At 40.9% G+C, this 72089-nt stretch overlaps 2 protein-coding genes across 2 annotated transcripts; one reads left to right on the forward strand and one right to left on the reverse strand.

The window, feature by feature from the left end:
- Positions 1-10141: 10141 nt before the first annotated feature.
- On the forward strand, positions 10142-25563 carry LOC108432355 (putative nuclease HARBI1). Its single transcript, XM_037534300.1, has 4 exons — positions 10142-10283; positions 24734-24846; positions 24930-25041; positions 25132-25563. Exons 1-4 carry the CDS (start codon positions 10142-10144, stop codon positions 25509-25511), a joined length of 747 nt encoding a protein of 248 aa, XP_037390197.1. The 3' UTR covers positions 25512-25563.
- A 4558-nt stretch (positions 25564-30121) lies between these two features.
- Positions 30122-48169, reverse strand: LOC119262423 (kinesin-like protein KIF18A). Its single transcript, XM_037534301.1, has 9 exons — positions 48036-48169; positions 43294-43413; positions 40046-40061; positions 39043-39106; positions 38506-38663; positions 33470-33544; positions 33121-33221; positions 31908-32067; positions 30122-30529 (listed from the first exon to the last, which is right to left on the reverse strand). The coding sequence occupies exons 1-9, from the start codon at positions 48167-48169 to the stop codon at positions 30314-30316; spliced, it is 1044 nt and encodes a 347-aa protein (XP_037390198.1). The 3' UTR covers positions 30122-30313.
- Between the last annotated feature and the right edge of the window lie 23920 nt (positions 48170-72089).

Here is a 72089-nt window from a genome sequence, read left to right on the forward strand (position 1 = left end):
GAAAAATAAACATTCCATGGCAGTATGCTTTAGCTTAGCTAAGTTTGCTGCTTTTTCCTTCCTTTTTATGTATGATTTTAATTTGTCATCTTTATAAGGGTAAATGTTGTGCTTGTTAAGATTTTGTTATAGCAAAATTCTGCATTGCTATTGTTTTGTCTTGATTGCACTTATAATATAGTAGTGATGGTTTAATAATTGATTACCCAGTGGGGCCAGGGGCCAGTGGGGCCAGAGCTCAGGGGACCCTGACTGCCAGGGACCTCAGGGGATCTAAGACCAAGGGACTCAAATACTTGGAGCAATCAAATGCAGATATAAGCATTACTTGAACAACAAATAGCCATTATGTTATCAATGAGTGAATTTGCATGCACTAAAAAATCTGATCTGATATTTCGGCAGTTATGTGATTATTCAAGTTATTATGTAAGCAGCTTACTTGGGTTACAGTGGGTTAGAAAACCTGAATGACATTTGAGTTTAACGTTATGTTTATGTAACGTCATCTGCTGCATACGACTGTTTGACTCACATAGACACAGAATTTTCCAATTATCTCATTATCCAAGTGTATATAAACACATTGAGCAGATTGCTGACAAAATGTAATTTTCTACATTTATCAGATGATTAAGTGCATGTAAACTCACTCAATGATTTATTTCTTCCATTGGGATATTTAACCCTTTTTTATATTTAGGAATGTTTCTATTTCTGCATTATGACTTGGTTTAGCTTAAATGAAAAAGAGAGGACCTCTTGATTAATGTCTGTATTTATGTATATAAAACTTTAACATAAAAACATTAACTGTTACAATGTAGACACAACTGGATATTGCACATTATTAATAAGGCTAATTTTGTTATAACAAAACAATAAAAACTTGCATTACTGAAAAACACAAGCGTGAACAACTGTTTAATCTCACTTTTCAGGTGACTAATTAATTAATTCCTTTTTTTTCTATTTGTTTAGTGTAAGGGTTAGAGTTCGGGGGCTTGTAAAGATGCTGGTGCTCAAGGCCCTCGCAAGACCAAGATCCATCTCTGGGTGACGTGCTCGGCTATGTGCTTAGTTTGCTGCCATCATAGTGCTGCACGGCCCTTATATAACCTGCATGAACACATCTGGACAGCTTGTGTATAATAATCAAACAAGGGAAATGGTTTAGCCATGTAACATTAAGCAGCAGGTTTTAACGTCCAATAAGGAGACTTTACTGGCAGAATCTGTGCCTTCAGATGAGCTAATGCTAAAGCTAAACATGGAGCTAGTCAGAGCAATGTTGTGTGTGTGTGTGTGTGTGTGTGTGTGTGTGTGTATGGGCCAGATTTAATGCCACACTGTCTAGACCAAAACCTCTTCATATACTGACATTGTGCTGACTTTTCTTCTTTGTGGGGACCACAAGCTAGACCCTGCAATGTAAATCATTACATTTTAAGATGAGGGTAAGGTTAAGGTTATGGTTTTGTTAGGCTAGTAGTAGTTCTGGTTAAGGTTTCAGCAAGTCTAAATGAAATGAATGGAAGTCTATGTAATGACCCCACAGTTTGCAGAAACAAGACTGTGTGTGTGTGTTTAGGAGGTGAAGCATGTTGTAAATGCCACCACACCAAAATTACATGACATCTACCAAAAATGCAACACTGCAAACTGCTCTGTTTTCACACCATCCACTGCATGCCACTCTTCCTGCAGCAGAGGCCCTATTGGTCTCAGCATACAAAACCAAATCCCACCAGCAGGTGTCACTATAAGCCTTCTTAAAGAGACCACAAGCTCACTCTACAGTGTACAGCGTTTTTCAGCCCTAGTCCTGGAGGCCCACTGCCCTGCACATTTTAGTGATTTTCCTGCTTGAACACACCCACTTTAACTCAACTTAACTTAAGCTGGTACTGTGCTGATTAGTTAGATCAGGTGTGCTGGGATCAAGGAAAACGCTACAGGTTAAGGGCAGTGGGCCTCTAAGACCACGGTTGAGAAACACTGCTCGACAGCATGTGCATCCTCCACAGGGTGGCAGCATTGGTCTGTTGTCTAATGCATGTTGTCATTTATTGGGCTCTCTTTGCATCATCTACAGCCTACATTAACTAAATGCCAAATCAGATTAGAAATAATGTTGGTTGTTTAATGAAATTAGGGATAAAGAAAAGATGTTGTTGACCAGATCATGAGTAACTGCTTCTTTTTACAGATCAGTAGAAATCAGGAATGCATAATTTGCTCCATTTGAGTTTGATGTCTTCACTTAGGCTGGTTAGTGTCCCTTAGGTAAGCTCTACTGAAGTTCCGACAATAATCATCAGGAATATAGAAAACAGAATGTACAGGAGGATGCCAAAAAGTGTTATACAGCATATATATATATATATATATATATATATATATATATATATATATATATATATATATATATACCTCTTTTGGTTTCCTAAAGAACTTTTCAGTGGATAGGTCTTTAAAAATAGCTCTGTAAATGAGATAAGAGAGTGAAATACGTCCACATAATGTAAGAATTATATTCAAATTCTGACCAGCTCATCCTAGACCAGTATATCCAGGCCAAGAGCCATTTGGAAACCTTTATACTTCCTTTATACTTTATACTCTATAAATTTCATTACATACTTTTATAACCCAATAATAGCTCAGCCAGTTTGCTCTATGTCACAATTGGCCCCTTCCAGTCCTCCATGCGCTTTTGTTTTGGTGTTAGTCCTGCCCCATTGTTTCTAGGCCCTGCCCTTCATTGTAACCACCTGTTTTCCACCTGTGTCTTGTTAACCATCGTTATCCCTGTTGTATTTAAGCGCTGTGTTTTCCCCTGTGTGTTTGCTGGTTTTTGAATTGTTTGATGCGTTGTTCTTTGTTTCTGTTTATTATGCCTGTACCCCGATCTCTCTGTGTTGATTCTGTGTTGACCCCGAATAAATCTCGCTTATCTCCACATATGCGTCCGCCTCCTCATCGCTCCCAGTTATTACACACTGAAGTCCCTGTAGTTACAAAATAATAAGCTTTAGTCTGTCATAAGCCTGGATTTTAAGGGGTTAAAGTGTTTGCTGTTAGCAAAAAAGACGCTAAACAGTTGCAAAAATATGTGCTATGGGTCTTTATAGAACCTTTATCCTGCATTTTCTTGCACTTTATTGTTCTCTCTGAGGTTCACTTAAAGCATTTATAAAGTTTTATGTACCAAATTCAGTCATGATTCAGTTGTAAAAGACTAATTTACAGTGTTAAACTGCAGCAATTCATTTTTCATTATACAGCCCCATAAGATCCACATATAACAGGCTTTTCATAAAAAATGTAAACTTATATTCATTAAAACTCTTATATTTTTCATTTTCATAACTGGTTCTTTGCATTTAAACAACCAGTTATGGATTAAAATGGTTCTTTGTTTTAATTACTGAGTGTTCATGTAATTTTTATGCATCTACTACAAATGATGAGGGAGCAACCAGGAGCACATACTGAGCACCGAATCTGAACAATTAACTACTCTTTTTAGTGAACAAACCACAATTAATGGCCTTGTTTAATGTGGCCATAAATCACAGATGATTAAATCAAGGTTGATCGTGCTCATCTGGTCTAACTGTCCCTATAAAAATATTTGGCTAGAACATAGGTTCCCCTGTGACCCATTCTTGATCCCCCATACCCCCCCACTTCTCTCTCTCCACACACACACACACACACACACACACGGCTTTGATACACCTGTTTTGATAGCCAGTATCTATTTGTGAGGGCATCTTGATACGTGCCATTCAAATGTGTTCTCGTCCAGGTCCTTTCCTCCTGTGGCCATCTATCACAACAAGTAGCACAAGTGCCTTTTCACCGCTCCCTTTCACTGTTGCTTATGCAAATGGCATTTGCATGAAAACTCATTGCCCTGTGCGCCCTTCCTGTCCCACGGAACACTTGGCAGTTTATGAGGCTATGGTCGCCGAGGCTACAGATTGGACTTGGGCTTCGGCTTCGGTGCTGAGAGCCAGTTTTTGCAGCTCCTGCTGGAAATTAATCCCACATGTCCGATTCACCATCTCAGCCGAGCACAACACATGTCCTTATATCATTGTTAGGATACGTTTGGATGATGACAAGTTTGGCTAATGCTGGAGAAAAGGCCAACGGATCTGCTATGTTAAGCACATGTGAATACAACACATTAAGACATAACGTATAGCTATTACGTATAGAAAGAAAAACTGAATTTTGTTAGTGTTTGCCAGCTTGCTGAGTTAGATTTCCAAGGCAGATGTTAGAGATGGCTTGCCAGTATTGATGGGTATCAGTATCTGTCATAAATCAGCAGAAAAGGGAAAAATCAGTCCAATCAATTGCACATAATCATATGTTAGCTGTTGCTGTTAGCTGTGCATTTCTGCCCGTGTAGTACAGTGATTAAGTAGTTTGAGGATGATAATTGCATTTGGGTATTCATCTTAAGTGAAATGCTTTAGTGAAATTAATTCAATCAAGCTGTATTAGTTTTTTAGATATGAAACACCTTGTGGGCCTGTTTTGTAAATCACTTAGTCATTGACCCACTCACTTACTCACTCACTCACTCACTCACTCACTCACTCACTCACTCACTCACTCACTCACTCACTCACTCACTCACTCACTCATGGCAGGCTGAAAAATTCCCCACTAGGGGGCATCATTAACAGTCAAACTTATGATATAAATGAATGTTTCTGATTATTCGTAAGAGCAATGTTTTGCATCAGAGACACTGTGTATCAAAAAATTGGTACTGGCTCATACTCAAGCTTTCCATATTGGTATTGGTATTGGAAAACATACAGTAGTATCGTTCCATTCAAACACACAAGGCAAAATAAATGTAAATGTATAGAAATATGTAATTGTAATTTTTAAAGGTAAAAATAATTTTAATGTAAATTAATATTAAAAGATGTTCTTTTTAGACCAATTCAACTGGGCCATAAATCATTGAAATATATTACATATATTGTATAGTATGGAATATTGAAACACAATGTAAGAAGAAGCTGGCATTTCAAAATAATTATTAATTAAAAAATAAAAATAACCAAAAAAAAGGACAGATACAACATTGTACACCAATGGTGATTATGTAAAAACTCTGTTTATTACAGTTTTGGATATAAAGAGGTTGGAAAAGACCAGCTGACATATAACACTTGATACATAAAACACTGATAGCATTGCTATTTCTTGTATGTGTAAAGCTAACTCCAGTGAACACTAACTGGCCACTTCAGTACAGCACATCTACACTCATTGTCCATTTTATCAGGTCCACTAACCATACAGGTGCACTTTGTAGTTCTACAATTACAGACTGTAGTCCATCTGTTTCTCTGCATACTTTGTTAGCCCCATTTTATTGTTTTTCAATGGTCAGGACCACCACAGTGCAGGTATTATTTGGGTGGTGGCACTAGTATGAGTGGATCAGACAAAGCAGTTCTGCTGGAGTTCCTAAACAGTGTCCGACGATCAGCTCACTGTCCACTGTCCTATCTTGGTGTACCTTGTAAATGCAAAGTCATTTGTACATTGATCTATCAGTGTAGGCTGAAGGTGCTCATGCAATGCAAGGAATGTGATTAAAAACAACTCTGCAAAATAGCAAAGCCAAATGTAATATGATGATAATGACGCAGGGCATAACATTAGAAGATAAGATAATCCTGTAAAATCTAGACAAATATGTGCCTGTAAAAACAAGCTTTAGCGAGTTCAGAAAACGTGAGTGGAGCACTGACTGCATCAAAGTGAGGTAATATATATGGAAGATTTTACAGCTAAGAAGCAAACTGGCCAAAAATGAAGCCTCTCTCTCCCTCTGTCTCTGTCCCTTGTTATACTTGTTTTGTATTTAAGCCCTGTGTTTGCCTTGTTTGACATGCTAGTCATTGTTTGATATGTTTGGTGTGTTTTTCAGTAGTGTAGTTCAGTCTGTGTTTCTTTCGTCATGTCTGAACTCCAATGTCTCCATATTGGCTACATGAACCTGGACCGTCTTGACCCTGATTTTGCATTTGCCCGTAATAAAACTTGCTTGTCTCCGCACATGCATCCGCCTCCTTATCACTTTCCACCATCACAGAAAGACCAGCCACCAATGGACGCAGCGAGTAAGCGACATTCTGGTTTGTGGCTGTTCTGATGGGACGAAAATCCGGCTGTTTCTATGCAGCCCAAGCCAGTGAAAGCAAATCCCCTGGCACTGAGGGGACAGGAGCGTCTTGTCGGTCCCATAAGAAGGCGAAGGACCATCCTGTCTTCGACTTGGATGACGAGAGCTCAGGTAAGCGCCTTGGGTCTTCCTGTCTTGAGCAATGCAGCACGGAGGAGCGATCTGCAGTGCAAGACGAGGCTAAACGAAAGAAACACAGACTGAAATACACAATGGAGAAACACACCAATCAAATCAAACATCCAAACATATCAAACAAAGACTAGCAAGTCAAACATAGACCAACAAACACAAGGGGCAAACACAGGGCTTAAATACAAAACAAGAATAACGAGAGACAGGCGGAAAATGGATAGAACAAATCAGGGGCAGAGTCAACAAAACAAGGGGGAAGGACTGTGAAAACCAAAACAAAGAAGCACGTGGACAATAAAAAGTAAACAAAAAGCACATGGAGGACAGGGAGGAGCTAGGGAGGAAATAAATAAATAAATATATATACACTGCTCAAAAAAATAAAGGGAATACTTAAACAACACAATATAACTCCAAGTAAATCAGTGAAATCTGATCTGTGAAATCAAACTGTCCACTTAGGAAGCAACACTGATTGACAATCAATTTCACATGCTGTTGTGCAAATGGAATAGACAACAGGTGGAAATTATTGGCAATTAGCAAGACACACTCAATAAAGGAGTGGTTCTGCAGGTGGGGACCACAGACCACTTCTCAGTACCGATGCTTTCTGGCTGATGTTTTGGTCACTTTTGAATGTTGGTGGTGCTTTCACACTCGTGGTAACATGAGACGGACTCTACAACCCACACAAGTGACTCAGGTAGTGCAGCTCATCCAGGATGGCACATCAATGCGAGCTGTGGCAAGAAGGTTTGCTGTGTCTGTCAGCGTAGTGTCCAGAGGCAGGAGGTGCTATCAGGAGACAGGCCAGTACACCAGGAGACATGGAGGAGGCCATAGGAGGGCAACAACCCAGCAGCAGGACCGCTACCTCTGCCTTTGTGCAAGGAGGAACAGGAGGAGCACTGCCAGAGCCCTGCAAAATGACCTCCAGCAGGCCACAAATGTGCATGTGTCTGCACAAACGGTTAGAAACTGACTCCATGAGGATGGTATGAGGGCCCGACGTCCACAGATGGGGGTTGTGCTCACAGCCAAACACCGTGCAGGACGCTTGGCATTTGCCAGAGAACACCAGGATTGGCAAATTCGCCACTGGCGCCCTGTGCTCTTCACAGATGAAAGCAGGTTCACACTGAGCACATGTGACAGTCGTGACAGAGTCTGGAGATACCGTGAAGAGCGATCTGCTGCTTGCAACATCCTTCAGCATGACCGGTTTGGCAGTGGGTCAGTAATGGTGTGGTTCTTTGGAGGGCCGCACAGCCCTCCACGCGCTCGCCAGAGGTAGCCTGACTGCCATTAGGTACCGAGATGAGATCCTCAGACCCCTTGTGAGACCATATGCTGGTGCGGTTGGCCCTGGGTTCCTCCTAATGCAGGACAATGCTAGACCTCATGTGGCTGGCGTGTGTCAGCAGTTCCTGCAAGATGAAGGCATTGAAGCTATGGACTGGCCTGCCCGTTCCCCAGACCTGAATCCGAATAAACACATCTGGGACATCATGTCTCGCTCCATCCACCAACGCCACATTGCACCACAGACTGTCCAGGAGTTGGCGGATGCTTTAGTCCAGGTCTGGGAGGAGATCCCTCAGGAGACCATCCGCCACCTCATCAGGAGCATGCCCAGGCATTGTAGGGAGATCATATAGGCACGTGGAGGCCACACACAATACTGAACCTCATTTTGACATGTTTTAAGGACATTACATCAAAGTTGGATCAGCCTGTAGTGTGTTTTTCCACTTTAATTTTGTGTGTGACTCCAAATCCAGGCCTCCATTGGTTAATAAATTTGATTCCCATTGATGATTTTTGTGTGATTTTGTTGTCAGCACATTCAACTTTGTACAGAACAAAGTATTCAATGAGAATATTTCATTCATTCAGATCTAGGATGTGTTGTTTGAGTGTTCCCTTTATTTTTTTGAGCAGTATATATATATATATATATATATATATATATATATATATATATATATATATATATATATCATAGTCTTAAAAGTGCCTTGTGTCACGATTGGCCCCTCCCAGTCCTGTCCATGTGTTGCTGTTGTGTTTTAGTCTAGTCCAAGTGCTTTCTTTGTTTTGATCCCCAGTCCTGCCCCTGGTTTTGTAACTCTGCCCCTGATTGTTTCCCCCTGTTTTCCACCTGTCCCTCATTATCCTTGTTTGTATTTAAGCCCTGTGTTTGCCCCTTGTGTTTGCTGGTCATTGTTTGAGTTGTATGTTTGTTTGATTGTATTGCAGAGTAAATAAGTGTAGCAGGGTACCTCAGTGTAGTATTGAAGATGAGTATTATTGTGTAGTAACAGGATGATATTGCAGGTTAGAATCAGGATGTACTATTTTCTGGTGCTGCATTAACAAAACAAAAAACAACCGTGGATAGTAATAAAAATATCTAAGAAATAGTAATACAACATTTCTAAAAAATGTCTTATAGAGCATATATGAAATTTAAAAATTGACAAAAATGGAGATACATATTTTCCTTTTATTTTACTCCATAATTTAAACATGGCAAATGTCATAGGTCAAGCATCTTATTTTTTGCTGATGCGCTATATATATATATATATATATATATAGTGTGTGTGTGTGTGTGTGTACGTGTGAATCACATTCATGTGTGTAACGCCGGGGAGCGAGGAGGTGGACGCATGTGCTGAGATAAGCGACTTTTATTATGGGCAAATCCAGGGTCGTGGTCGAGCCAGTCCATGTTCCAATAATCAATACCAAGCGTGGGATGGACAGACATGACTAAGAACACTAATATCCAAAATTGTACAGAACAAGCCAAACAAACAAATAAACATAAACAACAAACACCAGCCAAACATCTAACAACAAACAAAGACCCGCAAACGCACAGGGGAAAACACAGGGCTTAAAGACATGAGGGCTAACTAGGGATCACAAGACACAGGTGGAAACAAAGGTGGGAACAATCAGGGGCGGAGTAACCAAAAAGGGGCCGGACTGGGACCAAAACAAACGCACATGGAAGATCAAAAGGTAAACAGAAAGCACATGGACCGGACTGGGAGGGGCCAATCGTGACAATGAGCACTAGGAAATAAAACCATTCTAACCGCAGCGCTGGTTGTATCGCGGTGTACAAAGCAGTATCATATCGTTGTATCGTGGCGTAGTATCGCTGCGGGTGGCGGAGCGACCAGGGGGAGGATACATTAAGCAACGTCCGAGCGAGCTGAGCTGAGCTGCCCGTATTTTTCCTACATTAAACAAATCCGTGGCGGTTAAAGACGCTGCGAACGTTACTGTCGAACTGCTTCATTGCTCTTGTGTTATCGTGCCCTTCGGTGAACGTCCAAGGCTTACGGCGCGGTCCGGACTCCCGGTTCGGTTTTGGGGCAGCGACGAGAACGGAAAATAAGCGAAAGGTGTTTGTGCTGTTTGCGCTGGCTGTTGCCTGGCGGTGCGAGGCGGACTCGGTGCAGCATGAAAGCCCGCTGGCCCTGCTCACTTCGTAGGTAAGCGCGCTCGTTTCAGCCACGGCTGCTTTAGCATTCAGGCACAACATGCCTCCTAGCCCGTAAACAAAGAGCCGTTTGGAAACCCGTTAACTCGCCAGCACCTCGAGCCCAGTCCTGCCAGCCACACCGCGGTCTGCTCAACTCGAGCGGGTTAGAAAAAAGTCACGCTCCGGTTTGCGGTGACGGGACCAGCACCCCCATTACTGCTTCGGGAAAACGGCGGGCTAAAGTCGTTGTCTGCGCTCCTGTACGGTTAAGAACGACGATGCCCTCGCTGGTGGCCATCCGGCTGCTCGTGATGGTGCTCGGGCTGTGCTCGCTGCGCGTGGCCGGCCAAGGGCGCTCCACCCCGGCTACATGCTCACCTCTGTGCCGCTGCGAAGAGGACGGAGGGGCGGACTGCTCGGGTAAAGGACTCAGCACTGTCCCAGCTGGACTCAGCGCCTTTACTTATTATCTGTAAGTCTTCCTAAACCTGCCTTTTCTCTTACCAACACTACTTGTGGTGTACACATTGTATGTTCTGTGCTGGTTTGATGTGTTGTGGTGGTGGTGGTGGTGGTACCCCAAAATGCTGTTGATTCTGACGACGATGGGCAAAACTAAGGCAGCCCAAAATTATCCACACTCCCGTTAGCAGAAGAGCTGAGCAAAACAACCCAAACTCTGCTTCTTTTCCTAGAAATCTTTTGCTGTTTATTCTCTGCAACACTGTAAGTTTGGTCACCCTCTGAAGCCCTTAAACTGTGCGAGTAGGCTGTGTATAGACCATGCAAAGTAGCTTTTATCAGAACCAGAAAGTCATATTTATTTTATTTATATATATTTATCTGATCTGTTTATCAGATTTATCTGATCTGTTTCTTTTGAGTTGTTGCTAAACTTTCATTAGCAAGCACCTCAACTTCAATGCCTTCTCCTGGCCAGCCAGCTGTAAGTGCAGCCAGTGCAGTTGCAGTGTTCACCGTGTCAAGTTTTGTGACATGACTATTGTTTTCTTTGGACAGAACTAGAGCGAGTGAATTTTTTGGCCAAAAACCAGCCTAAGAGTCCTCTCCCTAAGTAGAATATGGGGGGAAAGGGGTGGGGGTGGGGGTGTAGTATGCAACACTATTCCTACTTTATTAAACACCTCTCAGGCTGGTGGCTGAACTTCAGCAGTCCAAAAAAGTATTTTTGTAATTTTGTGTGTATAGAAAAGTTTGGTCTGCTGTTGTAGCCCATCCACCTCAAGGTTAGACATGTTGTGCATTCTAAGATGCTGCAACACCACAGTTGTTAAGTGGTTATCTGAGTTACTATAACCTTACTGTCGACTCAAACCAGTCTGGCCATTTTCTGTTGACCTTTCTCATCAGCAAGGCTTTTTCATCTACAGAACTGTCATTCGCTGGACATTTTTTCTTTATTGCACCACTCTGAGTAAACTCAAGAGACTGTTCTGTGTGAAGCCTAAGAAATCTGCAGTTATAGAGTTATCAGCCTTTCTGGCACCATCAGTCGTACCATGGTCAAAATCACTGAGGTCACATTTTTTCCCCATTCTGACGGTTGAAGCTGCTGACCTGTATGAGTAGGTGCAGAGTAAAGATCTCGGTGAGTGTAAATACCATGAGGCAAGAAGTGGACTCACACCGAGTTTAAATGATGCTGCTACACCTAAATCAAAATGTTGGAGCATAATGAATCATTGTGCTAAATAGCTGATTGCCTCTTACTGTCGAAGTATTTGTGCTTTTCATCGATGTTATTTAAATATGATTTAAAACTGAAATATTTTCAGTGGCGGTTTGAGCCATGAAAGAGCAAATAATGTAGTATGTTTGTATTTCAACCTCGCCTAGTAAAAAGTTCCAGAAGGGTTCTAGTGTGTTTCATGTGTTCATTTACCCCACACAGTGTAAGCTTTGGTTTAAAAATAAAAACATATATTTTTAAATCAGCTAAAATAATCGTCTGTTGACCAGTTTTGCTGTACAGAAATCAGAATTGGTATCTACCATAAAATGTATTATTGGTGCATCCCTAAAATAACCATAATTAATTTTTGCCTTAGACAACAGTGGCTTAGAGTGAGTGTTTGTCCAGATGCTAATGCTGATCGATAAAAAGATGAACACATCTTCAAAGGACTATTACCATGATTAAAATTGTGATAAGGATTAACAAGCAATATTGTGCAGTAAGACTGTTATAGCAGAAATACAGTATTAAGATACTTGATTAAGACACTTTATGAATGTTTCACAATATTTACTTTTAAGATTTTCACACAAGTTGGAAACGGACAACAGACACAAGGAGGAGAAGAAAAATCAACTGGTAAAAAGAGATGAATAAAATAGAATAATGGCAACCAGTCAGCTACTTGTTACTATGCACACTATGTAGTCACTATACACGGGTTCTTAATGTTGTTTACAACCTGTATAATTGGTCTAAATATCTTTCATAATTGTCTGATGATATAAGTAGTTGTTTGGTGTTCTGACAATGCCTGCAATATACTCATTAAAGTGCACTGTGACGTTATCAATTTAGTGAACAGACTCCCCTGCCCCCACCTCCTCAGCTGTCTGTCTGCACGCCATCAGCAGGCCCTTGTCTCAGGCTTAGTTGAGCGAATCTGCCTTTGTGTCCCGTTAACAAAACAGAGGCACCAGATTCTGGTCTGTCTTCAAGGTGCAGAGGACGAAGGTGTTGTGAAGGTGTCTTAAGGTGTTATGATTTTCCATTTTTCCCGTATCACTCACCTCTAAATGCACTGGTATTTGAGTTGTACTGCTTCAGGCGACTGAGTGAATGTGAACATTCTAGACTTGTATATAGCACCTTTTTGTAACCTGCAGGAACACAGACACCCTTTCAGAGCCCCTGTAAGACCACACATCCACACACATACATATGCTTTGGTCATGGAAAGAAGGTGGTGAATAGGGGCTGAGAAAGAAGAATCCTGGCAGCGCTTCTCTGTGGAAGGTTAACTCCTACATTTCTTTGTGACAGTTTTTACTTTGTTATGAAGTGACAAAGCCGGTTGGAACCCCTCAGATATCTGAACACAGTACATGGACACAGTACAGCTGTCTGACCCTGCCTTTCACTCCTAGTCATGCCCTCTCTCCCTCCAAGCCTTCTTCTTCATTTTACTTTGTATTGTCTACACTTTTTATGCCCTTGATGCTGACAGTTTTTGAGTTGTGATGATTTACAAGGAATAAAAGAGAGATTTTTCACTGATGTAGAAGATCAGGAGGAGGATGGATGGATGGATGGATGGATGGATGGATGGATGGATAGATGGTTGGTTGCCAGGTATTGCAGTTTTCCCCCTTAGTCATTACCTTTTCACTCATTACCTCATTACCATATTCTTTTTTTTTACACTGTAGAGCCTATTTTAGTATATCTGGGAGTATGTTGTGGAAAAAATCAGAGAAATATGCTTCAGAAGAATACAAATACAGATGTAAAGAGTTTTAATTTTAATTGGGCAGTTATCCTGTTTTTAAGAAAATCTCTCACAGCAAATCTAATCGTAGGCCTCCAAAGGTTATGCAGAAATGACAGTCTTAACTGACCAGCTCACCACTTACATCTCACACTAGCTTTTTTATTGTAAAGTATGTTTAAGTAGACCACTTGAAAATACTGTTATGCAATTATATTTTCATGATTAGGTGAAGTGAAACTAAATTAAATCTAGCCCAGCATTGCTAGTGATCCAGTGATCTGGTGGACTATTGTGCAGTTGTTTTAGATGCATAACAACTGGCATCATAGCAGTCATGACCTCCAGACTTCCTCCATAAGTATTTTCTTTTGTTTGTTATCGTTATTTTCATTCCATCTGTATAGAGCATACGCACCTACAGAAAAGGTTATAGAACTGCGACCCTTCACTTTTCATTGGCAATGCTGCCTTCAGGGTTGCCAGGCACACAGTTTTGGGCTAGTTTGCAACTGTTTTTTTCATTAGGTCCTTCAAAACTTTGTTATAAAGGCAAATCATTAGTTATTGATATTTTATTGGTGGAAATTTGCTGAGGACCTCAATATCGGCCAATCAGTATATTGGTTGGGCCCTTCGGCTGAGCTTAAGAGCATTAGTTGAGGTGTGGGGCCTCAGAAGGTCTGTGGGAAAGACTGCCGTCAGACAGCTTTTTTTTCCCTCTGACAGTGACTGCAGTGCTTCATTAAAGTGCAAAATAACAGTAATAACATAACAAAATAACAGTCGGGACCTGCCGCCAGTCTCTGTGGACATTGTTGCAGGCCCGCCTGCACCCGTGGACGTCGTTGCAGGCCCGCCTGCTCCTCGTTCTGATCCTGTTTCGTCTGCTCCTGTGTCTGGTGTTGTCTGCTTCTGTGCCTTTGGCTTCCACTCCCGTTTCTGCTTCTCTGCCCGCTCCTGTTTCTGTGCCCTTGTCTTCTGTCCCATGTTCCCGCATTCTCGCTCCTGTGCCCGTTTCTGCTGCTCCTGTGCCCATTTCTGTACTGTCATGATTGGCCCCTCCCAGTCCTGTCCATGTGTTTGAGTTTTGGTTTAGCCCATGTGCGTTTGTTTTGGTTTAACAGGCGAGGTTCAACCTCGCCTAGTAAAAAGTTCCAGAAGGGTTCTAGTGTGTTTCATGTGTTTATTTACCCCACACAGTGTAAGCTTTGGTTTAAAAATAAAAACATAAATTTTTAAATCAGCTAAAATAATCGTCTGTTGACCAGTTTTGCTGTACAGAAATCAGAATTGGTATCTACCACAAAATGTATTATTGGTGCATCCCTAAAATAACCATAATTAATTTTTGCCTTAGACAACAGTGGCTTAGAGTGAGTGTTTGTCCAGATGCTAATGCTGATCGATAAAAAGATGAACTCATCTTCAAAGGACTATTACCATGATTAAAATTGTGATAAGGATTAACAAGCAATATTGTGCAGTAAGACTGTTATAGCAGAAATACAGTATTAAGATACTTGATTAAGACACTTTATGAATGTTTCACAATATTTACTTTTAAGATTTTCACACAAGTTGGAAACGGACAACAGACACAAGGAGGAGAAGAAAAATCAACTGGTAAAAAGAGATGAATAAAATTATGTCATGATTGGCCCCTCCCAGTCCTGTCTATGTGTTTGAGTTTTGGTTTAGCCCATGTGCGTTTGTTTTGGTTTAGCCCCCTCGTTTCATGACTCTGATTGTCTCCACCTGTTTTCCACCTGTCCCTCATTTTCCCTGTGTATTTAAGCCCTGTGTTTGCCTATTGTGTTGGCTGGTCTTTGTTTGATTGTGCTGTTTGTTTGAACCGTTTGAACCTGTTTATTGTTTGTCATCATGTCTGTATATCGTTCTATCCGTGTTGGCTCAATGACCCTGACCTGGATTTGCCCATGATAAAAGTCGCTTATACGTGCGTCCGCCTCCTCACTCCCCTGCGTTACAAATACCAAGCTGTAACAACAGCTACAACAGTATGATCTAGGGTTAGATATGAAGAATACTTTTATGGCACTGACTGAATTCCTACAATATTATAGGTTATCAAAAAATTCTGCCATTCAGTACCAAATTTCAGTACTAAGATGTCAGTCTTATCACCATCAGTGAGCCAATAAGTATGCGTGTGCCAAAGTCTAGGTTGTCTGTATGTGTAGTATTAATGTCAGCGCTTTTTGATTAGTCTTCAGTGCATTATGTCTATGTAAATACACATCCAGCACCTCACACTCATGCCCACCAGTCCCCAATGAATGAGAGTGAATGGAGCTAAACGGCTAAAAGTGACAAGTTAAAATAGTTTCTTATCACTTGCCCAGAACTTGTCTTCAATTTTAGAAAGAAGAAAGACATATTTCACAAAAAAAAACAAAGACCTATTTGTTTCCTTTTATCTGCAGCAAACGGGTTTTGGGGAGCAGGAGCTAGCATTACTGCTACAGAGTGCTGATGGGGTGGCTGTTCGTGCTCACTGATGTCTTTTATGCTGTTGTTGGTTAGGAAATAACTATATAATTTTATATTAAAAATGTTTAAGCATTTAAAAACAATGTTTTTGCTAAAAATTCTCTATCTTAACTTTTTCATTTTGGACTGCCTCAGGAGCGCCCTCTAGTGTTAGTGATAGTTCTCCTCTCTCAAAGTTCTCTGGTAACATGCTTCTGCGGTAGCTTAGTAGCCAAGTTTCACCACAGCACAGGTTCATTCTAGTTAACTGAAGCCTCACTGCCATGTTTTGAGCACAAAGACTTAAATCTGAGAGAAAATCTGTGTATTTGTGTGTGAAGCTGTTAGCCTAAGTTACTTTTGCACTGCGTTTGCTAAAAACTAGCGTTATCGAGAAAGCCTGAGCTTTACAAATAACTACACACATTCATTCCAGTTCACTAACCTCACGGACACAAGTTTTGAGTATGAAGGCTTGAAGCTGATTGAGGAAATCATTGTATTTGTGTGTGGAGCTCTTAGCCTAAGCTACTTTTTCTCCATGTTTGCTAGAAGCTAGCTTTAGCTAAGTGAGAGGCTAAGCTATAGCGTTAGCTTAGTGAGAAGACCTAAGCTTTACCCGTAACCACGCACGTTCATTTCAGCTTGCTGAACCCTCACTGACAAACCTTTAGAGATTGACTAGTCAAATCTGAGGGGGTAAATCTGTGTTTTTGTGTTTGAAGCTGTGAGCTGAAGCTTTTTTTAATATATATCCTTGTAGCACCTGAGGCTAAAGTTTGCACAGCAAGAAGCCTAAACCAGCAGCAATTCCAGCTCACTGATGATGCACTGAGGCAAATTTAGAGGATAAAGGCTCGGGTTTGACAGACATTTAATCTCTTGGCATTCCAAAGATATTCTAAATTCTTATGGTCTGTGAGTACTGTGAAAGGATGTCTCCACTCTTCTAAAGCTAGTTTTACCGCTAATAATTCTCGATCCCCAATACCATAATTCCATTCTGCGGGCGACAACTTGTGGGAATAGAATGCTATAGGGTGCAGTTTCTGAGGTTCTCTGCGACAAAAGTTTCTGAGGCGTCCACTTCTACCACAAAAGGTTGTGTGGGATCAGGATGTTTGAGAATGGGAGCTTCCTTTAGACGCTAAAATGCGATCACTTGTCTGTTCAGTCCAGCTGATCTTTTTAGGAGGTCCTTTGAGTAGAGATGTGAGAGGGGCTGCAATGGTACTGAAATTCCTAATAAACCTCCTATAGATCGTCCATAATCACTCCCTGATTACTAATTACATAGCCTAAGAATTCTACAGTCCACAGATTCTAGATTGAATTCACATTTCTTTCCCTTTACATACAAGTTGTTGTCCAGTAACCTTTTCCAAACTGTGCGGACATGTTGTACATGAGTCTCCTGGTCTGGGGAGTAAATGAGGATGTCATTGAGAAAAGCAATCACAAAGTTCCCTAACATGTCCCAGAGAACCTCAGTTATGAAAGCCTAGGGCACAAAGAGTGCTATAGAGAGCACAAATGGCATCACAAGGTATTCATAGTGCCCTCTAGTGGTCCTGAATGCCATCTTCTACTCATCTCCCTCTCTGACTCAGACAAGATTGTAAGTGCTTCTAAGATCCAATTTAGTGAACACTTTAGCCCCTTTCAATTGCTCTAAGGCTAAAGGATATAAAGAAAAAACTAGAGGATATAGGAGACGTAGAGGGTCTAATAAATCCTTGTTCTAAGCTCTCCTGAATGTGTACATCTAGTGCATTTTGTTCTTCTTAGGTCAGAGGATACACTCGGGACTTGGGAAAAGTAGGGTTTTCTGTCAACTCGATGGCAGAGTCCCATTTTCTCTGAATCTTTTAAGATTGTTTTGAACTCCAGTTTTGTGAACAATTTTTTTCACTTATTTTTCTTTGATTCTCCCCTTCTTTGTGCAAGTGGATGCTATTATAGTTAATCTCTAGAAATATCTCCTGAAATGCATGAGACTGCATGAGACTTGTACAGAAAGGCTCCGACTACCAGATGTGTTAGTGTTCTATACACATTTACTCCTACACACATAAACAAAAGCCTTCAAGCACTGTGAAATGTGGTGGATCCATGATGTTGGGGGACTGTTTTTATTCCAAAGTTCCTGGATAATTTATTCAGATACATGGTATCATAATAAGATATTTTCATGATTTCATGAAAACTGACACAATGTAATAAAATAATGGCAGGAAAAAAAGAGCTAACAGTGGTCTTTAACAATACCCACAACTAGGGGTGAACCGATCCACAGTTTCAGTAACTGATTTCAGGGTTTTGGCCAGTAGTGAGTACTGATGCTGTATAATTTTTTCTTCTTATCATCTCAAAATGACTTAAAAACATGAGCTTAAATTGATAAAAATAATCACAACTGCAAAGAAGCATGCCTTTCATCTTCTTAAATAAACAAGTTTGAATATACGATCATTTGTAATTCAGTTTCATTAATGAGCCTTCAGTTTCATTAATGAAAACAATGATTTGATGTGTTGGAATGACATTTTAACGGCTTTTAAAGCGTGTATCCAAGAAATAGAAGCGATAGTAGATCAGTACATCTAGCTGGCAATGGATTCATTTAGTAAGATCAGCACCAATATCAATGCCAATACCAATAGTTTATTGTAATAATGATACCATATTGTCAATCTATGTACAAATGGACTGTTTTGAATTAATGCAGAGGAGTATGGGCATTTTTAATTTGGGAAGATAGCCCCGCTGTGTGATATCTATACTTTTTTGCCTCTTTCCTCTGTCTCTCTGTTCCCTGCTGTTGAAAAAGTTGAGAAAAGTTAATGCTGCTCATTAATTCTCTCTCTCTCTCTCTCTCTCTCTCTCTCTCTCTCTCTCTCTCTGTGTAGGCGATTGGCAGGTAATGACCTTGCTTTCATCCACCCTGAGGCTCTGTCTGGACTCTACCAGAGTCCTGTAAGTACTCTACACACAGAGACAGACAAACAGACAAATATACACACACCATAATTTACGCCACGGTACACAAGTATTGTAGTTTTGCTATGTTGCAGCACTGGCAAAACAGTATGATATGTACTATTATTCAAGCATAGCAAAATGATATAGCAAACAACAGCACTTAATATTTTACGTATCTTCAGCATGATCCCTAAACATGCTGGAGTATTTTATTTGCTTGTAGCAGATACTGTTTATTAAGGCATTTTTTAGTTGTAACACATGCATTTACATTATTAAAGTCACACTTTCAGATTTGAATCAGACATGTACACCTACACATTTTCACTTTTACATTGTGTGAAAGTAGAAATGCGCTAATTGTTCTAAATACGAAGTTGCCTCTTATTTTAGGTACAGCACTTTTTTTTGTCTTATTTAATATTTTTAAAGGCAACTCATTTAAACTGAAAATAATTAGATGGCAGTTTGGTCCATTAAAGAGCAAATAATGTTTAGATTGCCTTGGCTATTAAAAAGTGCTGGTTTATTCACCATATATTCCTATACTAATAAATGTAGGAGTATGTGTTATGTGTTGTCCTACTGCATATCTTCATATACTGTGAGTGAGGGGAGGCTGTTAGCTGGTTATTGTGTGACAGGAATCTCACAGCTCTGTCACTGTTATGATGACGGGCCTCCCAGCATGTCTTCTTTCTGATGATTAAGACTAGGCTTCAGGACAGATTCTTTCTGTCTCTCTCTCTCTCTCTCTCTCTCTCTTCCTGATTGTAATGATGTAACAGCCTTGTCCTTGAGGTGTTTGCGAGCCAATTCAAATGCAGCTTATCAGCCCCCTGCGTCACTCCAGCTCCACTTTGCATAAAACTCTCTCTTTCCCTCTTCCTGACCTCTCTCTGGCCTGCCTCTAGACCCACAGATGCTCTAAAGCCTAACCCAGGACCAGTTCACACTTGGATTTTATTACAATGTGTGACCTTACTATGACTCCCAGTCATCAATAGTTCCTCTGTGACGTCTGGATCTGATACGGTTTCTCTGTTTGAGAGCCCCATCTGGTTGGCCTTGCACAATGTGCAGAAAGATGAAAGTTGTAAACTGTGTGCCAACTTTGATTGGCTAGACAATAGGAAAAGTTTAGTATTATGCAAAAGTTTTAGACACTTAAAACCTTTTTTATGAAGCACTGATTAGTCAAGCCAATTATTGAATGATAACTATAAATAGTACTGGATTGCCTCGAGGAGAGGTTTGGAAATTATTAAATGTGTTGATATGAAAAATCACCACTGATTATGTTAATCCTTTTTGTAATTATTCTAATATTAGTGTTTGAGCAAATAAATTCTTACTGCCCAGATAAATGGCTTTTTAAATGTAATTTTCTTAGGTGTCTAAAACTTTTGCACAGAACTTGACATCTGCTGATACATCACTAATAATATCTTCAGAAGCATTATAAAATGTACTTACAGAGATATTTATTGTACTACCACTACTACCATTAATAATAATAATAATAATAATAATGAAGGGACATTTTTTTCTTCCAATCATTTTGAGACAAGGCTTAACTTTTAAGTGAATGCAAGCACAAACAAACTTGTGTTGAGGGACTTGAATTGAGGGTTAATCTTTGTCAAATTCAAGTACCTGGTAGCTCAGTCTAATAAAACGTATAGTTTCTTGCCATCTTTAAATTGGCCATGCAGTTCCATGTTCTCTGTTACTCTGTGATCTGAGTCATGACAGTGTTTTCCCCAGATTAAAGTTGTTTCATTTGATGTGTGAAACCAGAAGCTGTGCTCTACTAAAATGTACAGAACAGCTAGTACTGCAACACTGAGCGTATTTAACTATTGCAGCTGCATTTCTACAATTGTATTTATTCTAGGTACAGTGCTTATGCTATTGATATAGAATATTACATCACATGGCATATTTTAAAGTTCATTTCTGTTAATTATTTCCTGAGGTTTTCATGAGGTTTACATGAAATAAATCCATAAATGAATTATGCTTTTTTTTTGTAAACCTGTGGTAAATAAATTTTTACTGGGGCTGTTACAGAGCTAACTCAGTTAACCCTGACTGAGAACCAGCGTATCTGGTATTTATTCTTCTTCCGTAAATGGAAACGCTGATTTTGTTGCATTGGCAGTTCCGATATTGTGAGGAACAACTGGATTGTGCTTAGAGCTGGGGGTTATCAAAATTGGAGAACTGTACTCTAGTGTAACAGCACAGTTGGTATGTACTGTAGGCTTTCTTCAACATGAGTGCTACTGCATTCAGTAACGTTCTAGAGTCAAAGAAGAGATTTCATATATCATTAGTGGTTGAAGTAGCTTTTTGATCCCATATCAGCATCTGGTGGACCACATGCAGTCCTTACATTATCGTGATGGAAGACTAAAGACTAGGATATCTACCACACGCTGTCCTGGGGCTGTTTGGTTTTAAAGGGGTGATCAGTAGGTGGTTGGTGGTCAGTGCTAATGCCTTGCAGATGATGGCTGTTGATTCAACCCCAGTTACATAACAAGGGCAGCATTCATCAAACTTCTCAGAGGAGGATTGCTGACCTTGGTTTAGATTTCTCTTTTATTTACAGTCACCTTACTGACAGGAACAGACCCTAGATCAGTACTGCTACTTTATGAAAACTAGCCCTGGACGTTTTTTCGGTGATGATGAAAAATGTATCACTTGTGCGTAATGGCTGTTTTGAGTGGAAATTAAATAAATGAAAGGTCTCTGATTTTTGCCCAATAGGATAAGTAACAGGTAGTGGAAGCTTATACACCACCATTCTCTTGTCATTCTCTTGCATTAAACCTTGTTTAGTCTGTTATGTAGTTTCTTACACTTGATGGCAAACTTTTATTTACTTCCATAAAAATAGAGGGGGCGGCACGGTGGCGTGGTGGGTGGTGCCGTTGCCTCACAGCAAGGAGGGCCTGGGTTCGATTCCCCGGCCGGGTGACCGAGGTCCTCTCTGTGTGGAGTTTGCATGTTCTCCCCGTGTCTGCGTGGGTTTTCTCCGGTTTCCTCCCACAGTCCAAAGACATGCAGTCAGACCAATTGGACATGCTACATTGCCCCTTGTGTGAGTGACTGTCTGTGTCTGTCTGTCTGTCTGCCCTGTGATGGACTGACAACCTGTCCAGGGTGTATCCTGCCTTTCGCCCGAAGACTGCTGGGATAGGCTCCAGCACCCCCCCAGGACCCTGACGGAGAAGCGGCTTAGAAAATGGATGGATGGATGGAAAAATAGACAAATGTACACACAAAATACAGGATTTTAATACACACACACAGTCATGTCTGCTTTATCCTGTCTAACATTTTCCTCTCTGTCTGACTTCCATGGTGTTCTGAATGGTTAGTTTAATGCAGTCCCTCTGATCACACTTTCTCCTTCAGTTTCATACATTTTATGTGGCATGACGTCATATGATGCATCAGTTGTTAACATTTTCAATTAATGTCTTGATTCAAATGAATCGGCTTAAGAATCATAGCTTAGCTTATGATTTCCATAATAGTAGCAATTTATAGATGATGGAAAATTGGAGCTGTGATTGTGACATTTCTGAAATGCTGTCTCTTACTGTTCTTTTTTCAAGCATGCTTCAGAATAATCAGCTGAAGACCGTTCCTAGTGCTGCCCTCAAGAACCTTCATGCTCTGCAGTCTCTGTGAGTAAAACAGAAACACTAGTGTTGTTATATTATGTCATTACATATTGAGATGGTGATAAGTTTTGCAGTGTACCAAAAAACACAATAAATAATGTGACAGTGCAGAATTGACATGCATTAATTTGATTGTTTTTGGGTATGTTGATTCATCAAAGCACGCACAGAAATAGCTGTGATTAAATAAGATGTAAAAACACAGTAAAAAATGTTGGATAGGGGTCTAGTTTACATATTGCAAGCTTGTGTGGTGTTAGTATTGAAAAATACATATTCATCTGTCTCATGTTGCATCAGTGTATGACCGCACCTCCATATCGGTGACCAGAAGAGTTCAAATATATTCTGTGTACTCTGATGTGAGAACAACCATCATAAAGCACAATTGAAAATTCTTCTGTATTATATAAACTAACCAACAAGGCAAGGTTTAATTACTTCATTGTTTAAGCATTAAGATCACTAACATTAACTTATTAAATGCAGAAGCCATCAAAACTGATCAAACGGATCAACACAGTTGCCACATGTAACCCTGTGGGGATTAAGAAGCTAAAGCAATGCCACCAGATCTCACTCACTCTCATACAGCTTTTCTTTGCTCGATCTGTTTGCCCGTCCTGAGATGAAGCAGCAGACATCAGTAGCCTACTTTCAATAATGCTCAGATTTTCACCAAAGCAAGTCTTGCTGGAAGATCCAATAACAACCCATTTTTAGTTTCTTATATATATATATATATATATATATATATATACACACACACACACACACACACACACACACACACACACACACATACACACACACAGGGTGAGTCAAAAGTCACAGGAGTCACAGGGCAGAAATTTCACAAAGTGACTTGTGTATGTCAGTGCCACATTTAATGTCACTGAAGTCTTTAGTATGACTTTCAGTGATTGCAATGATTCCAATAACTGCATGGCTGTGTGCTTGATGTTGATGTTGATGTTGAAGTGATGACACACTTATTAACAATGGGTGCAGCCACTTTTTGGCCATTTGGAGCATATATATATATATATATATATATATATATATATATATATATATATATATATATATATATATATATATATATGTATATATATATATATACACACACACACACACACACACACACACACACACATATATACATGACTAATATTTCTACTAGAGCTACGCAAGTCGACTCAGGAATCAGGACTTTCCGATTGTTTGTTCAGTGGTGTAAGGTAAAAATAGATGCTTTCCCAAACAGTACATAAGGCTACAGGCTACTTATTGTTGTTCTGTTTATTCAGCAGCCTTGTGCTGCTCTTGTGGTATAAACTCTGCTGTATTGGTGCATGTAGGCTGGTATGTACAGAGCAGGGAATTAAGTCTACTTTAGTGTGCTGGAAGAGAAAGTGAGCCAGAGTTCAAAGCAGGTGTCATGCTCATTCACCTTCTGTAAGAAATACCATGCAGTCCTGAAGTGAAAGCCACACCAAAAACACAGACACACACTCCGACACGTGCATGTGAGTAATTTTCTTTGTGCCAGTGCAAAGTTTCTTTCAGATCTCCTTTTCCAGAATGCTTTGGGAGAAAGGCAGGCTGTGTTATTCTGCTAATCAAGGCAATGTTTAATGTGGGGAGGGAGGTTAGGCTGAAATTTTGACCTAGCTCAAACCCGCTCGCTGGCAGGTGAACTTAAACATCCTTGGTTCACACGCACTTTTCTCTAGCAAACACGGCGTGTCCTTTCCTTGAGGGTCCAGCTGATATTGAAGCGCAAATTATTCGTCGAGCTCTTCATCAAGAATGAGTTCATTACCCGACGAGTATCTCCGCGAACGTTACCGTTTTTCCTCACAGTCAATTAGCTACTTAAATAATATTCTAAAGCCATACATTTCCAGTATCACACATCGCAGACCCGCACTTACTTCCTTGCAAACTTTATGCATTGCTCTCTCGTTTTTCACAAATGGTTCTTTTGTATACAATGTAGGAGACACTGAAAACACAGGGAAGGCCACTGTATGTCGGTCCGCCCGAAAAGTATGCCTAGCATTAAAACGTTTGATGTACAGTTTTTGTGGTGTTCCCTGGGCATAAGCCTATAATGAACATTAAAGAGGAATTCCACAGAATTGCAGATTTGTATTTATTAACAAAGATTACAGAAGGAGAAAATAACTGTGAAGTGGAAATAGCTCTGCATCTTTTCATATTTCAGGACTTCCAAGAGTCATTGGCTGCATGGATGGAACCCACATCCCAATTAAAACACCTGCAGAAAATGAAGGGGACTGTGTAAACAGAAAATCCTTCCCCAGCATTAATCTGCAGGTAGTGACCATCTTAAATGCAATTTGTTGAATTTATTTAAATAAATCATTTTTTACATAAGCTTACTGTTATCTTCCATGAAGATCATCTATGATGCTACAAACACAATTACAAATCTTGAAGCCAAATGGCCTGGCTCTGTGGATGATGCACAGATTTTTTGTGAGTCTGCACTATACAATAAATTTGAAAAAGGTAAGCCTGGGAAACATTTGCTATGGTTCACATTCAGTGTATGGTTACATTGTTTCAGTTTAAATCACTATATCCCCTGTGTGCTTACAGGACAATACAATGGTCTCCTCCTTGCAGACAGAGGGTATCCCTGCATGCCATATATGATGACACCATACCCTGACCCTGAGCCTGGACTGCAGTCACGCTACAACCTGGCCCTATCCAAAACAAGAGCAAGGGTTGAAACAACAGTCGGGATTCTCAAGGACAGGTTCCAGTGCATGCGGGGGCTCAGGGTCACTCCAGACAGGGCATGTGACATTACAGTGGCATGTGTGGTACTGCACAACATTGCCACCATTACAGGAGAGCAACATCCTGCCATACCCCAAGCAGATATTAACCTGACCACAGAAATGACAGAATTGTCCGAGATGCAATATGCAATCACTATTTCTCCTAATAATTGTTTTCTCATGATTATATAAATTATTTATTTATATAATTAAATTATATAAATAAGACTACAATTTATGTTTCTGATTTCTTTATTTCCTGAAAATAAAAAATGGCAAGTTAATTTCCTTGTCCTTTTTCTTTAGTAAGAACATTCAAATCTATACACTCACAGCAACTACCCCCACCTTCAACTTATATTCCAGCAACTCAATTTCAAGGCTTGTCTGTTTTATTTGGAGTTTTGTGCTCCATCTTAAAATCACACTTCTCAATTTGCTTCTGGAGGTGTATCTTATAAATCCTTTACAGGCAGCTTGGAAGCAGAAAGGAAAAGAGTAAAATACCATGATATGGTCAAATAAATATCTTTGTGTTCTCAATATTTCAGCTATTTTGTGAGACATTAAACTAATCTTACTGTTCCAAGCTGAGTTCTGGATGTTGATGTAGCCTGTACATCTCCTGTCATGTTCTGTAAAAGGGCAGTCACACATTATTATGGTGGATCACATGAAATGCCATGGTCAATGTATTCAATATATGCAACATATGCTGTACATCCATAGGCCTCCCAAGAGCATCATCCCACTCTGTGACAGCAGAGACATTTCTTCATCCTGAAACAAATTATTTTTTGTTGAAAAGAAAGGTATTTGTACACCTCAAGTGACATCTAGGGACTCCCAGACCTCCCTTTCCCCAGCCACTTACACTAGCTCTCCAAGGGGGATTCCAAGGCACTCCCAGGCCAGCTCAGCTCTTTCTTTACCACAACAGACCGGTAAAGAGCCCGCATTACTGCTGACCCAGCACCAATCCGCCTGTCAATCTCCCGCTCCCTTGTACCATCACTCGTGAACAAGACCCCGAGATACTTGAACTCCTCCACTTGAGGCAAGAGCCTATCCCCGACCCAGAGAGGGCTCTCTGCCCTTTTCCACCTGAGAACCATGGTCTCGGATTTGGAGGTACTGATTCTAATCCCGGCCGCTTCACACTCGGCTGCAAACCAATCCAGTGAAAGCTGAAGTTCGCGGCCTGATATCCCTAATAGGACCACATCATCTGCAAACAGCAGCGATGTGACCCTGAGGTCACCAAACCGGACACCCTCCATCCCCTGACTGCGCCTACAAATTCTATCCATAAAAATTATGAGTAGAATCGGTGACAAAGGGCAGCCCTGACGGTGTCCAACTCTCACTGGGAACGAGTCTGACTTACTGCCGGCTATGCAAACCAAACTCCAGCTTTGTTTGTACAGGGCCTGAATGGCTCGTAGCAAAGAGCCATGTACCCGTACTCCCGAAGCACCTCCCACAGAATACCCCGGGGATCACAGTCGAATGCCTTCTCCAGATCTACAAAGCACATGTGGACTGGTTGGGCAAACTCCCATGAGCCCTCCAGAATCCTGGAGAGGGTAAAGAGTTGGTCCAGTGTTCCACGACCAGGGTGGAACCCGCACTGCTCCTCCTGAATCTGAGGTTCGATTATAAGCCGGACTCTCTTCTCCAGTACCCCTGCATAGACCTTACCAGGGAGGCTGATGAGTGTGATTCACCTGTGGTTGGAACACACCCTCCGGTCCCCTTTTTTAAAAAGAGGCACCTCCACCCCAGTCTGCCAATCCAGTGGCACTGCCCCCGATGTCCACGCAATGTTGAAAAGGCGTGTCAGCCAAGACAGCCCCACAACATCCAGAGCCTTGAGGAACTCAGGGCGGATCTCATCCACCCCTGGAGCCTTGCCACCAAGGAGCTTCTTAACTACCTTATCGACTTCGGCCTCAGTAATGGACAAGCCTATTCCCATGTCCCCAGACTCTGCCTCCTCACTGGAGAACGTGTCGGTGGGATTGAGAAGGTCCTCAAAGTATTCCTTCCACCCCCCAATGACGTCTTCAGTCAAAGTCAGCAGCACACCATCTCCACTATATACAGTCCTAGTAGCACACTGCTTTCCCCTTCTGAGTCGCTTGACGGTTTGCCAGAATCTTTTCGGAGCCGACTTAGTCACTTTCCAAGGCCTCACCAAACTCCTCCCACACATGGGTTTTTGCCTTGGCGACAACTGAAGCCGCAGATTGCTTGGCCTGTCGATACCTGCCAGCTACCTCTGGTGTCCCACAGGCCAACCATGCCCGGTAGGACTCTTCAGCTTGACGGCATCTCTCAACCGGGGTGTCCACCACCGGGTTCGAGGATTACCGCCCCGACAGGCACCAACTACCTTACGGCCACAGCTACAGTCAGCCACTTCAACAATGGAAGAACGGAACATGGCCCATTCTGAGTCAATGTCCCCCACCTCCCCCGATATCTGGTCAAAGTTCTGACGGAGGTGTGAGTTGAAGATCAATCTGACAGGTTCTTTTGCCAGATGTTCCCAGCAAACCCTCACTATTTGTTTGGCTTGGCTGGTCTGACCAGCATCTTCCCCCACCTCCTGATCCCACTCACCACCAGGTGGTGATTAGTTGACAGCTCAGCTCCTCTCTTTACCCGATTGTCCAAAACATATGGCCGCAAGTCCGATGACACGACTACAAAGTCAATCATTGAACTGCGGCCTAGGGTGTCCTGGTGCCATGTGCACTTATGGACATCCTTGTGTTCAAACATAGTGTTCGTGATGGACAAACTGTGAAGTCCAAAAACTGAACGCCACTCGGGTTCAGATCAGAGAGGCCATTCCTCCCAATCACACCCCTCCAGGCCTCACTGTCATTGCCCACGTGAGCGTTAAAGTCCCCCAGTAGGACAATAGAGTTTCCAGGAGGAGCACTTTCAAGCACCCTTCCCAAGGACTCTAAGAAGACTGGGTACTCTGAACTGCTATTCGGTGCATAAGCACAGACAGCAGTCAGGACCCGTTCCACAACCCGAAGGCGTAAGGAAGCTACCCTCTCGTCCACTGGAGAAAACCCCAACATACAGGCACCGAGTCGAGGGGCTATGAGAAAGTCCACACCTGCCTGCCGCCTCTCACCATGGGCAACTCTAGAAAAGAATAAAGTCCAGCCCCTCTCAAGGAGATTGGGCCCAGAGCCCAAGCTGTGTGTTGAGGTGAGCCTGACTATATCTAGCCGGTATCTCTCAACCTCGCGCACCAACTCAGGCTCCTTCTCCACCAGTGAGGTAACGTTCCAAGTTCCAAAAGCCAGTTTCAGCAACCGAGGATCAGAACACCAAGGCCCATGCCCGATCCACAAAGCACCGAACCCCTTCTACTGCCCCTCCCATTGGTGGTGGGTCGATGGGAGGGGGAACTCATGTAACTCCTTCGGGCTGGGCCTGGCCGGGCACCATGAGTAAATGCCCGGCCACCAGACACTCACTGGCAAGCCCCTCCCCCAGGCCTGGCTCCAGGGTGGGGCCCCGGTAACCCAGTTCCGGGCAGGGTACACAAGTCCTGTTTTTGTCTTTTCATAGGGGTCATTATGGATCACACTTTGTCTGACCTGTCACCTAGGACCAGTTTGCCATGGGAGACCCTACCAGGAGCTTTTGCTCCAGACAACGTAGCTCCTAGGATCATTCAAGCATGGAAACCCCTCCACCACGATAAGGTGGTGATCCATGGAGAGGTTACTTTTACATTTAAATTTAAATTTACTTTTACATTTAAATATGTATTCATTCTCTGCATATGCAGTCAGTAATATTTCCTGCTCTATGGGTGTGAAATAAGATGCTTTCTTTTTTTCAGCATTGGCGTCCATGGTGAATTGGTTTTTCGCCGCTCCATTGTGAATGCCTATTTATGGGTAACAGTGAACACGCTTCAGTTGGGCTTAATTACTCAGAATTAACTAAGTGAACTCTGATCAGCTGTTGTGGAACCAGAAACCTTGACTATGACATGGCGAGATAAGTCAACTCTGAGTTCCAGCTTAGGTTTAGAATTTATTAAACCTAATTTCTGGAATAGATTAAGTGACCCTTATTAGTCCCACAACGGGGAAATTTCACCTCTGCATTTAACCCATCTGTGAAGTGAAACACCACATACACTAGTGAGCACACACACACTAGGGGGCAGTGACAGACTTGCCCGGAGTGGTGGGCAGCCAAATCCGCAGCGCCCAGGGAGTATTTGGGGGATAGGTGTCTTGCTCAAGGACACCTCAGTCATGTGCTGTCGGCTCTGGGGATCAAACCAGCAACCTTCCAGTCACGAGGCTGGTTCCCTAACCTCCAGCCCATGAATACCCCGAGCTGTGATGTGTTTTGGAGTGGCCTTTGTTTTCCTCCACCTCTCTGAGAATGTGCTTTCTGCGGAGTCTGTTAGCCCCCACCTCTGATTGATGCAGAGAGACGCAAATGTGAGCGTATCATGGAACATTTGACGGGCGGGTGCAGGTGCTGGAGGATGAGGAGCAGGAAGAAGAGAAAGTAGTGGAGTAAGGTGTATAGATTCAGAAACGATCTGTGAGAAGGAGTAAAGAGCATTCATCTCTGGGCTTTTTTTTGTTTTGAAATGAGTCATCTTCTGGTGGAGTGATATAGCTAAAAGGGACAAAGAGCCACAATGGTAGTAGAAATAAATAATAATAAAAACAAACAAATAAAAAAAAACCTAAATAAAAAAAGAACAAACATTTTAATCTCAGGGACAAAACTAAAACCAAGCTCAACATGTCTGCAGAAAGTATGCTGAATCTCCTATGATTTGGGTGGTATTCTATGTGTTGGCAAAACAGTCAATCACACTTTCAAGTGTAGTGGCATTTCAACTGCAAATATAACAACCTCTTTGCTGTTCCAATACCAGACATCAAATCCATTAGACATGGCTATGAAGTTTACCCCCGATTAGTGTCAGAAAGCTACATGCTTTGCACTCTGATAACCCACAACCCTTTGACTGCTGTGCTGACCTCTGGAGTTTGACCATTGTGACCGAGCAGCTTCATTTCATTTTCAATGCGGTGCAGCCAACCCTTGTTCTCCTGGAAGCGCCTCTTGCTCTCCTCCAAACGCTGCTGAAGGTGCTGCTGCTGGGACTGCAGAGATGCCAGCTTACGCTCATATTTACAGGTGGCCTACCACAAACATGAAAAGCAGAAACTTTATTTTCTTTTAATCTTTAATGTTTAACAGATATAGATAGGAATCTGCCTGCTAATTTGTACTTGTAAATCAGCTGGGCAGAGCCAAAATAAGATATTTGCTGTTGAAACTGGTGTAAACCACAACAGAATCAGAAAAGCTTTCCTATAAGTCTGCCATGCCACACTTAGTTAAGAGGGACTTTTATTTTGAACATCGCGGCTTACTGTAGAGAAACACGGTACATTCCACATATCTAAAGAAACACTTGTTTTAAACAAACAAGATTGTCTATAACAAGTTTTATTTCATCAATAAAAACACAAAATGGAATTTAATGTGTATCATGTTTTGAAATGACACACTTCCATTTCAGAGCGATTGTGTCTAAGAGTATCGAACAGCACAACATCGGATTGGTCATGCATGGCTGACACGTGATCCATCTAATAAGGTCAGTATCAGTGTGGATACTGATCCAACATTTTGGATCTGTGCATTATGAGTTGCGATGCAACTTTATTTGATCATAATCAAATAACTGCAGAAAATCCAATTTTGGCTGTAAATCGTTCAACATGTTTACAACCACTTAATTTGATACTGAGAAAACTGGCTCTACATGATGCGATGTAATTTAATCTCCTTGACTCAGTGTTCGTTTTAACATTTAGTATTTGACTGGTAAACAGTGATGCAGAATGATATTTGTTTATGTAAATATTTGCTTAAAAAATAAATAATAGTCATCGGACAATCGGACAGACGTCTAGATTTGATCGATATTTACACTGATATTTGATACAATATTTACTGTATCCTAAAGAGCAGAATGTGTAGGTGACACTTGCCTACTCTGCTAAAACATACATTTTATTCCTTTCACTGTATTTGCAGCCCTCTAAAAATACACTTTCTTTGCTAATCTAGGGATTCTAAGGATTCTAAGGATCTTGTCCTGCTTTCTAGATTTTGTAAAAGGTCTAAGTATTGTCAAATATTTCTGTAAAAATACTGGATGTCAGCATCAGCCCACAATGCCCATACTGGTACTTCCCTATTGGTAAATACTTATTTGTACGTTTTTAGGGGTACAAATTACACATAATGCTGTGACTTCTCACCATTTCAAACTTTTAGTGTTGAACTAATCTTACAGACCTTTAACACATGCGGCAAAGAAAACGTGACCCAGCAATATGCAAAAGTTTTACAAGGAGCTGTGCACTGCAAAATGCAAATGTACAGTGGCTTGATTGATCCATCTTTTGAAACCCAATAACAAAATGTTACAGGCCTACCGCTATAATATGTAATACAACCAAGCGTTATGAGCCAATATACTCTCTGTGGAGAGGGAGAAGCTGCTACCTTCTCGACTTTGTCAGGGAAGAAGAGCAGGCTCTGCTGGTGCCACTCTTGTCTGTGACTTAGTCTCATCCGGTTCTCTTTCAGCTGTTTCTCGATGTCCAGCTGTTCCTGGCGCACAAGCCGCTGTGCCTCAAACGCACTGCGCAATGAGTCTGACATCCTGCATGGACACACAAACTTTAGGTTTATTTAAAACAAAACAAAACAAAAAACTAACATCTTAGCATTGCAGCTCAGCACTAATTCCATACAAAGTATTTTGGATACTACTATTATTTAAAATAAATAAATCATAAATTTAACATAAATGCCACTTGACATTCTGTATCCCAGCACAGGAATTTTTTTACAGTATGGCTTACTTTTTGGATCACTGTAGCTAACAACATGCCAAGGCAAAGGTATTCGGTATTTCAGCCTGTTACTGAAAGCCTACCAGTACTGTACTGTCAAAATGACTGCGGTATCATTTAATAACTATAAATAGAAACAATGACAAATTTTAATAATCAACATTGTTGACTATGCAGCTGTAGTTCAAACACTTAAAATTTTCAACCAAATATATAATCTTTCAATTCATCCAATCATTTTATTATTTTAAATTCATCAAGTTATTTAGATTTCCATCTCCAATTCCAAAAAACAACTAGCCAATGAAGGCAGGTATTGTAGGTGGGAATTTAGTGCATATTAAAAAAAATAAACAAATAACCTTTACATGGAAGAGAGAGAGAGAGCGAGCGAGCGAGCGAGAGAGAGCGAGAGAGAGAGACTGGCCATCAGCAGTGTGACGTGGCTGCAGTGGTGCCGCTGCCAGCCTCTTGCATTTGGAACATTTTTCATGTGGCTGGGAGTGTGCCGCCTTTCCTCCCTGCTAAACCCCCTCCCTCCATCCCAGTTGTGAATTCTGATGCCGGTGAATGAAAACGCGTAGGAGTAAGACTCATTCATTCCTCCCTTGCCTCCTACTCGCTCTCCCTCCCTCGCCTGCTCGCTTTTCCCCTCCTCTTTTTCTATTTCTCTCTCAGTGATGCTGCTGCAGCACTTGCTGACGAGCGGCGGTACATGATGAAGCCGGATAGGGAGATGGAATCAGGGTGGGGTGAGCACCCTTGTTTCCTTTTCTGTGCATGACTGCACAGCTGTATGTGCTAAATGCAAGTACACGAGTGCCCACACACACACACATATGCACATGCATCCAGCTTACTTCTCAAATTCAGCTCTCCGTTGGCTGGAGATTGGATTAAGGGTAGGAGGCTCCACCTTCCGCTCCTCGTACTCTTTCAGTTTCTGTTTCAGCAGGATAATCTGCAAACACACACACACACACACACACACACATACTCTTAGTCTAGTCTCAGCTAACACACACCTGCCTCATTGTAATTAGAGCATCTCACCTGTCAAGGGAAACAGACCAGATTTACACAGATACATAGGTAGCATAGGTAATGAGAGCAACAATGAGTCTGTGTTTCTGCTCAAGGCTGATGTCACAGGACATGTAATAGTACGCAATAATAAAGGGTAGATAAAAGCAGCACATAAATCCTTACCTCAGCCTTCTGTTTCTCACATATGACTACATACTGGCCTATATGACTGTCCAGACTAACCACGTTACTCTTCAGCTGGGTGAAAGATTAAAGTATTAAAGTATACCTCTTACATAAAATGATTTCTGTATCTTGTTTTCTGTTTAAATTCAACATAAATCACAAATCAGAGCACATTTCCTTCAGTAGTTAATTAACTAAGACACATCTGGACTACAAAGTTTGCTTCCTTAGTTTAGAACTGGAGTGAAGAGGCTAATGTTGCTAACAAAAACTAAAACTCAATAGTCGCCCAAACAGTCAAAATAATTCTATCAACTCGCTTAATCACATTCAGATCTTAAGCTCAAGCAGACCAGTTGTGAATTTCAGAACACTGAAGTTTGGTAATGTATTTTTACATACACAATTTGGGCTATTTGGTGAGTTCTAGTGTTTATTAGCAACATTAAAAAAGAAGCACAATTTGGACTCCAAACATCTTTGGCATCTAAGTGGAAAATTACAGAAATTAGATTTTTTTGCCAGAGTAAATGTATTTCCAGGTGATACAGGACATTCAGGCAGGAAATAACACCACCTCTGGCACCTGCATTGGATGAGAGAGATGAAATGCTGGTATCTAATTGGATAATATACCTTTTCCTTGCACATGGTGCACATGAACATAAATGTCAGGAGGTGTTTAGAGGTGGGCAAGTTACTACACTGCAATCAAAGGTTATAAAGAAACAAGAATCTGTCTTCAATTTGGTATATGATATGATGAATTGTGATTAATAAGACAAAGTCCTTTTTCATGTAATTATATGGAAGATATGATGCATATGTATATGTAATAAACACAATGGCATGTTTAACTAAAATTTCCATGTATGTGTCCACACGTCTGTTTCTTACTCATATTACTACAGAACTTAGTTTCATAGCAGTTACGAGTTGTAATAAGCTTCTAGTATCTAGCTTCTAGATTAATAGCATATCAACTGGGGCAGTGGTTTAGTTGTTTGAGTGTGTTTGTGTGTGTGAGACCCAGTTTTGGTCACCACAGTGTACAATAGTTGCATGATGCATCTTGACAAAGATTTTCTATATAAAGTTGCTTTGTTCATGCAAATGTGAACGGTTTAAAAAAACAAACAAATTATTTAAGATAATAACAATTATTTCCCACAGTTCTTAGCTTTGTGTCCCAACAAGCTGAATGTGAATGGAGGGTATTAGCAGGGTTTCATCACCAGTCTTCAGAAAACAATTATATTTTTAACGTGCTATAACACCTTTAGAGGACAGCAGTGAGTAACGTTTACTGATGTGAACTCAGGCTGTCGTCAGCTGAAAGCTACTCAGTATCAACAGTCCAGATGTAAAAGTTATCAGCCAATTTGGCTTTCATTCAATTTTTTCCCTTCTTAACAAAAAGAATGTTTTGCAAATAATTGGCAGCTAAAGTTTCATGATGATAACAGACCTACATTTGTTGTGAGGTTGCAAACCTGTAGAGCAAACACACCAAGTGTGAACACAGCCTAAAAGCAAGTGTCCATGTGAATCATTAAAGCTGTAGGGTCTTAACTTGCTGCTGATTCATAATTACTACAAAGGCTTTCACATATACTAACTTTTATGTCAACCCCACTCAAAGTGCAAACAGTCTTGGGAAAAAGCCTTTTCATAAACCTACCGCAGTGCTGGACAAAAACAAACACCGTGGATGCAGAAAATAGAGCAGTTAAGAATATATGGCATCCTTAAAAGGCTGTCTGTGCTGTTCAGACAAATAAACAAACAAAACAAACAAAAGAAAATTACTTGGACGTCTGCGAGAGAAAGCTAACTTAAAACTTTAAAAAGTCTTTCAGTCCAGTGCTTCAAATATGCTTAGTGCAAGAAAAACAGCTTTCCTCAGACAAGCACACTAACCTCTAGATGAGTTTAGCCGCTGTTAAAACAGTTACTCCACCCAATCTGAAGTTGCACCGCAACTACTTAACGGTATAAATTAGGCCCGTCAGAGCGGCTCAGGCTGAAGTGTGGTTCTAATTATCACTATATAATGGCCAGCATCACCTGCTCCACACGCCTACAGCCCTTAACACACTCATTCCAATCCTGTTAAAAACAAAGTGAAAAGAGCAATAGAACCATGGATAAATAAATAAATAAACAAACAAACCTGGGCTGTTTTTAATTATCATCTACCACAATGGCTAAAGGCCAAAGATCAAGGGTTGGAATAACTGATTACGTGATATCTACTATTTGGTGAAGCTCTGAAAACTACCTATTGAAAATGAAGAGACATATGAGTTGCATAGATTCCTCTTGGACATTTTTCCAGTGTTTAAAAGGCTTTAGTTCAAAAAGGAGAGAGCCTTTATCAGTGATGGTAATGTGTGAACTTATTGGTCACAAAGAAAAAGAACCGCAAAAGGTTAAATAAATAAATAAATAAATAAATAAATATATAAATAAAAAAAAAGGGGCCAAAGAAATTTGTCAAATGCAAAATTTTGAATACCCCACTTTAAGTGACATGTTGTTGTTCTCAGCAAAAAGAAGTTAAGGCACAGGCCAGTAAACAGGACAGTAAATGTGCATTAAAATGTGGAGAAGTGTGTTCTCTATAGAGGAAGTGTGGAAGTGTGAGAGAAAAAGTTTACAAAACATGCAGTGTCTAAACTTCTGCATAGGTTGGCTGGCATTACTCACTGTTCTTGATTTACTGGTATCTACAAGAATGTCTGAGTTAAGAAACGTGTCAACTGAGAACTGTCAATCATATATGAGAATTCATCATTGACAAATGACAACCACAGTCAGTGAAGCACATTTGACAACCTATTAAAATCTGTTAAATTCCTGACCAAGTTACAGATAAAAAATACCAAAATTTGGCACAAAAACTTCCAATCAGTTTGGCATAACTACTAACAGCAAGACGATGTGAATGGGAAATCATAACTTACGTTGTTCGAAACTGCAAAACATAAAATGTGGCCTGTGCAAAAGTTATCACATTTTATATTTTATGTAATCTATTTTAGGATTTAATTTCTTGACTGGTCAAAGTGGCAGGAGAGGTAGATGAAACATGACATGAATATGGCCAATTCTTTTCATCTTTGATTTCAGGTTGAGTAAGGTAACAGACAATTATATACCTATGTGCAATAAAATCAGCATAAGTTTGATATTTTTATATTAAAATTAAATGAACTTTTAGTTACACTACTATACTAATTTCACTAGCTGATGCTTCCAGCAGACGGAATAATGGCTATGGATTTATTTTCTTTATGAATGACAATCAGTTTTTGCGGTTGAAAGTAGTAAGATTGGTGAAACAAGCCATTTAGACCGTTATGTAATTTTGGTGCATCCATACTGTGAATGCAAACATGGCAAAAATGATTGTCATGGAACAAGAATGAAACATTTTCCCATATAATGCTGTTTAGAAGAGGACAAAAGAAAAAACAATCTGCGTGCTAGCTGAGACACGGCGTTCAAAATCCTCGAAAACAAATACAAAAGCAGTTTATCACAGTTCATGGCACGAAACAAACACTCAGAGGCAGATTTAACAGCATTTTGTGAGACTACAATCTATAGCAGTCATGCGCTAATGGGATTGGGTATAAATTATTCTCCATCCCTCTCGGAGCAGAGGGGTGGAAATCTGGATACAATTCCACACTGAGTCTGTGGTGGCAGCGTGCCGGAGCTGAATGCAGCGCATAGGCAGGCATCCCACACACAGACACAGACACACAAACAGAGGCCCCTGAGGACAAGGATTAGTGTACACAATAGAGCCTGGCTGAGAGAGGTGTAGCTATCCTAGCACAGATAGGATCAGGCCCTCAGTCATGGAGCCAGAGGAGTGGAGAAGTGGGGGGTTTGATACCCTGGGAGAGGTTGCCAGGGAGAGCGTGTCACGGTGGGATACAAACCCAGCTTAATTGACCTCACTCCACCTCGATGGGTGGGATGGACCTTCCCTCTCCACATCACTTAGTGCAACACTAGGCTACAGATTGACAAGATGCGGAGGCTAGTTTCTCATGTCTCAGACTCAATTGAGGAGCTGTGTTTACTACAACTTTTGCTTTTTTAATTTCTGTAAATTAAATCATTCACATGTAAAAAAAGAAAAAAAGAAATTTGAGTAGTTATTCTTAAAATGCTCTCTTCTAGAGAAACTAAGAAGAGAGAACTGTTCACAAGGGTGATGATAGAATTCAAACAATTGAAGGGTTTAATGCCTTTAAAAGCTACCCCACAGAAACTTATTACATGAAATCATTAAAAAATAGGATTTGAGAAGGTTTTACCCTAAAACACATTTTTAAAAATTCAATCATGGTGAAGAGGTATATGCAGAGTGATTTAAGGCAAATAATCCTGAATTATTATTATTATTATTATTATTATTATTATTATTATTATTTTAACATGTACCACTATTTTACCATCAGACATTACATACAGTCAGGTCCATAAGTATTAGGACAGTGACAATTTTGTCTCTGTACAACACCACAATGGATTTAAAATAAAGCACTCAAGGTGTGATTGAAGTGTAGACCTTTAGCTTTATTATGTTTTGTTATCATCATTATCTATAACGTAAAGATTTATTCATGGTTCTAGACTGTGAGAAAACTGCAAGCAACAGTCACTTGCTTTGTGTTGGGCAGCAGTTCAGAGCAGTCATATTTGAGTATCAGGTCTAAGTCACAGCACAGCTTGTGCACAACAACTGAAGCTGTAGTTGTGTACGAGCGTGTATGGGTTGGAGTATGTGTGTATGTCGTGTGATTCATTCATTCTAACATACCAGTATGGAGGGAAAAAAAGTCATCAAGCTCACTTTAGTAACTGCACTTAATTGCAATTTCACAAATACATCTGCGATTGTGACACTCGGGAGCCCAAGACTGATGTTTTGGGTATTATAATTAAGTGTAAACATACTGGTAATAACAAAGTAACATAAACAGAAGGCTGAGCAACTTTTAGAACCTGCTTACCTCTAGATAAGAGAAAGCCATGTCAAAGACTTTCTCCTCTTTAATCAGGTCTATACGGCCGAAGAGCTCCTTCATGGTGAGGTACATAACACCTGGGTTATCACTGCTGCCCAACATTGTGTGAGTCTTCCCTGCACCGGTAGCTCCATAGGCAAACACTGTCCAAACACACATATACAAGCCTTTAAAAACATGGATCACCATCATAACAATCTCCCCAAAAGTAATTAGAGACAATTCTGCCATCACATATATATATATATATATACCATATATATATATATATAATTTAAAAAATAAATAAATTTAACTATCACGACAATAAAATAATTACACAATATTCTTTTCTGAACATAGACTAAATGTATCTTTCATTACAAAGTGAGCAGAATTAAGCCTGTTTGTAGATTTATTATAATGAAAGTACTTTTTGAGCATGTGATTATCCACAACATGGACCACCTTCTTATAGTTTCCATCCGTTTCTTTGGCATTTAATGGACGGACACGGACCACCACCTTCACGTGGCTGCACACCTTTTCTGACATCGTTTCCATTGAAGACATCTAGGCCTGCTTTCTTCACCACCTTTGGATTTACCTGCAGAATGTGAAAAGGGGCTCAGTGAAAATCTGTACCAGGTACTGGCAAGCCAGAGCTTAATAGTAACAGTGTGATGCTCAACAACAGTAACAGCTAAACTGAACAGCAGCTGTGCAATGTGCAGGATGCTTTGTCAGTCCTACTTAGCTTGACTTGTCAGTTTTAATGAACGGAACTTTTGCCAAGATTTGTGACCAACTGTACATTAGTGACCATCTAACAAAGTTATGAGTCCGCAGGCTTTGCTAGTAACACTTACCACAGACTTCATGGCACTGTGCACATGGTTCTATGTTAAACCTTTCTGAAAATAGCTCTACATAGTACCAAAAAGAGTTCTGCCATTGTTAAGCTAGCCATAATGTCCAGCTTTTGACAATGTACAATGTGTTTAGCTGGCTTGCCTTGTTAGATCACCAGACACCGCAATGCTATTATCTGAGAAAAAGGACATACCGCAAGGCTTACGGCCAACTGTGCTGTGTTTTTTCATTTCAAGCAGTTTAACAATTTCTGAAATTGCTGGGTTTGAAGAGAATCTACTCCATAACAGCTCACTGCAGTTAATGATCCAGAATGATGATCAGATCATCGTTGCTTCCACTACATTTCCTTTTTTTCTCTCCTCCATTCATTCGGCCTTCTATCTGTGGTGCTTGACAGACAACTTAATGATAGTGTTAGTCAAACACTCTCTATGATTCCTGAGAGGAATCACTCTAATATTTTGATCTGCCATTGTAAAGCAATCAACCCCTGTGCAGAGGCTCTTGTCAGGTGAGGCGAAACGGTATGAATGGAGCACTTAGGCAGTCAGAGAGTAAACGCTGCAATTATGCCAAAGTGGGTAAATGTAGGCTTTCAGCGGCCCACTACCACCCACGCAGGCATCCAGGCATGTATGGCAGTGCAGGTGGAGGGCTCGCTCCCTCTCACCCAATAGCTCACTATGCTGCAGTGGCAGAAAAGGGGATTCCACAGAGAAGCCGATGGAAAACATGTTTAAACAGATTACATTGCTCTAATCTGGTTCTTCCTCAGATTTTAGGCATGAATGGGTAGAGTAAAAGGGGCATTAATGGTTGCACACCTCTCATTTTACACCTCTTTAAGAGCTGTCAGGGCCATGCATGTTGAAAAGGTAAAGTATATAGCGTTTCACTGTTTTATGCACTTTACTCACTTTCATTGCTACAGCTGCATGTGGCCAGGTGATACATCTGAATTGGACTTGAGCTCCATTGTCAGTCAGTTTGTTTTTCTCAAGCTGGGGAGAACAGTGACACTTAACACTCTGGGCATCACATCATATACCTGCTAATGTTTATATTCATTTGTCTTGTTGTCTTTGATTGTATTTGCTCTCCATGCAATAGTTTGGCAAAAAATGTTTGTTTTTCCACGACTCTGAATGTGATTGATTTTTGGAAGACTTCAGGACTTGTTTGTTGTCTGAGTAGAGATGGGCAAAATAGCAAAACATAATATCATGATAATTCAAGACATTGTTTGATACACAATAAGCATCACAGCAATTAGTTTGCTATGTTAAAACTGACGAAAAAGAAGAAGTAGAGCCATATTTGAAACATACCACCATAAACTATGAGTACTGTGATGTTATTCAACAGTTCATATGCTGCATAAACCAGTGGAACGGGATGAATTATGCTCTTTTTTTTAGTGAAACATGCAGTTGGTCAGTGCTCTTTAAATACTGACAGTATCCACAACTCGCTCAGAAAAGCATATTATGACATGATGTAATTTATTAACCGTCTACAGCACACATTATCACAGCAATTAAAAAATATTCAATTCACTTTTTTTGCATAAAATGATCATTGATTTAGAATTTCCTACCGGTTTATTAAATTCAGAAACATAAGTAGTAATAATGTGTACAGGGGTCTTTTTGGAGTCTGTTGCCTTGAAGCAACATTGGGAAGAAATGATATAGAGTCATGTTCTCTGAAGTGGTGATACTTGGCTTGTGACTGGCTAAATACATTCTACTGCCATACAATGTTGCTTCTAGGCAACAAGCATATTTCTGCAAATTCTCAAAAAAGTTGATATTGAATGTTAAAAAAGGTTTAAGTGTACAAATTAAGAAATCGTATGATCAAGTACATGGTTTTTGTTGACTTACTCAATTGTTCTCTTTGTTGTTAACCCTGTCATTGTCTTTAAATATGTATAATGTTATTGTAAAGTGAGGAAAATTAGTTCGTTGCACTGAGGCAACATCATGCAATAGATAATGATAAACATTCTCATGTTACCCACCCCGATCTGATGCTAACTTTGCTAGTTTTAAAAGTCTCAAATAGAGTTACTTATGTGGTTTCTGACACGGTTTAACGTAGTGTCATGTAAATGGATACAATTCCAGACAAAGTTCAGACTTCCAGGTGGTAGGGATAGGTATTTCTGGAAAATTTGATATTCGAGTTTGTATGCACTATTAAGACTAAAGGTTACTGCAGACTAGAGGTGTCGGGTGGACGCCACTGAATAATCCAAAACGCATCTTAACCAGGGGACTAGCTGTATGTCTGGAGAAGTGAAGTTTATTTGTTTGTGTACAGGTACCAGACACCTAGCCCGCCTGTAAGACACTGGGCTGATGCAGTTTTATAGCAGGACTGATGCCAAAATTAGGCTCAGCCTATATGTGACAAGTGACAGGTGAGAAAGACATGACCATGTAGGAATAAATAAGAATAGACAGAAAAATGTTCAAAATACAGTCACAGTCCAGGCACACACAATACAGAGATACAGTACTATCACTGTACTACATTAAACCTAGACCCAGATCACAAACGCATATGAAGCATGAAGCATTGTGCGTCCTGCCAGCCTTGTGTTTGTGAATTAGCTAGAGATTGGTACAAATATCTTATTCAATGAGATTGTGGTTTAGAAGGGTTCCCGCGCTAAAAGAAGTTGTAGTGAGGCCAATTTCATTTTCGATGTCATTCTGTTCTGTCCTATTTCTTTTCTGTTCCAATCCAGAAGTGCAGATGGAGCCTAATATGAGAAAGTTCACAGGTTCAGGGTTTTTCATTCCTTGCTGTTTTGGGCCAATCTCAAAACCAGATGTGACACAATGCCAGTCATTTTCTCTGTGCCTGGCATCCCAGTACAGCCAGTGCGACAAAGGCCACTGGAACACATTGGACTTCTAAAAGATTTTTCTTAGGAATGGCATCACAAATATTGCACAAACAATGGTCTTTGCACCTTGCACTGTTTTCCCTTGTCTGCCACATTGTTAGATAACACTGAGCTTCACAGTGTGCATCATTTGAGCGCACAGCCTGAGAATTCTTGCTGCAGCTCAGGCATGTCCATTTTAACTAATGCCAGGACATGGTCTCCACATTGGAGCCAATCATGACATAATGGCATTTATTAGGACGGCAGTTGTGGGCCTGTAGTTTGACGCATGCAGTCTGGCTCTGCGGCTTGTGGCAACATTATTGCTGCTGAACTTCTGCAGCTATAATGACGGACAGCATCCATCAAGACGTCTAAATCATGGCCACCTCAAACCACTCCTGTCACATCCTTGGTAAACAGAAATGTTATAAACCCTTATTTTGGTATTTTGGTGAGGTTAAAAAAAGGAAAATGTGCAAATGGCTGAATCAAAACAGCTTTGGAATTCTTTTGTGCACCACAGAGCATGGCATCAGGAGAAAAGCTGCCCAAAACCAGAGTTCCTAATATGTGCATGATGCAGATAAGATAATGGCAACACAACTTCAGTGGTCTATGTATTGTGAAGATGTCTTCAGGTATCGTTGTAGTACATTTTGGCCATATCGCCCACTCCTTCATTGATATCCCCTCTAATTATGTCTGTGAATGGACGGGAATATTGATGTTGCCCTTGATTATTGGACAGAAGATTTCTATCCCCAAGATTTATGGACCAAGTGCCTATGGCACTAGTCTCAGATCTTGCCCCAGAACTGTTTTTCACAGAGGCAGGTCCACCCACGGACGGGCTTCTCTACTGCGATGGATTCCTCTCTGCTGGCTTCCCCCTGCAGTCTGCCCACGGATGATCGAAACATCCACGGCTTTTATTTTTTTTCTTCATGTTATGCCTCATTTAGTGGCCCCACTTTTAATACCTTCCCGCGCACAAACACGCACATACACTTTATTGCCTTTCGGAGTCCTGGGCACCCCCTCCCTGCAGCGAGCATTTGATCCAGGCAGGCAGAGCGGCGGGGACACACATGGGCAGGCGCAGGGGAATCCTCATCTCTGGCTCCGGCCTCCTGCGCCTGCCCATGTGAGGAGGGAGCACGGCCAGCGGAGATTAATGAGCTGTCAGTCTGGAGCACACATGACCAATCTGAGGCCTGTTTCTCTCATAATGGCAAAAGGATAGATGCGGAACAAGAGAATCTCCCTGATAAAGCTGAAAGGGCAACATCGCACCTTTGCAGTGTGACGTCCGGCCTAGAAGAAGGTCACAGTTATTAACCTGTCAGTCTCATGGAGTTAAAATGGCCCCAGTTTTTCTTGTATGCATGCTTTCAGCAAATCACTCCCACCTTCATTATAAACATGAAATGGAAATGAATTATGTTTGGTATGGTGGTTGGCCATAAATGTCAAAACATAGTCAGAAAATGGGAGAAACCCACTTTTATGACGATACTAAATTATGCTAGTGCCTTTGTGGGATTTCTAATAGTCCATTCATCCATCCATCCATCCATCCATCCATCCATCCATCCATCCATCCATCCATCCATCCATCCATCCATTATCTTCTGCTTCTCCGGGTTTCGGGTTGCGGGGGCAGAATCCTAAGCAATGAGGCCCAGAACTCCCTTTCCCCAGCCACTTCCACTAGTTCCCCGGGGGGGTTCTGAGGTGCTCCCAGGCCAGCTGGGCAATATAGTCACGCCAGTGTGTCCTGGGTCTTCCCAGGGATCTCCTCCGGGGTGGACTTGCCTGTGACACCTCCTGAGGGAGGTGTCCAGGAGGCTTTCTAACCAGATGCCCGAACCACCTCAGCTGGCTCCTCTTGACGTGGAGAAGCAGCGGCTCTACTCCGAATCCCTCTCGGATGACCGAACTTCTCACCCTATCTCTAAGGGAGAGTCCAGACACCCTGCGGAGGAAACACATTTCGGCCGCTTGTATTCACAATCTCATTCTTTCGATCATTACCCAAAGCTCATAACCATAGGTGAGGGTGGGAATGTAGATCGATTTGCCTTATGGCTCAGCTCTTTCTTTACCACAACAGACCGGTAAAGAGCCCGCATCACTGCTGACCCAGCACCAATCCGCCTGTCAATCTCCCGCTCCCTTTTACCATCACTCGCGAACAAGACCCCGAGATACTTAAACTCCTCCACTTGAGGCAAGAGCTTATCCGTGACCCAGAGAGGGCTCTCCACCCTTTTCCGCCTGAGAACCATGGCCTTGGATTTGGAGGTACTGATTCTCATCCCGGCCACTTCACACTCGGCTGCAAACCGATCCAGCGAAAGCTGAAGTTCATGGCCTGATGTCCCCAGTAGGACCACATCATCTGCAAACAGCAGCAATGTGACCTTGAGGTCACCAAACCGGACACCCTCCATCCCCTGACTGCGCCTAGAAATTCTATCCATGAAAATTAGAATCAGTGACAAAGGGCAGCCCTGACGGCGTCCAACTCTTACTGGGAACGAGTCTGACTTACTGCCGGCCATGCGAACCAAACTCCTGCTTTGTTTGTACAGGGTCTGAATGGCTCGTAGCAAAGAGCCATGTACCCCGTACTCCCGAAGCACCTCCCACAGAATACCCCGGGGAACACAGTCGAATGCCTTCTTCAAATCCACAAGGACTGATTGGGCAAACTCCCATGAGCCCTCCAGAATCCTGGAGAGGGGGAAGAGTTGGTCCAGTGTTCCACGACCAGGGTGGAACCCGCACTGCTCCTCCTGAATCTGAGGTTCAACTATAAGCCGGACTCTCTTCTCCAGTACCCCTGCATAGACCTTACCAGGGAGGCTGAGGAATGTGATTCCCTTGTAGTTGGAACACACTCTCCGGTTCCTCTTTTTAAAAAGAGGCACCACCACCCCAGTCTGCCAATCCAGTAGCACTGCCCCCGATGTCCATGCAATGTTGAAAAAGCGTGTCAGCCAAGACAGCACCACAACATCCAGAGCTTTAAGGAACTGCGGACAGATCTCATCCACCCCTGGAGCCTTGCCACCAAGGAGATTTTTAATTTCCTTAGCGACCTCAGCCTCAGTAATGGACAAGCCTATTCCCGTGTCCCCAGACTCTGCCTCCTCACTGGAGAACGTGTCAGTGGGATTGAGAAGGTCCTCAAAGTATTCCTTTCACCGCCCAATGAAGTCTTCAGTCGTCAACAGCACGCCGTCTCCACTTTATACAGTGCTAGTGGCTTTCCCCTTCCGAGTCACCTGACAGTTTGCCAGAATCTTTTCAGAGCTGACTTAAAGTCACTTTCCAAGGCCTCACCAAACTCCTCCCACACATGGGTTTTTGCCTTGGCGCCAAGGCAACAGATATGTATCTTTGAAATTCTTCCCCAAAAATTTGACCATCACCTGTGTTGGAGCATAAAGATAAAAAAAAAGTCTTTATTGATTTTATGTGTAGTTCATATTGTCTGTTGAAGCCACAAAACAAATTGCTGAGCTGGGGCCTGACAGTTTCAGTTTTTACTGATTATGGCACTTGACTGAAAGTTGTATAAGCTAGGTTTTCATTGACAGGCAGTAATTTGTTCTCATGCCTCTGCTGCTATACAAATGGTCACAAAGTTATGAAAAGTTTGTGCTTTTATTTATTAAAGAAATAATAAAAATGTGAACAAACTTTGAAATGTGTGCTGTGCAAAATCTCAAGTAGCATTTATCCAAAAATTCAGTGGATAAATTTCACATGAACGTGAAGAGGCAAGAACATGCACACACTGACAAACCAGTCTACATACCCATAGAGCATATGTCCAAAACTATCCAGACACCGCTTCCAATCCGACTTTAAGGTGCCTCTATTGCTAACATCAATCCATCCATCCATTTTCTAAGCCGCTTCTCCCTCAGGGAGCCTATCCCAGCGGTCATCGGGTGGAAGGCAGGATATACCCTGGACAGGTCGCCAGTCCTATTGCTAACATTAAAGTGTTTATTTAGAAAAACATGCAAATGATTTGCACATCATTGCATTATTTATTTAAATTTTGCACAGCATCCCAAATATTTTTTGTCCTTGCATTGATGATCCTCACCTCACAAAGCCTGAAATATTAATTTAAAATTCAGAGCTATTGTGTCAGATTTACCTGGTGTTTTTTATACCCATCATAAGTCTTCATGGATTGATGTCGTAATCTCAGTATACTTTCAGTGAAACAAAGCTGAAGTCATTGGGCTCTCTGTGGTTTAGTGTGGCTGAGAGTTGCTCTCCGGTCATCCATGTCTGAATGATGCCACACTTTTTTGCACATGTTGTGTAGTGTCTGCAGAGTTCACCTTGTTGCAGTGAGCACGACATGGTGAGCGACACTTCAGCACAACATATGTGGTTATTCTTTTTCTCCTCAATTACATCATGTCATCCACCAAAACCAGGCAAATGTTGTCTCTACAAGAAGTATACCGAGGCCCATCTGCTCAAAAGAAGGTCTGGCTGAATGGGGTGGATACCCAAGTAGCAAGGGTGTAGCTCACAGAGCCTGCATGGATGACAGTATGGTGATTACATAGTGAATAACATCATCATCCTGAGTATGAAGGTGTAATTCCCATTCAAAGAAATGAATACCACAGGAATTCCCATAAGGATCATTGGACTAGACTCCTAACACTACATGTGTCTACCATTGTAAGTTGCTTGTCAAACAGGGGCGATGCTTTGAAACACCTGCTCCAGGTGCATGAATGAATCCACTCTGTGCATAGCCCAACTGACATTACAAAGATGTTCTTTTATAAATTGCTTGTAGTTACATATTTCTGCCAGAGATATGTCCCCAAATCCCCCAACTTACATAGTACTACTTTAACTCAACTAGCAATTATATTCACTTCTAAGGTCTAGTTGGGGTTCTTTTGGTAGAAAGTGTACATTTAATATTATTTTATCCTATATTGTTATTTACTTTAAAGAATTATCCAGAGATCCAGAGATAAATGGAAAGGAATTTATATGCCAAAATAACCATATTTGTGAGGCTTTTTCTACTGATGCCCCTCTCTGCAACAGGTGGTACCAAACATTCTCTGTTGCATCTTAAACACTGTGCATTAAGTATTTATGAACGCTGAGGCCACGTATGAAAGCCCCAGTGACGACGAGTGACATTTTTCAACAGGTCGTGACGTCAACGCAGCCCTGCAGCCAACCTGACACGAAACTGTCTGCGGTATATTTTCTGGTGATGAGTTTTGCGGCACTGGGGCATTACGCTCCCTCATCTTCTTTTGCTCATTGTGCATGGTGGTTTTCATAGATCTATGTGTAGTGCCAAGGGCTCTCTCCCTGTGACACAGGCCCCCTCTGTGGGCCAGAGGCATCTGTGTCTGCTCCATCCTGGTTGCCTGAGCCTGTGGCTGTGTTATTTCGGAGGAGCGCGTCCTACTGAAAGAAGAGGCTAGTGAATAATTGATCCCTGTAATTAAACACTCCGGCGAGGGATGGCGGAGCTGATTGACGGCCAGATATTAAGATCTCGTAAGGTTGCGGGTTTAGTCTGGGGTTATCAGTGGCCATGAGTAGTGTCTCTCTCTCTTTCTCTTTCTCTCTCTCTCTCTCTCTCTCTCTCTCTCTCTCTCTCTCTCTCTCTGTCTCTCTCTCTGATCCCAACTTCTCACCCTCATGAATAAACAATGAAAGAGTCCACAAGCTCATTAGCCAAACGTACCATGGCCGCACCAGGTGGCTGAGCTGGCACAGAGGGTACTGCCTCCTAGCGTGGGGCTCGGCAGGAGCCCTAGAGCATTCAGTGTCACCATGGCAACACACCGGTTGAAGAGGTGAGGCAAAAAGGTGAGGCATGTTACTGCTAGGGTTGTGGCCTTCGATCCTGCTTCCTTTAGTGTCTGCGCAATGCAGGCATGTTCTTGGAGCATCCTTAGTCTGAATGTGAAGCAAAAACGCCCACGACTTTGATGGAAGCTCACTCTGCAATGATGAGAAGGATAATTACACTAATGATGTGAGCAACTCATCAATGCAGAAGAAGGAGCTGAAGAACGATCTCTGGGAAACTCCACCTGATGTGCGGCTTTATTAACTGTTATTTGAGCACGCGCTCTCCATCATGCGATATTGCTAAAAGCGAGAGGTTAGAATAAATAAAGTGAAGCCTCTCCAAGACACAAGAGCTAAGTTATTACGGTGGGTTTTATTACAATATTTACATTTGCACCTACCGTGTGAGCGTGGGCTTGCTAATCAGATGTATGCCCCGTGGACAGCTGGATAGAGCGATGACTCATCGCTGCAACATGGCCTTGACTGGGGTTTGTGCGAAAGCTCAAAAACAGCAGGCACGCCGTTATTTGAATTATCATGCTCTATAATTTATTGCAGCAGATTTCCGTGGTGAAGGCTCATCAGGAGATGTTGGGGTGTAGAACATTTAATGTTGTTGTTTTGGGTGGGGGGCAGTGAAGGGCAGTGGTGGATACTGGCTCGCAATACAGAGACTGCATGTCAGAAATGAGGCCAGGTAAATGCCTCTTTAAATTCTTGCACTAATTCACTCAAGGTTGTTGAGATTTTAAAGGCGTAATTACAGCAGCCAGTTTGACCCGTCTGGCTGAGTTTGAACTTCTGATGATTACAGATCTCATGAAGCATAAGCACGCTTTCAAACAGGTTTACAAAGGCTTTCCAAAACATATATGGAGAAAGGAGAAATGTCGTAAATGACAAGGCTGCATTCGAGTGTCTAATGAAGACGTTTCCTGTACTTTCTCTAGTTTCTGTGTGCTTTGACCATTATTGATCTGACACAGGAAAGCCAGGTGTCAATAGTCACCATGGGTCGTGTCCAGGAGCTGATGCATCACCGCTTCACAGAAGGTCAAGTGGACCTCACATGTATTTTTGTTTGTTTGTATTTTTTGTTTGTTTTGTTCCTCTCATTCATGGACAGATTTCTTGTTTGCAGTGGTGATGGAAAGGTTGACAGATGAGGTCAGGCAGGAGGCTCCATGGACCATGATGTTTGCAGATGACATTGTAATCTGTGGTGAGAGTAGAGAGCAGGTGGAAGAGAATCTGGAGAGGTGGAGGTTTGTACTGGAGAGGAGAGGAATGAATATGTAAATCCTTCATGTTGAGGGGGAATGTAATCATTTCAGCGTCGCTCCGAAAGTCTGTTTCACACATGCACAGACTGAGAAATCTGAAAGAAATCTGAGTAAGAGTTTACGTGCTCTGAGAAATCTGATTGCTGATCTAAAATCCAGCTTCATTGGATTTCTTAATCGGATTTCTAGACCTTACTCCAGTCTAAAACATCAGAGTATGCTGTTTACTTGACCGTATAATCAGATAACTGCAGAAATCCGATTATGGTTGGATTATTAGGTGCATGTAAACACACTCCCTGATATGTAGAGTGCATATTTCTCCCTGCGCGCAGTATTGTGTTTAGTACTGCTTCAGTTGTGTAGCAGCTTGGGAGTGTGTCGACCACATTGCTCATTAGAATATTAGGGCAATGCTGAGACAGTTTTCAGACAGCTCCTACTGCTCCTACAGCTCCAAATCTTGCTGAATGTTAATATAACAAATTTAGCATCAGACAGATATTTTAAATTTCACCTGTGCAACCAGAGATGATTTCCTTTATGGCTCAAAGAAATGACAGAAGCCATATCGCCCCCAACACTTTCTGTAGTGTATTGCAGTCTGTTGAACAGTGTTGCATGAAAATTACAGAGCATAATAGAGTAATAAGGAAAGAGCATCAAAATAATAAAAATTCTATGGCAACATTAATTTTTAATAATCGACATTGACAATATTATTGACTAATCATTTGGCATAGAGTGCATGTATGTAGTTGGCCTTCTGTGGACCTCACTGCACACTTGTTTGGTGTGCTTTGGAGGGCCATGTGACAAACTCTTGCTGATCCCATTATGGATGGATGCGATAGTTATGGGGGCACCATTGTGGCTTTATGTGACAGGAATTGTAATGTATGACGGTTCATTTTGCCACCATGAAGCAGGTGTCTGAACTGGTTAAGGGTGTCTACAAGAGGGGAGGATGACTCGGGGATGGAACAGTGAGTCAGAGCCTCAGGCAAAGGCTTTTTATGACACCACTTCACATAAAATGTAATGAGCATTTCCTTGTGATTTTGGTCTTGTTGCTCGCGGGGTTTTATTACACTGTCCAGTGTCAGCTTCTGCCATCACAACCTGAATGAGCATGCATGAGCAGTATTTAATTCATTTGTTCATTCATTTCCCAGCTCAATGTAAGGGAATCAAGTTTCTAAAAAACTCCTCTGTTTCTCAGTTTTTGTTGTTTGGGTGTAAACAATCTGTTGAGGGGAATTGCAGCAGTGTTTTGAGGCTATAATAGGAATATCTGTAACTGACAGGGTCGTTTTTGGCATCGCCAGAGGCTTTTAAATGACACAGAATACCAGACTCAACCACCAGAATGCCCAAATGTTTATAGGGTCTTTGTTAGTCAACTTTAAATGTGTTTTTGGGTGATTTTGCACAGCTGAATTGGTCATTTAGCCAACGCTGAGCTCAGTTTAAGACAGCAATGAGCTGAACAAAGTTACTGTAGCCAGTTCAGGACTACCTTAAACTAAAACTGTTATTAAAGGAGAACTACATTTTTGCATAATTCATTGTTAAGATGTAAAGAAAAGTGCATCTGAAGTTCAATCACAGAATGATGAATATGATGCCTGATCACTGATGCCATTTTTTTTAACAGTATTTTGCTCTTTTGATCATTTTTTGGTCTCAAACATATTTTAATTAGTATTAATTATTATTTTAAAATGTATACTTGTTACAGAATAATTTATAACTACGTTGTTGGTGGTGGTTCTGGCAGTTTCTGCCATTTCTCTTTGAAGAATATTTTATTTCCTTTTGCCTCAAAATACAGAAATATTTCTGGTTGTTGTAAGTACATCCTCTAACTACACTGAGATACAAATCTACTACAGAACGCTACAAGAGCAGCTGCACACAGGCTGCATGTTATGTATAATAGGTGAGGTATGGGTTGTAGAGTTACAGTGGGGTGTAGGTCTGTCTTTACTCCAACCCATGCTGGGTTACACCTGACGGACTTCGCATGTAGGAAAAAAGGGGATAAAAATATGAAAGGCCCCACTTTACTTGGAAATGACCTCATGTGATGGTTTGCTGAACTCAGAAAATGAATACTGTAAGGTTTTGAATCGAATGTCCGAGGTGGAGTCACGAAACGAGGGGGCAGGACTAGAAAAACCAAAACAAATACACATGGGCTAAACCAAAACACTAATACATGGACAGGACTGGGAGGGGCCAATCGTGACAATCGGAGCAACCATAAAAACAACTTTATTTGTTTATTTCCTCAAAATCACAGATGCAGCCCAATGACAAAATAAATAAATAAGTAAATAAATAAATAAAAAATGTAGACGTTCTTCCACCAAGAAACCCTAGACTGTCTTTCTTTGTCTGTCTTTGATAATCTGTCAATATTAATATTCTGTGTCTCCTGTCAGGTTATCTCTACTAAATACTAACATGGCTGTCTTATTTATTTATTACCTTCTGTCCAATCCCACACGTGTATTTTTACATCTGTTTAATCCTATATTACTGATGCATTAATTACTTAAAACATTAAAGCATTGATTATTTATTCAATCATTGATTAATTAAAGCATTAGTTGTAGGTAGTTTTACCAGAGGAGGATGGCTCCCCCTGGTGAGCCTGGTTCCTCCCAAGGTTTCTTCCTCGGTTCTGAGGGAGTTTTTCCTTGCCACTGTTGCCCCTAGCTTGCCCACCGGGGGGGGTTTTGTACATTCTTACACTCCTGTTAAAACCTTGTCTTTTCCGAAATTCTGTAAAGCTGCTTTGTGACAACATCCGTTGTAAAAAGCGCTATACAAATAAATTTGATTTGATTTGATAATATTTTAACATATTATCTTAAAGAACACTGACTAACTTATACCCCCCCCCCCCCACACACACACACTAGCACCATAATAGTACCTTGTGTGCTCTGAGCTGTTAATAAAAAGGTTCTTCATGTTCATATAAAGTATGGACACGTGACACTAGCCCTAACCACATCATCTCGAAATGCGTCCATTGCTGCTTATGATTACAATCTAACAAAGGAAAAATCTTTGCTGCCCCACCAGATGTGACCATTGCTTTTTAGGCTACTCACTTCAGGATAGTCTGCTTTCGGTTCTAAAATTGTTTTAGGTTCTCTTCATTTTGGAATCTTTATGTAATAAATTCTTAACAGGGCAATTGTTTAAATGCAGTTAACTAGTGGTGTGACAAGACATTGTGGCATTGTGATGCAAAGCTGAGACAGTACATTGTGGAAAATTGCTGTTTTATTTATTACTCCATCCAGTGTAACTGCATTGTTTGTACACCAAAGCTGCAAACAACCTGCACCAATCAACTCTTCCCACCTCCTAGGTCTAACCTCATTAGTAGGTTACATAACATGAATACAGTCATATGCAAAAGTTTGAACACCCCCTGCTGAAATGACATTCAACAAACTGGAAACAAACTGAAATATTTAAAGAATTCTGCTAATTTTTGGTGCACAATTTTGGAGTTTTTATGAGTTTACATAGGAAAAAAATAAAACACAATATAAAATGTGTTATAACATTTACACAGGCACATTTTCTCTCAACTATGTCAAATGTAGCTACACAACAACAGACTATGCATTCAAATGTGAAGAGGGGTGTTCTCTGGGGTATGTTAACTTATGTTCACTTGTAGACAAGCAACAAAATGTCATTTGGCCAGGAACACCCAAACATTTGCACCCAGTATTGTGAATTAAGTTGTTGGCTAAGTGTATCTTTACACTTTAATTTATTTTCTTAATTTGACCCTCCTAAGCCTCCACAGGACCACCCTGAAACCCAGATGTTTGCGCGCTGTTGTTGCTGCTCCTCAATTGTAGCCTCTCGTTCATTTCCATTGTTTGCAAATTAACAAAAGCAATAGTTTTTGGAGAACTCCTGCTTCCCTTGATTAAAGTTATATATATTTATAAGGCAATGGTATGAAAGAGAATTATGAAGGCGTTGGTGCTTGCAGCCACTTTTGTTCTCACTGGACGATGGTGATGAAAACTGCAATGTACTTTCTTTTCGTGTTCACTTTGTGTGAATATCTTCAGGTTCATGTTAAATTACTGAAGGCAGTGCATTCCGATGCACAATCTTAATTTTTATATTTGATAGCTTCTTTGTAGAGAGGTGAGTTTATACATAAGCCCCCTTGTACTTCCTCCCTTGCATGCACATCAAACACAAATGTGATTGTTGTTTCTTACCTGCAAACTCTGTGCAAAGCTGTACAAAGTGCTATGGCACATTTAATATTGTAGGTTTTATTTTTCCAGTATGTTAATCTTAACAAAGTAACTGAAATTATGCACTAAAATTTCCCTGTACAGGATTCCTTCGTTGAATGTGTTTTCATGTGTTTGACCAGAGGTTGTTCAATTTTTTAGATATGACTATAAATAAAAAAAGTAGCAAATGCAAAATTGAATAACATTAGGGGTCTTACCAAAACAACAGAAGTTCTAACTTCTCCATTTAGGGGCAACGGGAGTGATGTTTGTTTATTTATCTCTCATCAGTTTGGAGATACTATGTATGGAAAGCTAGAAAAGATATTGTAGTTAATCAGCCAATCTGATTTCTTTAGGTTTGCACTATAACAGTTGCTTACAATGAAGAACAAAAATGAATTAAGTTGTTAATCACAGTTATTTGTATGGCAATTAATCATCAGGTCAAATATCATGATTTTGCCAGTCTTTATATAAAGTATTGTAACTGTGTGCAGGGGTGCGTAGCTCCTCAGTGACCACAGTACAGGACAGCGTGGCCTTTCTCCTGTTCTTGTGTGCCTGACTCATTCTTTCAGCTAATTATGAAGCCCTTCTTGAGTTGAATCAGATGTTTTATATGCAATGAAAGACTGGACTGTGCAGTCCTGCTTGAGAGCCGTTAAACCAAAAAATGACCATCCATTTGCAGCAATTCCTGCCTGGAGCATTGATTCATCACCAAGGAGTAAGTAAGTAATATGTCCTATTGAGAATGAACACAGTAGCTAGATCATTCTAATGCTTTCCTGCCTGCACTGTACATGTGGTTCCTGTTTTGTTTACTGTCATTACAGAGAGTGCACCCTTGTGTATTGGGTAAAGAAACAGTCTAACGCTTGTTTTACACAGTTTGCCACTGTCTTTAAAGGATGCCAACATGTCATGGTAGAGGTACTGCCTGTAATTTATTTATGTGGACTGACATGACATTAATGAAATAAACATAAAGCTTGTCGGTCGTTTAAAGAGCAGCACATGCGTCTGTCTTGCCATTATATGCTATAGCGATCTGAAATTAGTTTGGTGCCTAATTGATTTGGCTGTCACCAGCAAGTTAAAGTTTGTTCTTCCAAGCTGTGTGTGCATGTGTGGTTTCCAGTAGGTGACTTGGTTCAAGGGGGGATGACAGGTTGACATAATGTGACGAGGTTGGATAGTTAGAATAGTTGATAAACGGATGGCTCCCACCTCACAACAACTAAATTGTGGATTATTGCGCCAAATTGTGAAAAATTCTGGTGCAGTTAATGGAGTGAACTTTGACTTTAATGCTACTCGCATGGATCACTAAGTGTACTGATCACGTAAGAACTCAATGTTGTTTAAACTGAAGAGCTGACAACTTATTTTCCTAAGTAGAATTAGACTAGACTGGTGAGGTAGCTAAAAAGGTAAAAGATAGGTAACAGACAAAAGAACTGCTCTATTAATACCCCGGGTGTTGAATTAAAGTTCTTACTATATTCACTACAAAACTGCTCTAGAAAAATCTGCCACTTCAATGTTATATACTTCAAATGTCTGTGTTTTAGCTAGTTATCCTTTAAGTAGCATCAAACAAAGACTGAATTTTGTGCTTTATATGAGTTATAAAATTAAATTCTTGCTTCTTCTCCCAAATAGTGCACAATTGGTCTGGTATGAAATTGTACACATGAGCCTTACTATTTTTTAGATATGTTATACACTGTCTGGGTGCAGGAGCCAGTATTTATGCAGTATACAGTGATCAGCGACTAAACGTTCCTGTTATCTTTCAGCTGTCCATGGTTGCTTGGCAATAATAAGATGCTTTCAGTTAACTGCATTTCTTATTGATGTAATTGCTTATCTTGATGACTTTAAATTATACATATATATATATTGTATTTATTGAAAAAATCTGTGTTTAGCATATTTTACTTTCATAAAAACTATATGCTACTTGACAGATAAAGGGGTTTACTCAGCTTTGTGTTGTGCCTAATAACACCCTTGTCTGTGATACAGTCAGCCTCTTGTGGCTCTTATTGCTTTATTTCCTTAAGTACTTTGACTAATTTGCTTAAATTCTACCCTAAAGAAAGTTTTGTTCCATGTAAAAAGCTGTGTACATTTGGTTATAGCTGTATGAATGCACAAAATAGGCTTCATCATAATGTATTTATTACCTATACTGGTAGTTCAGTAACATTCAAATGAACCCAAACATGAAAATCCTGTGATTTCTATAGAATGAAGTCAGTGTCTAATTGTCATCACCAGCATCAAGTAAAAACAACAGTGTCTGAATGTTTTAAACAATGATGCGTATAGATCATATCCGGGATTGTAACTCTGTCGCTCCCAGTCCTGTTTATACAGACTGTAGATTCCTGGTACAGTCGAGGCTCTTTAGGGGGACTGTAGCTTTTGTTAGTTTGCTACTATTTGATTTATCTACCTGTTTCTGTGGAGCACTGCTCATTGTAGTTTCTTGAAGGTGCCGAAGAAATTGCTTTACCGCTGTACAAAAATGTATGATGTTAATGTCTTGTGTTAATTCGATTATTAGCACGTCTTTAACCATGTTAATATGTTGATATTTATATGTAATTATTATAGTTGATATTTATTCAGAATTACTATTTTAATCCTAAAGAAACCAAAAAGTATCTGACCTGATTTAAGACAAAAGTTAAATTTTATTTAAGAAAACTGAACCATTTCCACACTGCAGAAGGCACTTGACCTTTTTTTGGTCTACACTTCAGAGATGTTTTCTCAACTCAAGCCTTTTTTTTACTCTTTGTTAATTCAGTGCTGAAAATATAGCTAGCTAACTAACTCATCTGTCATTCTGGTTTGTGATGTTACAAGAGAACAGCTAGACTTCCTCTCCGTCTTTATTTGGGAAATACAAAGCACACATCGCCACCTAGCAGTTGTTGAGCGTTCAAGCCATAGCTGCTGATACTGAATTGAAGGACCGAACGGCATAATAATTTTATTGGAAACACTCTAAATATGTATTCACAATATGGAAAAACATTTGATTTTGGTATTTATCATTAATGCTGGCCACTCAATTATATCTGCTCATAGACATTTCCTAAATTCACCAGACTTTCTTTTGTTTTGAAGTGGACAGTGAGAGTTCCTATATCATGATTCTTCTTCTTCTTTCGGAAACTCCCTTTAGGGGTCGCCACAGCGGATCATCTGCCTCCATCTTGCCCTATCCACTGCCTCCTCTACTTTTATACCAACCATCTCCATGTCCACCTTCACTACATCCATAAACTAACTGACAACCAACCTGTGGTGCATATGAACTGACCACATTCAAAATTACACCATCAACCTCCAACTTCAGGCTCATGATCCTGTCTGACACTCTCTTTACATCCAGAACACTTTTCACAAGCTGTGCCTTTAGGATTATCCCTACTCCATTTCTCTTCCTCTCTACACCATGATAGAACAGTTTGAATCCACCTCCAATGTTCCTGGCCTTGCTTCCTTTCCATCTGGTCTCCTGGACACACAGAATATCTACCTTCCTTCTCTCCATCATGTCTGCAAGCCCTCTGCCTTTACCAGTCATTGTCCCTCTGTTCAGAGTCCCTACTCTAACCTCCACACTCCTGCTTTTCCTTCTCTCTTGCTGCCTTCTAACCCACTTTCCTCCTCTCCTCTTTGATGGTCTTCGACCTACAGTAGTCCAATTTCGACCGGCACCCTGCTGGTCAACAGCACCGGAGGCGGTCGTTGTTAACTCGGGCCTCGACCGATCCGGTATGGCAATCATGTTTGTGATCCGCATGATAGTTTTGGCACAAGTTTTACGCTGGATGCCCTTCCGGACGCACCCCTCACCATTTATCCGGGCTTGGGACCGGCACCAGAAGTACACAAAGTACACCCCTAATGACTGGTTTAGTTCCTGTATCATTATTGCTGCCCTCTATCCAAAAGACTGGAGTTTGATTCTCTGCTTGGGCAAGCGCACCACACCAGACCAGGAAGAGTCCTTGGGCAAGATTCCTAACACTTCATTCATTTACCTCTGTGACATCATTAAACTGTAAGTCGGTTTGGATAAGAGTGTCTGCCAATGGCATGAAAGTAAATATACTATAATACCAGTTCTACCACTTAAGACGTTTATCTGAACCTGTTGGGGACCCAACTGCTCATGTAGGGTCCAGTCATGTTTATGTGTCACGTTTGGTAGGGTTCAGATTTCACATTCAGGTTCTTGTAACCTCTCTAGTCTCTCTTTTAACAGATTTTACCTCCCTCTGCTTTAGTTTTTCTCTTCACTTTGTTCTTTGCGACTTTCCCTGGAGTCCCACTTAGCACCGAGGTCCGCAAGGTCCATACTCATGGGAAAATGGGACTTTTACAGTGAATCAGTATAAGAAAGTAATAATAATAAGAAAAAAATAGAACGTACAGTTTGTTACCGCAAGAGGGACTGTTAATTTATTTATATATATTTTGGCATATCAGTGCCTCACATCACAAAAATGTTTTAGTCTGGAAGGTATATGCAGGTCACAAAAGGTGCTGCTCAAAAACATCAAATGATTATGCTATTACATCATATTATTCAAGGTGTATTTTATTTCATTGTTCCGTGATCTAATGGTGGCTATTGTCTCTGTATGATAACCATGACTAGTCTGTCAGGTTTATTTGAAGCTTCGTATGATGATGGGCCAGTTTGGGTGTAGCGCATGATTTTTCTTGTACTTTGGTCAGTTTCAGGTTCAAAACTTGATGATATGGTCTGGGTAGCGGTCGGCCAGAATAATCTCAGGCTGTTTTTGGGTTTTATTTTATTGATCTGTGATCTAATCGTGGCTGTTATTGTCAGTACACAGTAACTAGCGCTATCCTGTCAGGTTTTCTTTGACACTTTGAGTGATAGTGAGCCAGTTCAGGTCAGTTTCAGACAGAATTTTGTCCTCTTGTCAATTTTGGGTTCAAAACATATTTATATTGCTTGGGTTGGATTTGGGCAGAATTCTTTTGTACTTGAGTTGGTATCGGACTAAAAACATTATGATCTCATAAAGATTTGAACAAAATCTTTTTCTAATCAGCCCAGTTTTCAGACTCAAAACATGATGATGTGGTCCAGGTTGTGCTTGGCCAAAAGAAGAATTCTCAAGCTGCTATTCAGGTTTGGGCCACAATTTTAGGCCAGATTAAAGCTAACATATAAATATTACCCTTCACATGTAAAATACGTTCCCTTGTTGTGCGACTTTTGCTGTATGAAGTCTTCCATGAACTGCTAATTCCACAGTCCTTCTCCTCCACAACCTCAACACATGCTCTTTATTCCTCCCTTCTTCCCTCTCTTTCTTTCATGAACTATTATTAAATGACCGGAAGCAACTTCTCATTGTGACCTCAAGTTGGCTCTCTCTCTCTCTCTCTCTCTCTCTCTCTCTCTCTCTCTCTCTCTCTCTCTCTCTCCTCCCCCTCCTTCTCTTGCTCTCTGTCCATCATCACTCTAAGATAGGCATGTCTTCATTTAGCCAGGCTCTTTATCACGTCCTAATGGCCACAAGCGCCTCCTTTGTCCACATCTACTGCCATGAAATTCACCTTCAGGATGAGAGTCCATTTCTCCCTCTCTCTCCCCAGAATCCAGTCCTCACTACTGTCTTCTACATTTTGCGTATGTAGTCCAAAGCTTTAAATCGGCCTCTCTCCCATCATAACCCCGCACTCATGACTTTGATTTCAGTGGAGTTTAAATATAGGTTGCATTGTTTCCTCGCTACAGGATGCTGGCGATAGTGTGGCACTCCTTGATTCATTTGAGCCATGAAGTCCTTCAAAGGCGAGCAGCAGTCGACCGTGGCTTGCCACTGAATAGATCATGCTAGATCAGATTTGACCCTGTTTCTTTTGTTTTGTTTGCATTTAGGCATATTAAAGTAGGCTCTTTGGCGGCAGCTCTTTTGAATCTTAGCCCACTTTTGCACATCAGTTGCCTCATTAAGACTCAAAGACTACAAGCAATGAATTTAGAGTTTATGTATATTTTGAGCTGTTAAAGGCAATATCAGAGTCCTTTTATAGAATGAAATGATACGTACATCTGATAAGAGTTTATACACATGAATGAAACACATACCAGGGAAACCATGGATAAGCTTTCAGATAATTAATGTTAGGATCACAGCTCCAGCTATGAAGATCTTCAGAAGCCTCTCAATAAGACTACAGTGCAAGTGTGACAAGAGGAAGCTTGTGAGAATTTGGCAGCATGTCGTAAAGGGCATTTCTGCTGCTCTTTCAAAATTTAATTTGTTAAAATGGTCATTCAGAGTGGTTTGAGATGAAGTGGTTCACTGTGGAGAAACTTGCTGACATGATTTATTTACAATGGTGGTGATGGGAATCAGGGATCCTGAGATCTACAGCACACATATAAGCATTTTATTTACTATACAAAACCACCAGTGAATTTACACATTTTCTTGGTTTTCATATTGCAGTGTTGAGGATTGGAAAGTCGTGGACGATTTGGACAAAGAAAAAAAGTTTTCTTTGTGGACTGTTTTCCCTTACAGTAGTTAAAAATATCATCTGGAACTTTTTCATACAATAGCTTTCTGTGTGTAGCTTTTGGAGGCATTAAACTGTTCATACATCCAGTTCATGTCATCACCACTCTGTTTATATTTATTTATTTATTTATTTTTAAATACACTGTTGACCCAGGTTACATTCCATGTCTTGTGCCTTCCTATCAATCTACTCTTTCTATAAAATTTACAAGGAACAAAAACACATCCCTTACAAAACTATGGCGAGATGCATTCGTCGCTGCAGGGAATAACAGTACGTTTAATGCGGGGTGTTATCCATTCAGGCACTGCTCCTTGTTCTTTCCCCATTTTTGATGAAGGTGATGACAAAGAATCGTGCTGGCATGCCATGCTCATTATGTGTGGTTATAGGAAGTTATTCGCTAGTTTCCACTCCGGAAAGAGAGCGAGGGAGAGAGAAAGAGCAACAGAGTGAGAGAGCAGCAGAGTTATAATTCATGGGATGGAGATATGAGTCATACAGGCGCTCTCTCTTCCCTTCACCTTCAATAACAAAACATCTCATTATCAGCCGTCATTCACCACTGGCAGACAGGACCACGGCTGCACAGCTGCCCTAAAACAATTCAGTATTACCTATATCACTGTCTGTGTCTCACAGTAATTTGGGAGTGTGAGTGTGTATGTTTATGCATCTGGGGGTGTGTCTAGTTGTAATGATTTTCAGGGCTTTTGTTCTTGATCAGTTCACTCTGATCTCAGGCTGTTCTTGGCCTTGAAATAATTAATTTCATTTCTTAATTTCATTATTTCTTAATAATGTTTCTAACAATAAAAAACAGACAAGTCTATAAAATTGTGCTACTATGCTAGTCCTGTGCAATGTTACAGCTTTCAAATAATTGGTAGGACACTAGAACAGTGTAAATTAAAATGAAGAAATTTTAGAAGTGTCTCAGGTGATGATTGGAGCTGTAAAGGATTTAAAAATGACTGAGAAAGCAGCATAACCTAGAGCAGGGGTTGGTAACCCTAATATTAAAGAAGTGCCATTTTGTCCTTTCAACAAAAATCAAACCGTCTTGAGAACCAGAATATTTTGTGTCCAATTTATTGAAGTAACATTTTATCATTGTGGCTGTAAATATGTCTAGGTATGTGCTAATGTCCTAGTGTAGACTAATAATATAATGAAAATGCAGACTTACTTTGCTCTGCTTTAAGCTTTAGCTCAGCTATAGCTGCTTTTCTCACATCTCAGACAGGAAACTTTTCTGCAAAAGTAGAAGAGTTTCTTGTAAAAATGTTTTTTTACGATGCTGAAGTTAGCTTCTCATTCTTCAGCTTTTTGTTCTAATTTTTACACTCCACCTTAAATGTCACCTGGAGTACCAGAATGTAACTGCTGCACTATTTAAGGTGGAATGGAAAAATCGAACATGGGGCTGGCGAGTGGGAAGCTGACTTCAGTTTCATGACTTTTTAGTTTTTGACAGTTTCTGCTTACAGATTAAATGTATCACAAAAGCAGCTGAGTGCTTATAAATGCAAATAAGTCTGCAAATTATCAAGGTAATTATAAATCTTTCTCTTTGCCGTTTTAATACGTATTTGCTGGGAGATGATGTTGCCTGCGTTGTTATGGTGACCAGCAGTCTTTGTGAATTAGCAGTTATAAGCTACATTAACTCCAGTGTTTGAGACAATTTATTATAAAAACGTTGTTAGAAAGATCAACAGAGCTTTATTTTACTGCAAGGGAGGATTATTTTACTTTTACCTAAAAATCTAATTCTGCTGTTGAGCCGCAACAGGGCCGTAAAAGAGCTGCATGTTGCTGATTCCTGATGTCATATGTCAAAAATGGAGATATTAAAGCAGATAACATTACAAAAATGAATATAAGAAAGCTCAATGTATTATTTAGCACTTTGTTCAGTTTTTGCTTACTGAATTGATGGTCTGTAGATGGTCTGATTAACAGCTTCAGCATCATCCTCATTAATTTGGGACTTTCCAGATTTTGCGATGGTTAGAAAACACACACTGAAACATGAATAAGACGCATTCCACCTCTGTGATCTGAATGTGTTACCCTTTACAAAAGTACCTTCTGCAGCCAGATATTGATCTCATTTTCTTGCTCAATATTTACATTTTTTTAATTAGGCTGGTGCCATCTCTGCTCAACTGCAGTGGTTAATGCTTTATAAAACATTTTGTCTTCAACAGGCCTTCAAATGCACCTTTTTAAGAATGTAATTCTTTAAGAATGTAACTGTGTGTTAGCTGTACAGAAACCGTTAATTCATGTGTTTAATCAAAAATACTACATTTAAATTTGTTTAAACTGGAAAAAAATGGTAAAACAGATGCCAACAGTGTACAGTAGATTTATGTACCATTCATGCATTATGTAGTTCATTACAACACTATGCACCAAGTACTTTTCTCTCTGTGGAGAGTTTTGTAGGTTAGTGTCATCACAAAACAAACTTTAATGTTTTTGCACCCCAGCCCAACCATCAATTCTAGCAAGTAAACAGTAATTGTGCTTACATAAGATACATAAATCCCTTCCTCAGTTGCTTCTATCCTCCTGCTCTGCTCTTCCATCTCCATCCTCTCCCTAAGGATGGAGGGATGTCCTGCTGCAGATTGCCGTGCCCCTACAGCCCTCTGTCTGTCAGCACATGAGCAATCATGGACCCATTAAAGACTTTATAGCCCCGATGAGGTAGTTAACCACCCGTGAAAGCGCAACAGGAATCAATAGGGCCAATTCATTTATTTATTTATTTTTTAAGCTGATCTCTTCATTTCCTGGTTGTTACCATATGGGACAAGGCTAACAGGCCTTATAGAAGATCTCTTAGTCTCTGTCAAAACTTACGAGTGACATACAACAAGGAACAGAAGCAAATAATGGACACTTTTATCACAAGGGTTTCCTATCCTGGTCCTATAGTACCCCTCCTCTGCCCTGCTGTTTTTAAAGTTTTCTCTACCACCTGTAAATGCTGGAAAAATACAGCAAAGACCAGGATAGCTGGTCACCAGCAAAACCAGCAGGTGTTGTGTTTTGGATGCTGTAATGCTGGTGAGTAGCAATAGAAGCTGTTATGCTAATCACTATCAAAACCAGCAAATGTTATGTTTTGAATACTGGTATACTGGCCAATCAGCATGACCATGCTGTTTGCCCATCTAAACCAGTTTTAGACTTGCATAGACCACCCAACCTTCTACTAGAAAGTTTTAGCATTTTGTGGCAGATTTACTAAACAAGGCACTTATTGCAGATCTACATATCTACAGATCGACACTTTATCAGTTTAGATGGCCAGTTTAACAGCTTATATACTGAGGAGTTAAATGTAAATTTATGCAGATGTCATTTCATTAATATTAATTAAATATAACCATATGTTTCACTACTGCTTCAGGTACAAACTGAGACAAATGAGATCAAATGAATGACTTGTTTTCTCAAGATTTTGCCTTAGCAAGTCAACATTATTACAAACTCTCTGCTAAACTAGTTTGCTGATCTTTGCACAAAACATTACATCAGGAATCGGCCATTTTTAAAAAAATTATTTTAGCCTATCTATTCTGCAGTTACCCAGAGGGAGAAGAGGCTTAGACAATGTGTGTGTATTCTGCAGTTTGACATAAATAACATGAACCAGATTGTGTGCAGTATTTGACTGATGCTGCTATACCTATACCAAAATGTCATAGTATAAATATACATTACTTGTAGTGCTAAAGAGGCAGTTACCTCTTACATTCAATGTGGCACTGTTAATTCATGTTATTTAAATAGAAAAATGTCAAAATTTTGGACCTTTAAAGAGTACATAATAATGTTTTTATTGCAGGTTTAACTAATAAATAGGCCTGCAGATGTGCTAGTGTGTTTTTTGTGTTCATTTACCCCATAGAGTGTAAGCTAATAAAAATCATCCAGAAAATCAGCCATCAGCTAGAAAGAAATCTGAATTAGAACTGGCCACTAAAATTCATGATCCCTAAAAACAAGAAAAGTTTTCCAACATAATACGTCAGAAATTTGATAAAATAAGTTTTTAAATTTCTGTTTTGAAATGTTCATTTTCGGCTTGTTGGTTGAGCTAAACTTCTGTGCTGAGTGCATTTGGAAGCTGTGTGATACCATAAAAACCTTGTTTCTTTTCACTCAGGCCTGTCGGGTTATTCAGGAATTTTTTCTTACTTACATTCACTATACAGTGTGTATAGAAGCCCCAACACACAGGACTAATGAACTAAGAGGTAGTTCATTAAGCATGTCATAAAGCATGTGCTTTTATCAGTCATTTGGAGAAGTAAGCTGTCAAACCATCATTTAGGCAAAACCTGCTATTTGCTAGTGTTGTAAAACATGCCCAAAGTGTTAGGATATATCAATATCAGGAAATAAAAGCAGTTTCAAGTTTTTTTTTTACTTCATTATATTAAGATTGATGTGACATGCTTGACATGCATTTACAAGTGTTTCTTATACACAAAGTAAAAGTGTTTTAAAACAAGTGCACCCATGTTAGTGCCAAAAATAAGCCAAGCTTTTCACAGACGTTAAATACTGCTCAGTGAGTATTTACTCTCAGCCTTAGTGAATTAATAGTGAATAAGATAAAAGAACAAGGAAGAAAAAGATGGATGCTAAAGGGTTGTTGTTCCCATTTACTAAATTAAGACAGACACGCCAAAATGGAGTTAGCTGTGGTGCAAAACGTTAGTAAATCAGTCTCTTTATCTGAAATGCACTTTGCCTGTCTGACGAGTCTCGTTAACAAGAAGAAACTTTCCAGGTCACATCCAGGTTCCATTCATGTTGTGATTACTGACGAGAAATCCAAGCTTTGTTTTCTACTTCTTTTCTTGCTCTTTTGGCCCGAGAGGTGCGAGCATATTCCCACCCCTGTGTACATGGGCAGAGCCTCTGAATAAGACATGGCCACTGAAGCCGAGGGTACGGTGTTAAACGCTTCCCCAGAGGAGGGAGAATGCTGCAGTTTGTTTTCGCCTTTATTCATTTGTGGAAATAGACCAACTTCTGTACACCACATCATTCATTTAAAGGTCTTAAGTTGCCAGAGTAAGATGAATTAACTCTAAGGTAGGCAAGCAGAGGAAAAACTATGCAGGGACTCAATTTGGCTACTTGCCAAAAGGTAATGAAAGCTCAGGTTGATTTTTTTAATGCTTGTCCATTAATGTGCAAAAAAATAGATTTGTAAGATGAATCATTACATGTCTGTAAAATTAATCTTTAAATAATTTCCTGGATGAATAATTCTAAAATCTTTTTATAATCTGCATCCTTCTGCCAAACCTGCAGCCTTCATAGCAAACCTCCTTCCTGAACATCCTGAAAGAAAAAAAAAAAAAACATGAATCTGGTTCCAGAACTTTCTGATGGCAGTTTGAGATTAGAACACAGTGTACCCATAACCATATCAGTCAGGACTTCCACCAACAGCCTCATGAAAAGTGCATGGCCAGGGCAGCGTACTTGGTGCTATGGAGGTGGGGGAGGCTGACAGGCTGGGTGTGGGGTGATATTGACATTCAGCTTGGATGGAGACGAGTGCGAGGCACAGCACACAGTACAGTCAGCACATGTTAGCACTGGAGGAAGGTAGGTAGCACACCTGGAGGTAGTCTCAGGGACAGGTGAGACTGAAGACTTTTTACTGCACCACTTAGCTTGGCTGTCCAGACTAGCCCCAGGCCTTCTCTCTCTTGTCCTAACCTGAAGTGGACACATGTGTTTGTACACATATTCAGACACTTTCCCTCTCACACAGACATGGCAGCCAGCACACGCACAAGCAGCTTCTCATCCATCATTCACGCTGACAGCGAGACACTCTCCAAACACCGGTCTTGCCGCTGCTGGTTGTCAGCACATGAAAGTGCTGTTTTGACTTAAGGAGTCGAGTCCTGCTCTTCCCAGGCTTAGAGCTCTCTGCAAGGGCTTTAGCCTTTTTGCGCAGGAACTTGCACACGTGAATAGACAAGAAATGTGGTGTTTTGTCACTCCTTATCAGACAAAAGGCTGATCTGCTTGACAAATAAGCCTCACGTTGAAAAACAGCCTTGAGCGAGACTCTCCTTCTTTATTTTGGGAGAGTTTTAACTAATCCCTTACACATTGTACTGTCTTTCAGGCATTTTTGCCGCTGCTACTCATCTTCGCTAACTCGTGTAAGCATATCAGGTAGGTCCCGTCAGATCCCATCCAAAGAAGCGGTCAAGGACAAGAGACCACATGTGTTTTGGCGGCCTACATCAATGCTTACAATCTACAACAAAATGATCACTTGACAGAGTAATTGCCAGAAGCTTTTCCTGTCTTCTGGCAGGCAAAACACCTTGTTGCCTGTATAGCACCACCCCCTCCTCATTTCTTCTCTTCTTGGCTCCATGTTTACTGGCTGTGAAATCTGGCAACAACTCAGTTGCCAGCCTTAGCCTTCCTGTCGTGTTCGGGTCAAATCTGACCGATTTACAACTTAAAACACTCATAAATATTTTACATGTTTTACATCTGATTGTCTCAAGGACTTATGATATCCTCCACACCATGCACTTGAACATATAAAAGTGATGACCACCTCTTTCATTGAATTTTGAGTGTTTAATCAATCAATTGTTACATCTGTGGTGTTCCCGGTCAAAAGTGACCGCCATAGGAAATGAATGGGCATCCAGACTATATTCATCCATCAGACAGAAAACATCCTCATACACACCAGCCCAACTCACTCACTCTATTTGTATTTTCACTGCAGTTATTTTATGTCTATTTCTATAAATTCAGGTTAAACACTACTTTGAGGCATTGTTCACAGCTAAAGAATGTTGAATAAAAATATGGTGGTGAAAAATGTTTTTTGTGCTAATTTAAGAGCACTTAAAACAGACCGGTCAATTTTGACAGGGAACACTAAAGTAAGGGGCGGGAGGTGAAGAGGACAGGAGGGTTAGGGGATTCTGGGTCCGTCTTTTGTCAAACGACGTGGAGATCCACGGGGACCACTCCTGGTCCACGTCCATCCGTCAAATCCAAAAAAAATTTTGGATACGTGATTCACAAATTTGACTCTCCCACAAATATTAAATGTGTGGGAGAGAATCATTCACTACACTCCAGAGCAGTGAAGATATATTTATATATATATTTTTTTCATGTGTGGTCTGTTTAGTGATGTCTAATTTGCTGACGTGATTGATGGTTAATTTAATTACATATGATTACAGACAGCTGGTGGCAACAAAGCTGTCAACTTCTGCAGTCAAAGCAGCCTTGATAAATAATAGTTTTTCCGTATCAGAACATGATCACATAGGCAAAAGGCAAAAAGGGTTCATTTCCATTCTAAAAGCCCAGTCAACGAGATCATTGACAGATTAACAGGAGCAGACCATAATAATAATAATAATAATACATTATACTTGGCGCTTTTCAAGAACTCAAAGACGCTTGGTGTACAGCTGCAAGGATACAGTAATAATAATCCATCCATCCATCCATTTTCTAAGCCGCTTCTCTGTCAGGGTCGCGGGGGGGAGCTGGAGCCTATCCCAGCAGTCTTCGGGCGGAAGGCAGGATACACCCTGGACAGGTCGCCAGTCCATCACAGGGCAGACACACAGACACAGACAGTCACTCACACACTCACACCTAGGGACAATTTAGCACACCCAATTGGCCTGACTGCATGTCTTTGGACTGTGGGAGGAAACCGGAGAACCCGGAGGAAACCCACGCAGACACGGGGAGAACATGCAAACTCCACACAGAGAGGACCCCGGTCACCCGGCCGGGGAATCTAACCCAGGCCCTCCTTGCTGTGAGGCGACAGCGCTACCCACCATGCCACCGTGCCGCCCCTCATAATAATAATAATAATACATTATACTTAGCGCTTTTCAAGAACTCAGACGCTTGGTGTACAGCTGCAAGGATACAGTGTTCCATCAACACCAGTCATCAGTCAACCTGTTATGCAGATTGCTTTGAGGGGGGTTATTATGTGTGAGGAAACTCCCTTTTTCTAATAATCTTGGCAGCCTGTCTAGAAATAACTGGCTCTGCTATCTGTTTCAGTTTGATGCTGGCGAACCCCAAGCTCAGGTCAATCGATGCACTAAGCTGCGGGTCAGCTCTGAGATTGGGTTGATGAAAGCATGCAAGTCAGGATGCCACGTCATGGCCAGCGATAGCTGATGATCACATAGCTCTTTCGAGCAATCCCACCAAGGTGAAATGGAAGCTCTTGCAAAACAAGGAACCTGACAAACGGTGTTCACTATTAGTGTGGCTGCACAATTACACGTAAGCCGAATATTATGCTTAACTACAAATGAACATGGAAAACAAGTCACCCTTTCCACCCCCATCCACTTTGTGCCATGGCAACAGAGCGACGAGTAAAAGCGATCCTGTTCCAAGCAATCTCTTTCCTTAATGGTGCCTCTGTTAGTGTAAGGAGATATTTCCAAAAGTCCCCCGGTGACATTTTAGACCCCCTGCTGTAACTGAACTGGGCAGGAGAGCCACAGGTAGAATTTGTACTGTCTCTCAGGTTCCTGGCCTCCTTTGCTTATCACAGTGGGCAAATGAGAGACGGGAACATTGACGCATCTCTCTTTCTTTCTCTCTGTTACCAGACCATTTGGTCATGGCCTGAAGCACTAGGGTTCCTAACCTCATTTTGTGGAGCTTGTGGAAAGGCTTTCTTTTTCTTTAGCGTGTGTTTGTTTTTGCTTGTCTTTTATCACAGACTGTAGTTCAACCAAGACGTCAAGCTGGTGCAGGGTGGTCAGATTGTTGTGTTTTGTTTTTCCTTGTAGGTTTGAGTGTCTCAAGTATTCATGGTGCCTGGTGATCCAGAGCTACTGCTGACTCTCCTGTTCCCTCTGCCGGTAAAGGCAGTAACTGCAGCCTGAAAAACATGCTGTACCAGACACACACAGTCTGAAAAGCAAGACCATACGAAGTGCTTATATCGCACCCAGAAGCTTATCATTCTGGCCTATTCTTCTGTCATCCCAAACTTCCCCATATCTTATTCAACAACTTCACCCAACACTCTACCTCAGAACAATGGCATGCCAAGAAACATGATATGGTTTTCTGTTTCCTGAGATAGAACAGCACAGCTTGGTGGAATTTCTCTTCCCCCTGCCTTTGCTCACCTTTTCCCTCCCTTCCCCTAGCTGCTTCGGTCCTGGGGGACCATGGGAGCAAAGCTCCCGACACTGCTCTGTATGAAATATCAATGCAGATGACTCACTTCGACTTCAGTGTAAATCACCATTGCAAATGCCAAGCCCATTATAGGCAAATCCTTCAGGGAGTTGTTACGTCCATCTCTACCGGTAGAGAAGGCAGGTCTCTTAAAGGGGCAGCATGTCATAAAAAAGCATGCTGCCTTAGGATGCTGCAGGAGGCATTAATTTTTTAGTGTGTTTTATTTTATCTGTCTAAAAACAGACACAGCATGTAAACAAAACTGATAACCAGGAGAATATTACTCTTTAGGGAGAGCTGGGTTTATAAAAGAATGATGATCCTAACCTTGCATCCAGTGGCACTCCCACGAGACCGGGTTGCTATTTTGGGTCTGTTCGATACTTTCGTCATTGTAGAGGTAGGCACAGGTTGTTGCGTTTGATGCTGTGATGTCGTTTCTTGCGTCAACATGGTTTAAAAGAAAAAAGAACTGGTTTTGAGGGTGTTTTTGATTGATGGTAGCGCTGCAGATTCTCATCCAAAGTCTTTCTGTGCTAATGTGTAGACTCGCTGGTTTGATGCAAAGAGGCTGTGCCATTCTTAGAATTCCTACTTTTTTCTTTTGCATTGGTGAAGCTGTGTGAACAAAAACGTTATTCTTTTAGTCATCTTTAGGGGAACATGCAAAGTCTTTTTTGATGGTTTCCAGTAACAAACGGTAGCATGTGCAGTGTTTAAAGGGTTGATTTCAAACATGCATTTTCACAAACTTAAGAAAAGTCAACAGTAGGCATTTGATTTGCTGCGTATAATGTACCCACAAGGGAAAAAGGATTTGCCATTAGCCCATGGAGTACTCCAGTGGAACAGTGGTGAATGGAAGAGTGCCTAGTCATGCTGAGTTGCTGAGGTATGGCTTGCTCGAGTGATGCTTCACACTCATCCATAGGTAAGATGATGAGGTGACGCTAGTGGGTAATTAAGCAAGCACAGAGCCACTATGGAAAAAAAACTATCACCCCGTCCAAGGCCTACCTACCCTTTGACCTACACCGTTTAATGTCAGCTGAGCCTGCAGGAGCCCGCTGGTGTCAGAAAGCTCACAGGCTATTATGGAATACCCAAAGGAAAAAAGGTTTAGGAGATTGATGAAATCTAGTTAGAGGATTTCTTTCTTCTAAAACTTCCTTCATGCTTGGATGTGTAACTCAGATATATGTGTCTAATAATGATGTGCATCTTGATATTCAAGTGTCTGTTAAAGTAAGTAAACAATAATTCAGTTGACCACAGGCAAGGAATCAGCAAAAACAAGTAACAAACTTTTTTATGTTGTAGAACTGGTGTTAGAAGGCTAATAAGCCCAGTACAATAATGTAGCAGGATGCAGAAGAATGCATTTGAAAATGTCCCAACATTAGTTCATCAGATATATTTTCACATCAGTAGATGTCATGTCATAATCAGTATGTCTTTGGCATTAAGACCCCTTGTTGTTTGACTCCACCCCTGATTGTTACCACCTGTTTCCCACCTGTCCCTCGTGTTCCCTCTGATATAAGCCCTGTGTTTGCCCTGGTCTGTGTTGGTCTTTGTTTTTTGGATGTACTGTATGTATCGTATTGTATTCTCGTGTTGTTTGGCTCTTGTTTGAGGCTCTGTGTTTGTTTATCATGTCGGCACCACAATCTGTTCGCATTGGCTCTATGACCCTGGACTGTCTCGACTGTGATTTTGGATTTGCCCACAATAAAACTCGCATATCTCCGCACGTGTGTCCGCCTACTCACTCCCAGGCGTTACATTGTAGTAAAAGCATAGATGCTTGTTTTTCTTTGGACAGAGATGTTTACTTCTCATAATGGAAAATCACTCAATAGTGATTTAGATATTCTGAGTTTCACCTCAAGCAGCTAACTGAGTACTTGAGTACCAGTGCACATCCTAAGTGTCTAAGCCATACCTTGACAAGTCCAGTTGTAAGATGTCTACAGTGATTTCCAAATCTGATAGAATTAAGGCTACTTGTATCTACCACACATGAAAGAGTAATTCATGCACCTTAAGAAGTGTCCGATTCACTAGAGGAATATTTAAGACTTCCACTTGTAGTTTGTAGTTTCCACCCACTGTGAGACCTGAACTCCACAGCGTGACCCTCACCAAGCTCTCCCCAAGGCTTCTAGCCATCCCTGACCAGCTTACTTGGGGTTGAAAGTAGACATCCGTTAGCCTGTTCCACATCCCTGGAAGACATTTAGATTTTTACTGTAGACCGTCCTGAAATGCTGGCAAGTGATCTTGTCCTTTTGTCAAATCACAACAAGTGTGATGGGTCATCAAAGCAGATTCTGTGGTTGGATACATTGGTGTGTCTTATCAAGTGGACAATTACAGAACACAGTCAAAAGGGACAAACTGGAGATGGAGGGCACACCTGCCCATTAAGTCGTTTACAGATTATGTAGTTAGTTACTCTGTGCTGTATGGCAGATGGCCGACCTTGATTTTGTAAAATGTAGA

This window comes from Pygocentrus nattereri, chromosome 25 (assembly GCF_015220715.1).
Source record: "Pygocentrus nattereri isolate fPygNat1 chromosome 25, fPygNat1.pri, whole genome shotgun sequence".
Classification (NCBI taxonomy): Eukaryota; Metazoa; Chordata; class Actinopteri; order Characiformes; family Serrasalmidae; genus Pygocentrus; species Pygocentrus nattereri.

Bases quoted from the DNA above. Each gene is read 5' to 3' on its own strand.
- LOC108432355 (XM_037534300.1), top strand. From the start codon at position 10,142: ATGCCCTCGCTGGTGGCCATCCGGCTGCTCGTGATGGTGCTCGGGCTG. The intron at 24,847-24,929 runs GTAGTGACCATC...TCTTCCATGAAG, and splicing joins TCCCCAGCATTAATCTGCAG to ATCATCTATGATGCTACAAA. The intron at 25,042-25,131 runs GTAAGCCTGGGA...GTGTGCTTACAG, and splicing joins ATACAATAAATTTGAAAAAG to GACAATACAATGGTCTCCTC.
- LOC119262423 (XM_037534301.1), bottom strand. From the start codon at position 48,169: ATGCCTCACCTTTTTGCCTCACCTCTTCAACCGGTGTGTTGCCATGGT. The intron at 43,414-48,035 runs GTACGTTTGGCT...TCACATGGGCAG, and splicing joins AGCCACCTGGTGCGGCCATG to GCGCAGGAGGCCGGAGCCAG. The intron at 32,068-33,120 runs GTAAGCTGGATG...GTGTCCATGCAG, and splicing joins CGGAGAGCTGAATTTGAGAA to GATGTCAGACTCATTGCGCA.